Source organism: Pinus tabuliformis, chromosome 4_1 (assembly GCF_031772625.1).
Source record: "Pinus tabuliformis cultivar Carrire ecotype Pingquan chromosome 4_1, CPIR1, whole genome shotgun sequence".
Classification (NCBI taxonomy): domain Eukaryota; kingdom Viridiplantae; phylum Streptophyta; class Pinopsida; order Pinales; family Pinaceae; genus Pinus; species Pinus tabuliformis.
In genome coordinates this window covers 471,567,528-471,639,616 of record NC_142303.1, presented here as the reverse complement: position 1 = coordinate 471,639,616, position 72,089 = coordinate 471,567,528, and the positions used below count along the sequence as shown (strand labels likewise).

General features: G+C 34.1%; 1 protein-coding gene across 1 annotated transcript; it reads left to right on the top strand.

The window, feature by feature from the left end:
• The first annotated feature begins 51,727 nt into the window (after positions 1-51,727).
• LOC149176492 (ethylene-responsive transcription factor ERF017-like) lies at positions 51,728-52,472 on the top strand. Its single transcript, XM_089423129.1, has one exon. It carries the CDS (start codon positions 51,857-51,859, stop codon positions 52,427-52,429), a length of 573 nt encoding a protein of 190 aa, XP_089279255.1. The 5' UTR covers positions 51,728-51,856; the 3' UTR covers positions 52,430-52,472.
• The last annotated feature ends 19,617 nt before the right edge of the window (positions 52,473-72,089 follow it).

Here is a 72,089-nt window from a genome sequence, read left to right as displayed (position 1 = left end):
TACAATGTATTAATCAACATGGAATCGTTGGCAAGGAACAAGACAAGATTTGATTGCTTCAATAAGTCATTTGAATGCCTAAATGGCAATGGGGAAAGAAGATTTTGTAAAGAAAGAGAAAGCCCATGAAAATCTGTCAAATCACCAAACTGCAATTGAAGAGGTATTGTAGGAAGGGATGTGAGTTATTCATTTTCTATGTGACCAATAACTCTGAGTGTAGTAGCAATAGTCGGGGATAACATCCTATCTTGAAACAATTTACGGATGCGTTCCCTAAGGAAATCCTAGGAATTTTGATAAGAAGGGAAATTGACGTCTCATTTAAACTACTATTAGGCTCAATTCTAGTATCCAAAGCCCCATATTGGATAAGCACATTGACGTTGGTAGAGCTGAAATTGTAATTGAAGGAGATGTTGGATAAAGGGTACATCAAACCCAACATATAATTGTGGGTAGTGCTTGTACTATTTGTGAAGAAGAAGGATGGCACGTTGAAGTTGTGTAACATTTACATATAGCTCAATAAAGCCACAAGCAATAACATACATCCCCTACCAAGGATTGGTGATGTATTTGACCAAGTGAGAGGAGAAACGGTCTTTTCAAAGATTGATTTGAGATCTTGGTACCATTAGTTACACATCAAAGATGAAGACATTCATAAAAAAACATTTAGAACTAGATATAATAATTATGAGTTTGTGGTGGTTTCGTTTGGGATCACCAATGCCATAGCAACATACTAAGGTCATATCAGAGGGGATATTGGGGGATCAGTAAGCACAAGAGAGGGAATCTAAGAAAGGGCCCAAAAAAGATCAACCTAGTTCAAGTGTCATGAACTATTCACAGTCCCTATTAAAAATGGAAGCAAAGGTTGACATCAAGCCATATCAAGGTGACAATGACACTTTGAATTTAAATAATTGGTTGCAACAATTAAAAGTTCATTTTAGTGTTCATCATATAGGGGAAGAATAGAAAATTCAATTTTTTCGTCTAAACTAGACGATCATTCCCTGACTTGGTGGGAAAGCCACATGGAGAACCTAAGGTTCGAGGGAGATCCTCTAATGACTAAGTGGAGGGCTTTCAAAAATCCCATAAATTTGCAATTTTATCCTATCATGTATGTATAGGACTATTGGATCCAATGGCATTACTTCATGCAAAGAAAGGGGAAAAGTGTACAAGAATACACCATAGAATTTAGAAAGATGGGCATAGTGTTGTGTATCTCCCTAAAGGACCCATACATACTCCTCAAGTATTTGGGGGGCTTACATAGTCATCTACAAAATCAAGTGATGTTGTTTAAACCTAGATTTGTGGACGAGGATTTTGTATAGGCATAATATATGGAGAACATATGATAGGAGAAAAGGAAATAAAGTGGATCAAAACTGAAGGAGCACTAGGAAGCTTTCAAGCAGGGGCAGAATAAGTGGAAAGGGGAGAAAGTCAAAAGACGACAACCATAATACATGAGTGAAAAGATCCCAACACCCATTGCAACCATTGTAACATTAATGGTCATACCGAGAAGGGTTGGAACTACATCTATAGATTAATATGAAGAACCAAAAGAAACATGGTAAGAAGAAAAATATCCTAGCCACAAAGTCGAGTAATCAAGTGGAAAGTAGCTTGGGTGTGGTTGCGAAAAAATGTTTGTGAATTAGTGCAGAAGGGAATGAAACTAAGTAGCCCTTAGCAATAAGAAGAGAAGGAAATGATGATAATCTTCCATATAAAGATACAGGTCAAGAAAAAAAAATGATGCCTTATTTGACTCAAGATCACAAACAAATATCATAGTAGCAGATCTGGTCAAGAACTAGGATTGGAGATTCATGAGCATCCAAGCCCATATCATTTGTTATGGGTCAACAAGGAGTGAACCCACGGTGGTGGTTTACACTTTCTGGAAAGCATGCAAGGTGTAATTCATAGAAAATAAGATTGTTTGAGCATTTTTTAAGCGCTCGATCGAGCAATATTTTATCCCTCAATCAATCTATTTGAGGGATTAAATATTGCTCGATCAAGCTATATAAAAAACCCTCGATTGATCTCCAATGTTACACGTGGTTACTTAGGCACTCAATTAGACACGTGTTGGTTTTCATTGTATATTTGAAAACGAAGCTCATTTGAGCTTTCTTGCATGGGAATCCATGCAAAAAAAGGGCTCGATTGAGCTCTCTTTTAAATGGATGCAGATCGAGGTGGTTGTTCTTCATATGATAGGTTTTTGACATATATGCAGCTTTACGCAAGGTTCTAATACGTGACAGTAAGGTTGGCTCAAAATCATTGAAATAAGCATGATTATTTGATATCTTAGTTAATTTGATATTTGCATCTTATTTGATATCTCAGTGCTTAATATCTCTGCAATTCAATGCTTATTATCTCAATCAATTATAAACATATTATTATCTCTGCGGCTTGGTGCTTATTTGATATGTCAGTGCCATATACTATTTGTGGCTTATTTTATATCTTGGTGCTTATTAACTCTACGAATAAGTGCTTATTTGATATCTCATTGTCATACACTTTCTATGGCTTATTTGACATCTATAAAAAAATTATTACGCTGTAAGGTGTTCCTTTCTGAAGAGAACTCTCCTATCTTCTTTCGTGTCATAATCTATGCCATTTGATATTTTGTTAAACGAGTAGGTTTGGATTATCTGTTGATTTGAATTGAATTACGGTTCACCTCATTTCCCAACCGCACAAGACTGCGGCAGATGCATAGCATGGTTCGTGCGTCCTGCAACACTAGCCTTATTTCCACATACCAAGGTTGCTCAAGTACAGTACTCATTGAGTCAACAATTGATTTTGTTTTGTGAAACTTCCTAGCTTCGATCCCGTGATGTGTTGTCGTGCTACTGGTACAGTTGAATATTGAGCTTGTTATTGAATTCTCGGAGGACAATGCTGGCATTGACACAAACGAAGGTAATGTAGTCTACAACTGCAGCACTAGCGAAGGAGCTACAGGCAGAGGCATGTTGGGACCGTTTGGTTTGCTGGTTGCAGGTAGGGTGTAGAGCTCACAATGTTTTCCACATGGGTTTTGCAATTCCGCCACATGGCTTTTACAGGTTAGCATCTCTTCACTAAGAGGGAAGATTTTTGGACCATATTTCACAACTTAGTGGTGTCTCCCCTGTCAGAATTTCACTCCAAGATTGATATTGTCTATAACAATTTGAAAGAATATCTGAAAGGTGATGACGGTTTTGAGATTATATTTTCCAATGACATAGATGAAGGATCTTTCCGTTCATACTATGAATCCATGCCATGGCTTTCTATGCCTTTTGGGGATGAAAGATAAAATAGTTGTCACGCTATTTTGACATTAGGGGCATTCCATCGCTTGCCGTAGTAGGCCCTAATGGAAAAACTGTAATGAGTGAAGAAAGGAATTTAATCAAATTGCATTGGGAAAGGGCTTATCCTTTTACAATAGGTCATCTGGCTGAAATTCAGAAGGAGATAGACCAAGAAGCCAAGAGCGGACTTTGAAAGAGAAGTGCCTTCTTCTTTTGATTATCTTTTGAGTAGACAAAGGATTTTAACTTGGTGATTCTGCTACAGTTATAATACCCATCGTAGGGACAAAATTCATGGAAACCATGTTATGATGTAATTTTTTCCATTTTTGTTTTTTCTGTGGAGTGAGTTTGCATTCACAGTGTTTTTCTTGGTCATGACATTATAGAAAAATTGCCACTGGACACTAAAACTACTGACATGTATTTCATGGTGCAAGGACTTTTAGTTATAGTTTCTTCATGCTACATATACTATCTGGACAACATAAATGTATTACATGTTCTATAGCCCTACTGTAAGAAATATAGTTTGCATTTTGTCGATGTTATTGTTTCTTTTGTAAATTGAATTTATCTAGTCTTATTTTCGAATGTCGCAACTTGTGATGATTTCAAAGGTAGTTGTGTCTCGTTCTCTCGTGAAGAGAGGAAACCATTTTTTGTGGTTCTGCAAAGTACAATAGGATCACCAGGTGTTGTTATTAAGGAAAATTTATTGTTACTGGGATCGATAGGGATTTTATCATATCATCATCTCCAGATGCAACTACAGGTTCAATAGGCCAAAGGTTAAAATCAACTTACGATTCTAGATATTTCCCAGAAGGATTTTCTCCATAGTCATTTGTTGGATGAACATGCAAAGAGCATCCCAATATCACGTTGCCACTTCTTACTATCATAGACACAAGACATCCACTTAGAGACATTCTTGTGTGCCAGTGGTTCCACTTAGATCTCAATTTTTTCAATGAGAAACGTATTTTGTATTATCCTGTCATGGCATTTTTTATTGAAGGATGTAACCTCACTACTTATAACCTTTCGACTAGAGAGTACAATATATACAAGAAACTTTCCCCAACATTGTTTCTAAGTTGCAGGATCTTGGGGGAAATGAATGGTATCCAAAGTGCATGCTATACAGTGAAAAGCAACATCTTTTTATGGTTGTCTTTGAATTTCATTATGTAACGAATGAGGTTGTTATATATCGAGACCTTATCAACTTGCAAGCTGTTGGTGAAAAAGTGAACACTTTTATAGGGCAAGACGGGGCTTTCATTGGCCATACTGATAATCAATATGCAATTCTCGATGATGATAAGTTTTGGGCTTACTTTGTATTTCATGGATGTGAGTGCCAAAGATCCTACTATGGGAGGTACAGGTGAGGCCAAGAGTAATGGAGAATTAGATCGAAACTCATTTTTCGAGTCTGGTTCTGTGAATGATCAAGCTCCATTGCAGTTTATATTTGAAACTGAAGTTGACAAGAGATTTGTTCCTTATTTTACAAATCATCCAATTGTAGCAAATCTTGTTGCTTGAAGGTTAGGCATGAAGGTCTTCATAAGTGTCATTCACCACAACACGTGCAAGATGAAGTGTTCTCTTCAATGCTGCAAAAAGCCTTGTACAATATAAATTGATCTTGGGGATCATGAAAAACGTGTTTTTCATGAAAGGTATTGTCCCAAAAAATGCATCATGGAGGGGTGTCCTAGAAACTGTGGTTACAAAGATCATTTCCATGAAATGACAACTGATGAAAATCTTTGTGGTAATGAGCATGCTTGGCATAAGAAATGTGAAGTAGATGGCATTTGTGAAATATTCACTAAACTAGTGAGACAAACATGTTCATTTCAAGGTAGAAGAGGCTCATTTGACTATGAAAATGTCTTTGAACAAAATGGTTTGCAAAAGGATTATTGCATTTCCATTCCACCTTTTAAAAAATACCATGATGGTGCCCATATTCACACACTAAATCCAGATGTTGTGCATTATTGCAAGGTTAATCTAGTGTGGCAGAGATGTGTAACATGCATTGTAAAGCGCAAGGCAGAGGACACACTCATTTAATTTACTGCCCTATGCGTGAAAATTGTACAAATCGTATCTATGATGGCTCTCAGCATGAGACAAGAAAATATGGCCATGATGAGGATTTTCCTAAAGATGAACTTACCCATGAGATTTATTAGAAGTAAATGTGGTTTGAAGATCCTTGTATTGAAGAATATCATAAAGAGTTTTTTCTATGTAATCACCTTTGCAGTTCAGAAGATCATAATGAAATTGATGCTAGTTCCACAAGGTCTTACTGCGCAGAGAAATTATGGCATGCTCCAGTGAAGAAAACTACCTCAATGGCATCCTCTGTAGATCACATAACTGCAGATGGTCATGTTTTTGATTGTGATCATTCCAAGAACATACTACATCATGTGGTTTTTGTAATTGACAAGTTTGGTTCAATGTCTAGTCCTGATATAAAACCAACCATGACCAAATTTATATCTCAACACAATTGTAGGTTGGGTTGTGTGTATGAGACTATCGTTCGATTCATTACTTCTAGGCGTAGAACTAGTAGTGATGATTTTTTATCTGTGGTTCTCTTTGACAATATAACAATAGTTTCTCTAGAAATGCAAGAGATGAAGGAAGATAGAGTGGATAGTCTTATTCAATATGTCGCAGCAGGTGGAACCAATTATTCTTGTGGTCTGAAACTGGTAGAGGAGGTAATTTATCAAGGATCCAAGCATCCTAATGTGGTCAAGAAGAAGCCAACAATTATTTTTTTGAGTGATGGTGGAAACAACGATGGGAGAGATCCTCTGGAGTTTGTAAATAGATTGAATACGATAGAACCAGGGATGATATTCCATACAATCATGTTTGGAACAGATCCTACAGTCGTTATTTTGAAGAAAATGGCACGAATTGGTAATGGCTCTTTCCAACATAGTCTTGATGAAGTGCAGCTAGCACGAAGCTTTGAGAATTTAGTGACTAGTCTGAAGCCTAATGTTGCAGCTTTAATATAATGATTGTTCTTCTCAATTTTGAGGTCAATTAAACTTCAATATAATTTTTTGCCATTCTAATATCTTGTTTATTTAAGTAATCTGGAGAGGCCTTTGTGAGTTCAATTTTATCTATTGATATTGATCTGGTAAAGTAGCTAATATTTCCAGTTCCAGTTGTTATGGCCTGCACACTCTTCTTAGTGAACTGAACTCTATACTTCTCTTCGATGAAGTTGTCAGAATTTTGTTTACTATCCCAGTTGTGCAGAAGCTAGACATGATGCAATATATTTTGAATAGGTGCAGATTGTGATGTGATGCTTGTTCTCTCTCTTTTTTTTCAATGAGATATCTGTTGCTTAATTTATAATCTCAAAGAAACAGATGTCTCCATTTTACTGCACAATCTTATTTTTCTTGATTAATGTTGTTGATTCTATTGAATGTTATTGACCTTCAGACATTCAATTTTGATTTTTGACTTGTCAAACTTTATATTATCTGTTATCATGTAATGACTTGAGAGATGTACTGTGAATAAGGTATTAATAAATACCTTTCGTTCAGGAGTCATAAAAGGAATAAAACTCCATGATTTGCAATTCCTGGCAATGGAATATCCTAGTCATTTATTTAGGTAACTTGGTTATATATGTGTATGTGTTGTTTCTCACCCATTATATGTATATGAGTATTCAAAAAATATCAACTAACTTAATCACTATTGTTTTAGGGACACTTATAAGTACACACCACTACTTAAGAGTAGCAAAACCAACAACTCATTGAAGTATCTCACTCAATCATTTTTAGGGTAAATTAGCACCTTGTAAGCTTATTTTTTGCTACAATTCTTGTGCAAGAATGTTTCTCACAACGCCAATTTATTGAACAAGATTTGTGGGCAATACACTATTTAAAAAATTAAGGACATCATGCCCTTTTCTAATAAAATTAATGTTATTTAAAGTTTCAAAAAGAATGAATCATACATTGGGTTAATTGTTTGCAATGCTTGGCATAATAGGTACAATATTCAAAATGGTGCTCATGATCCATACGAATATTGTGTGGCAGCAATGCGTCTTTACAAGAAAATGTGCAATATTGACCATTCACCTAAGGAGCACCTGACTGTAGCTGAATTTCCCATTGACAATATCTTTGCAAATTGGAAACAGAAAGATTTGGAGAAAATGTCGCATGAGACTTTGCTTAAAATTTTGCAATCATGCTTCTATTGTTGGTGCTTGGATTCCAGGCCACAAACACATTAAATGTTAGCCCCTTCTATAGCCACTCTGTATTGGACACACCATGTATCTTCAAAGTCATCTAATTCATGGGAAGAAGGCAAAAGCGCCATTTATTTTCAAAGTCATCTAATTGAGGGAAAGAATGCAAAAGCAAATTAACCTGTGGATATAATAAAAATATTTTGAAATTTGGAGGCACAATTAGAATTGATGAATTTGTTTTAAAGGTAAAAAATTATACCAAATTGTTTTCTATACTTATATAAATTAAATGACCGGCCTACAGACCTAAAGAATAAAAGTGCTTGTATGAACTATTTGATAATTTGGAGTGGAAAGGAATTGAAAATCTAGATCCTTGATCAAGACATACTCTGTTTGATATTTGTTGAGACCAGGCATCTTCAATAACATTATGATCTCTTTATTCCTGTTCATCTTTCACAAAAATTTGACTTTCTTTTATTTGGATTTTCCCCACCTTGTTCGAGTTTCCAAATTCTATATTTGATACAGGAGAATCCCAAGTAGTTCTCGCTACAGATGAAGCTATTTTTGGCAGATTGTGGGAGTTTGCAAGTTACATGGAATGGGCCCTCATGAATTCCTGATCGTACTTGTGAGAAATTCTATGGTCTCTCGATAGACTTTTATGTCCTGGAGATGCCCAAGAGAAGACCCTAGTTTGGTGTTCTGGTGTGGACTTACATTTACAAGGATTAGGGTCCAAACAATCCATCTTGCTGCTCTTCAATGAAATATAGTCATGCCTTCATCTCTTGGTTGGGTTTAAGGTTGTTTATGAAAGTAAAGATTCTGTATGATTTCAATTCTTTCTTTCAAAGTAATCCTCTGTTTGTATTTATTTTTTATATTTCAATGCCATCTAGAGTTCCTTTTCGCATTTAGCCTCTTCAATGGGAGAGATTGTTTGTATTGTCTTTATGTAGTTGAGTGTATAGAATGAGGGCCTTTATCCTGCCTTGAAATCTATCTTCTGTATTGTTTGGATGGTGTGTGAGGAATAAATGCTCGGAATTTCTTAAAATATTAATGTGTAGATACACTAGCACATATTCATCTTTAACTTGGGATCTCCCATGCACTCTGAGGTATCAAATTGTTCAAGTTGCAAATCTCCATACATTCAAACTGCTTAAAGATTAATAGAAAACGTTTGCATGGTTGAGAGAAAAAATTAGTAAATTTAACGACAACAAGGAAGTTATGATATGTCCAAGCTAGAGACTGAAAAAGAAAACCTACCACACATAAAATTTGCAACTTGGCACCCTTCCTCTTCTTGTAATGCTTTTGATGACATCCCTTGTATTTCAATCTTTCCATGCTCTCCAAAAGGGTCTCAGTTTCTTCTAAACCATCTTTAAAATGTCTCTCTCTGCGATTTGGCCAGTTATTTTTGCCTGAAGTAGCATCAATGCTGCAAGGGCTGTAGGGCGCCTTTTCCTTGCTAGAGCTACTACCCTCTAGACCTAAAGAAGAAAAGTGCTTGTATGAACTCTGTTGTGGCTCTAATTGTGAAAGTTAGGGGTTCATTGCGTCTTAAAAAAACATCAACACTAAAGAACCATCACATTCAATCAAGGATCCAGACCTACATTCACCAACCATCCATTTCCAAATTACAAGGCTAACTCGTTCCTTAGAAGGGTATAAAACAAAAGTAAAGTTGCAAGTACAATGTGAAATTGCTAAGCATTTCCTCAATTGACATATTGCAACTCAAATCAATAGGATAGATAACAAGGAGTTCACTTTACTTTTAAGACCATGTTATTTCTCTCACTCAAATTGTAACATATCACGACTATCTTCATCTATGTTCTTTCTCCATATGTTATAGTCTTACAACATATCTTTGCAACATCTGGTGCAACTGCTAGTGTATAAATATTTGACATTGTAATTGTTTTAGACCATTCTTTTAAGTTTTTTTTTTTTTAATTTTTAATTTTATTATAATATAAAGTAATATTTTTAAATTTTAATAAATTTTTATTAATCATTAGAATATTAGATATTAAGCATTGTGTTTGTGATTATGATAGTTGTAAGTTTAAAAGTCAAAATAAGTCAAAATTGAAATATAAATATGAAGTATTTGAATAAAAATTGTTTATTTACACTCATTTCATTTTGTTAATGTGTAAATAGTTGATAGTTTGGTAAACTTATCCATAGATTGTGAATGTAATGGATGCTCTAGCTTTTGATCAAATTATTTGATAAATAATACATATTTGGTTCATTTTCATTCCTTTAGATTTGATTGAAGACAACGCTCCATCAAAAGAAATGAAATCTCTTAACAATCACAATGCAATTGATTCCGGATTCAGTTGTTACTTTCCATATATCGGAAAACAATCAATTTATTCCTAATCATATAGTGTTGATTTCTTCTCCACAACAACAAGCAAGTATAGCTCTCCCTTTAAAAGTGGGTAAGATTTTGGAATCTAGAAACTACAACTTTGTTGGAAACTAACTTTATGAAGTTTGTTTTTTTGTCATGGGTTGCTTGTTTTGTTCCATCAATATGCTCCCTCTATTCCATATTTATACCGCTCAAACCTGAAATTCATCAATATAGGTGGACCTATTTGAGACGGCCAATTTCCCAGGGGTCAATGGAGGGAAGAGGACACGCATAAGGGGAGGCGGGTGCTGTAGAAACGGTTAGCTCAGATGCCCTTGATTAGCATTGCATCACTGAATAAACCATCAACTTGGCATTGGTTTGACGAAGATTTCGGTGTGCTATCCCAGATTAATTGTTATAATGCTTTAATATCTTGCAGAAGAATTTGTGTTCGTCCTCTCTTATTGAAAGAGGTCGATCGAGCTCTTAAGTCCTCGTGGGTTGGTACGCGAGAAAACAATAGCTCGACTGAGCCTTTTTTAATCTTTCCAGTGTCTTGATTGAGGGTTTGTCAATTGAGCCATTTCGAATTTTACATAAAGTTATTTATTGAGCTTTTAAGTGATTGATCGAGTTATCTAGAGTCTAAAAAATAGAGTTTTAGCTCATTTTTTATTAATTTGTTTGCCACTCGTCATGTAGAATGGTGAATATAAATCTTATTAATTTGTTTGCCATTCATCTTGTAGAGTGGTGAATATAAGTCAATATTTGGTATATGAGTTTGACATTTTAGAATTCATAAGATGTTTTTCATTTAATTTTTTTTAAACTTTATGATTGAAATTTTTATAAACAGTTTCAAAGGGATTAAATGAAAAATCAATAATATAAAATATACAAAACATAAAAATTTAAAAATTGCATTATTTTCATTTATGAGTCTTATTAAAATAATGTTTTATTTATTTTTTGAATTTATTTAAATAGTAGAAAAATGTTATGCACGAACACATGGGTTTAAAATTGCAATTCAAATATTAATTTGCCAACATCCAAAAATAATAAAAAATAGAATATTGCATAAAAAAATAAAGTTTCAATATGCCTAATTTAGGGGTTCTATTCAAAAGGGTTCTCTTTATTTTCGAATTGATTTAAATAATAGAAAAAAAATCATGTAGGAACGTGTGTTTGAAAAATGTAATTCAAATATTAATCCACCAACTCCCAAAAATAATAAAAGATAGAATTTTGTTTTAAAAAATAAAGTTTCAATATGCATAATTTAGTGCTCTCTCTCTCTCTCTCTCTCTCTCTCTCTCTCTCTATATATATATATATATATATATATATATATATATGAAATTATACATTTTAGACTAAGTTATTTTGCACAAACACACACATACTTGTTAATATGTATGAAAAATTACAAGGACAAACATTTAATTTAATGGAAAATTGACATATTATATGACACTAATATTTTTTGAAAAATATATCATTATGGCAACAACCTAATTCCCCACAAATTGTCATTTTACTCCAAATGAATATTCATAAAGCTTGTATGAATTTTGAGGGTTTTGATTCAATAATAGAGTAAAATTTTGAAATTTCATCGCCACATATGGCCCAAAAGTGTAAACCATCTTCATGAATTCACCCCAAGGAGTAAAATATTAAAGTAACCAAATAGTGCAGGATCAAGTTTGTTATTAGTGCTAATGTTATTGATGAGGGAAAATTGGATGAAATTCCACTTGATGTATGTAGAGTTGTGTTTGGGATCCCTATATGTACACGTGGGATGTGATCATCATGTGAATAGCCAATCAATATACCTCATCGGGAAAAAGAAAATCTTCATAATCAATGCTCACAAGGGCAAGTCGACGAACTTTTTGGCTAGTTCCACCCAGGATAAAAATTTGATCAATTCCAGCAAGAAGTATGCTTTTCTTTTTTAAGAGAAAACCAGCCTATAGAAGAGTTCATCAGAGCTAGGTGATCTCCAAAGGTTTGTACTAAGGAACATAAATGTCAACTAGAAGAGTTTTTGTAGGAACATAAGGGTGTTTTCTAACAGCCTAAAGGGGTACCGCCCAAGAGGGAAGTGGAGCACGAGATCTAACTATTTCTAGACTCTCCATTGCAAAACATTGAGTTTTACAGGTAGTCTATTATAGAAGGAAGTGAGGTTAACAAGTAGTGGCAACAACTACTAGAATAGGGTGTCATTCGACCAAGTACCTGACCACATGGGTCACTCATTATCGTAGTGCCAAAGAAGGATGGGACTTGGCAGATGTGTAGTGATTACAATACTTTAATCAAAACTACACTCATGAATGTGTACCCTCTTCCTAAGATAAATTATATGTTGGATTAGTTGTAGCAAGCCAAATACTTCATCGAGCTAGACTTAAAGTTAGGGTATCAACACGTTCATGTCAGCGAAGAGGATACCTGGAAGATTTCCTTAAAAATTAGACAATGTTTGTATGAGTGGTTAGTTATGTTGTTTGGATTATGCAATGCACCGTCTACATTCATCAGTTTAATGAATGATATGTGGTTCCCTTTTATAGATTCATTTTTTATGTTTTATTTGAATGATATATTGGTACACATTGCTACCTCAGAGGATCACATCTCACATTTCATTCATGTGTTAGAAACATTAAAGAAGCAATAACTATTGAAAAACCTCAAGAAGTGTGAGTTTGCACAATAGTATTTAGTGTATCTAGGATGTGTGATAGGTGAGGGAGAGCTGAGGATAGATCTTGCTAAGATGGAGGCTATTATGAAGTGGTAAATTCCTACTATTTTTTTTTTTTATTTTTTTTTTTGAGTTATGTTTGGGTGGAACAATAACTAAAAAAATTCATAGCCTTGTTTTCAATAGTTGTAGCACCACTCCATGCCATAACACTGAGTGAAAAGAGTTTCTAGTGGGGGGAGGATAAAAGGAGGGAATCTAAGGAGTTAAAGAAGAAAATCAATCAAGCACTAATTTTGAAATTACTAAAATTGTAGAAACCCTTTAAATTGAAGAGAGATGTGAGTGGGGATTTTATGGGAATGGTATTGATGCAAGGAGGAAGGCATGCATGCTTCCATTCTAAAGTATTTCATGGGGTGGAACTACCCTACCTATGACAAGGAGCTCTATGCCCTAGACAAGCTATGAAGAAGTGGAAACACTATTTGATGTCCACATAGGTCACTAGCCACTACAATACCTGTATGTCTGGAGTAAGCTACAATAGACTAAGAATTATAAGATGATGGGGTTTTTACAACAACTTCATCTAGTGATAAAGTGCAAGAAGGGAAACACACACAAGTTGGATGTCATGCTTTCAAGGCCACCCACATTAAATATCACAACATTGGGAACTCTTATACACATGGGTCATTTCATGCATGATGCATAAAAAGAGACATATATATAGGATGAGGACTTCAAGAATGTGTTTCAATAGTTGCAAAGCCAGAATTGTATGCATGATGGTGACAACACAATTAACTACAATCCCTATAATGGGTTACTCTATAAGTTAAATAATTTATGTGTTTCTGACGATGAGTAAATGCATTTGATCAGAGATTCTTACATTCTCTAAGGTTGCAAGGAATTTTGGTGTAGGGAAGATATTATCCAACTTGCATAGGTATGTGTACTAGCTCATTATGTAAGAATATGTAGCTAGGTTCATAATAGGATGCATGATTTGCTATAACAACAAGCCTAGTAACAAGAAATAAGGTCTAATCATCCCTTTTTGGTACCCACTTGTCCTCGGGAAAGCATAGTTTCCATGGAATTTTTGGGATGTTTACGAACAACTAGGAATGGACATGACTATCTATTTATGATAGTTAATAGGTTTAGCAAGATGTATATTATGATTCCTTGTAAAAATACCATCGGTGGGAAAGAAGCATCGAACTTTTTATTTAGATAGGTATGGGTGCACTTTGGGATACCAAGAAGCATCATTTTAGATAGGGACATAAGATTTATGAATGCATTTTGGACTACATTGTAGGATAAGATGGACACAAAGTTGAATAGGTCTACAATATTCCATCCATAGATAAAGGGGCAAACGTAGGTAGTCAATAAGACTTTGGTGCAAATTTTGAGGGTTTTAATCATAAGCATCTTAAGACATAGGATGAAAATATAGTATATATGCAACAATCTCATAATAGAGAAACCCACACTTCTATTGGTATGTCCCCATTTAAAACTTGTTTTGGATATTTTTTCACCTTCACTTTTGGATATTGCATATGGGAAGAAAGGTGGGGAGAGGGAGGATATCATTAGGGATGCCTTAAGGGTATACAAATTTGTTTAGAAGATCAGGAAAATCCATTTGCAGGAATATGAGATGCTATAGAAGTCGTAGGAAAAATACACGGGCAAGCATGATCAACACAAAGTAGAGAAGTCATTTAAGGCAGGAGACATAGTATGGTTATAGTTGGATAAGGAGAGGCTATAAGGTCATGGTAAGAAAATCAAATATATGTGATAAGGTCCCTTTGAGATACTTGGGAAGATGGGATATTATTCATATACGCTTAGTATATCCCCATACATGCACATACTTAGTGGTGAATGCTAAAAAAATGAAAATCTATGAGCCTTCTATGTTGGGTCAAGAAAAGGAACATGTCTTACCTTCCGAATAGGAATTGGTACTAGAAGCTCAAGCAGAGTAGGAAGAGTATATATTTTTTAAAAAGAGGTATAGAACTACAAAAAAAGGGTAACATGATGATGATACCCAATATTACAACAAAAATGCTACAACTCCCAAGGCTACCAACTCAAATTATCAACCCTGGGTTTCTACAAACTTAAGAGGTGTCGACACTATATGTGCAACATGTTGTGTGTATTTATTTCATTGATCTGATGCAGTGTCGTACAAAATTAAGAGGTTGCAACACTGTATGTGTAGTAGATGGTGTACTTCTACCTAAGTTGGTGCAAGAGACTATAGTACTCTATGTTTGTAGAAAGAAAAACCACAACTAATCCTAATTGTAGAAAAGGAAACCTACTTACTTTTGCATAAAGGAAACCTAATTACTTTTGCAGAGAGGAAATCCTAATTAATTTTTGTAGAAAGGAAAGACTATTCTACTTTTCACGAACGTAAATTATAATCCTACTGGCAAAAATGTAAACATTAACCTATCTACAAAGCATAAATGGTACATCAAAAGGAAACTTAGTCTATGTAATGGATATAACAATGTTGGAAGTGGAAACCCTAGCTTAAGATGCATGAAACAAAACCTAATCATAAAATGATTCTTCAATCACTACATTCAAGGTATATTTCTTCAATACACTTCACAAGGTGCTTCATAAAGTAATCATGAAAATCATCATTATGATATTTAAGTCATGAGTCTATCCACTAATCCAAACTGCAAAGGTGAAATGTAATCGAGAAGAGGCAAAGCTTAAGAGGTCTTTGGTCTTACTCAAACACAGATTCAGAGCCTAGGCATCATGATTCAATCCTAACAGAAAAAAACCAAACCTTTGGATAAAATCTGGTCAAGTTTACATTTGCTATAAGGCTACTACAAGAATGTTATAAGAGTGCTACAGGACTGCTACAAGAGTAACAAGATTGTTACAGGACTATTACTCCTCAAGCTAACTTGTCGAATTCCCAAAGAAATCAAATGCAAATGAGATGGGATAAATTTTGTTATAAATTAGTACGTCCTAGGACCATTCCAATTGGAATCACTCAAAAATACCATTGTTAACATGTGCTAAAAAATAGTAGAAATTTACTACTCTAAAAACAGAAAATTCAAGAATTACTTAGCTAGTTAACCTATAAAATGCCTAACCTAATCAAGTGAAGATGTTATGGGGTACATTTTTTTATTAACTTGAATTTTTTTATGACACAATCCAAATGGAATCAAGTCAAGTGAAGCTCATTAACACATTCTAAAAAATTGCAGAAAATTACTACTATTTTGCTACAAGGGATTTCCAGAAATTCTAGATTTGTGAACTAGTGAACCAATCCAAGTAGATTAATGTTGACGATGAATTTTCAAAGTCGTTCTAAGGATGCATCATGCTTGTGAATTTGTAAATAACTAACAAAACAACGCACTTCAATCATTTGACCAATATAACCAACAACAAAAGAAGGATGAATAGTGAATGCAGAAATAAGAGATGCAAGTGAAAGCATTCAAAGAAGATAAATAAATTGTACAAGAGGTCTCTTAGGCTCCTAGGGTGGCCAAGCCCAAGGATACTAAGATTCCTATGAAGGAAACTAAGGTTTAGAAGCTAAAAATAGCACCAAACTTCATTATTTGAATCAATCCAAGTATATCCCTGCTAGAAATGAAAGTGGAGCTACTAAATGACAAGTTTCCTCCATAAGGAGATTAAGAAATACATGCCCCTAAAGGAAAATTTGAACTGGTACCTATACAATGTGGTGAGGAATAATTATCCTTGAAAGGAGGAAAATTTCCCCAACGAAATCCCCCAAAAAGTGGATATGGTTCCCAACACTAGGAATCTTTCTTAAATGACAAGGAACACATTCTTAGATTTTCTTAATAAGTGGAGCTCCAGAATTTGTCAATAATTTCTTGATAATTTGTTCATTTATTATCCAATCTTGGTCCATCCTATAGTAGGGAGAAAGTCCCTATATTATCTCATCTAGAATTTGCTTCATATTCTCTCAATATTCTGCAAAAATAAATAATATTATGCACATAATATGCAATTATCTCTAAACCTTTCTAAGAACATTAAATCTAAAAAAAAGTACTAAGTGTAGAAGGATATATTTAATATAGCCTTTATGTGCCTAGGAAAGATTAGACGAACCTTAGTTTGTGTCTAATTTGGAGGCCCATCACATGACCTTTGGCAGATTAGGTTGAAAGGATAGCTTCCAAGCAAGGCTAAATGGTACTCTAGGGAGAAGGAGGAGGAAAAATTTCGTCACCTCATTCAATAAAATATTTTTGGGACCTATCTAAAAATGGGAAGGTATGATCCATATTGGATTATTTATTATTGTTTCTCCATCTAGATTCTTTTAGAGTGGAAGGATTGGAGGTATTAACTCATAGGACCATTTTTACTAGTGGTCCTAGATTGTGAAATTTCAAGGGCAATTTTGAGGCCTTAAATGACCACGTTTTATGATCTTGACCTTACTATCAACCTATATTCCATAACCAACATACTAATACCTTTCCAATTGAGCAAGAATCATAGTTGGAGATCATAGGAGAAAGTTACACCATTATAAGTTAACTTATCAAAATTGACCACCATAATTTGAGAGGATGCCACGCCAAGACCCGTTACTAATGGCAAAGAGTCTAGTCATGTGGGGAGTATGAAAAATAATCTAGAATGGTTTAGTTGTAACTCATATTGAGGGTTGAATGGGTCATATTTAACCCCTAGTTGGCTATCAAGCTATGTTATAACTAGGACAATAAGAGGAAAAGGGTTTCCATTCTATTTGAGTGCATTTTTTTCCATAGATGAGTAAAATATTTGAGAGTGGAAAGAGAGGGACATAGGTATCACTTCTTTGTATTTACATCCATTTCCGTTTAAATAAAGAGAGAGAAAAGCGACCTCACTTTCCAGCTGAGTTTTCTTGCATAAGGGTTTCCTAGGTCATAACTTATGTTATTATGGTTGTGAGTGATTATATTTTTATTTTCCATATTTCACATGTTGCATGCATAAGCATAACACAATGATCAATGAATCAATTAATATAAGGAACAATTGATCCTCATAGTGTAGATTTTTTATTTTCATTATATCTTTGTAGATTTGTTTCGATGCACTATCCAGTGGAATATAAATGGAAGCTTATGGATAAATAAATCAACTTACAAAGAGAACACAATAGTTTGATGGAGAAGTGACTCTATTGCAAACACATGAACACATAAATCTCATGAAACAATTTATTTTATTCTCCTACACTAATCAATGGTTTATTGATGCTATCAATAAGATCTCATTTCTTTGGACTCTCCTGCAAGGGAGTCTAGCCTAGAGACTTGCTCTAATACAAAAATAGAAAAACACTTAAGAGCATCACAAAGGAGACAAACTCTCTTGTGGAGAGATTGATTAGATCTATTACGTCTATGAACACAATAGGGTCCCATATTTACAGAAATGGGAAAGTTTATTACAACTATTGTGATAATGACACCTACACGTTACAACTCACATTACATTGGAAAAAAACAATGACTAGAAGAATGCATTAGAATAATACATTTCTCCCATTAATTCTAACAACTATATCCATGTCTAATATGTTGACAAATATGTATGTGGAGCAAGTCAAAAAGTATACATATATTAATGAAGGGTGGCTTGTCAATCGGGTAGAAACATGCAATTAATATAGCCCGCACATAACCTTTTCAGGTATCCATATATATTTATTTTAGTATTAGAATTATTTTATTTTTTTGATGATCTACTTTCCTTAGGTGGAGTTGCAAGAAAGTTCCATTCATTTTCAAAAATCTGTCAAGGGACTCCATGTTAAGATTATTCTTGGGGAATTCCCCACAAGTTTATTCTCTATAAATTCTCCCTTATCTCTCCTCTAAGGATGGTAGTGAATCTTGACATACATTTGGAAAAAAGTGATGATGTTACATTTCTATAAGTTCATGCTCTTTTGAGTCTTGGTGTAGCTTCTTGTTTTATATGGTTGCAATCTTCATTTTATTTTTGTCATCCAATTATTATGACATATATGTTACACATTTTTCTCAATGGAATGACAATGAAGAGATCCATGGTAGATTCAATAGTTAATTCCATTTGTAATTTTTGGTACATTCTACTTGTTTTATGTTTTGGCCTTTTTCCTCAAAATTCGGTGATACAATTTTTTGTGAGATTGTAATTTTTCATTATTTTAATTGTATTTTTGAACATACAAATAGATTTAGTGCCCTAAAAATTCCTTGAGGAAGTTTCATTGTGTAAAATACACAACTTAAACTTGTAATTCCAAAAAAATACTTGTTGAAATTCGAGAAAAATTAACTTGAAAATATACCCCAAAAAAAGACCAATATGTAAAACACTTAGACTGTGTTATAATAATTAACAAATGACCAAGGAAAAGTTTAGGGGATAATATTCACAAGTGGGCTATTTTCCATGAATTTTCCCCAAAAATTATTCGCCAATTTTTATTTTTCCTAAAAATTATTTGCCCAAATTTTATAATATAAAATTATTTTTCCTCAAAGACTGCCAAAATTTTATAGAGACTATCTATAAAATCACTAGAAATTTGAAAACTTTTACAAGGATATCATCAAATATTTTACAAATTGCATATTAGGGACTAGTAAGATTCACAAAGGTTTCTATATTTTAAGAGAAATTTTTATCCTTGAAATTTTTCGTGCAAATGATTATTTTAATATATTATTTATAGACATGCCTAGTAGTTTCAAGTTATTGTTTATATCACCAATGTTATTCATTTTATTTCTCATGCTAGTGTTAATCTATTGTTGCTACTCACTGTGAAAGGTAGGAAGATAATGATAACCTTATGTGTAATGATGATGAATCCATATGGTGCTAGTAGTTTGGATCCCATGGTAAGTTTCTAGACAAAAAATTCATTTTATTTCATTACTTTTAGTTTGTTTCCTAGTTAGTTGATATTTGTTGTGACCGTGTTTTTTGGAGGACTTAAATCTACAAAATCTTGAATGTGTAAATGGAAGATCGAGGAGCACCATAAAGCCATGTCCCTCTATGATTTTTCCCTAAAGGCACAAAGGTCTATTTTGTACGAGGGGATTACAACTGCCAAATTATAGTCCCATATAGTTTTTATATGAATTGAGGATTTATTGTAAATGATTCATTGGTTTGTAGCTTATTAGCGATTCGTTGATTTTCTCTTATTAGGATCTAATATTATGTTGTTTTAATGGATCTATACTCCAATGATAAGATTGTTTCGTTGTAGTTGAATGCAAGGTGTAATGCCTAAGATAGGCACATAGTCAATTTTCATATCAATACAATGGGATTGCATGAGGTTTTTGCTCATTTGTTTTTTGTTCTCATGTATCTTCATGATGTATACATTATTTTTATATTTATGGATGAACTATTTTTTATGCTTTGATGTATGTGATTAATTGCTACACTATGGTATTTAAGCTTCCACTAGTCTTAAAAATTCTACACACTTTGTAATTGACTACAATCAACCATGCCTTGGGTGAGACCTCCTTCCTTTGGATGTTTGAATATGCTTATATACTCGATTACTTTGAGCCTTTGTTGGACACATTCTATGGACCACAATTCTCTACCAAAACCATGATTCAATTGTTGATATCATAATAAATGAAGAATCATAAAGATGTGGTGGAAGTAAACAAAGGCTAATCTTGAAGATTGGTTTTAAGCACATATTTATTTGTTTGCATGTAAAGAAAGTGCATATTTTGATGAAGAGAATGTAAGATTCAAAGGTAAGTACTTGTTTAAATGCTTACATGAGATTTTATGGAATGTATTCTAGAAGTGAATTTGTACAAATGAAAATGGTTGGAAAGGATCAAATAATGGCCTTAATGTTGGTTTCTGTTGGGCCTCAAATATGCCCATTTTTCCACCGTACAAATACCACTATTCATACCCTAAATTCCTATACGTTTACACTCATTTCATACCATAATTCCTCAACTTTCCGTTAAATCACATCTTACACCTTGTGGTTGATTATCATTAATTTTCTTACCCTTTCTATGATTAAATATGATTTTTTCATGATTTACTAATGACGATTTTTGCTAATTTCATTTTCCATAGGATTCCATTGCCGAAATTCTTCACAAGAAAATTAAACTAGTTGCTACATGTTGAGTACGGAATAAATTCCTGTAGATGAAAATATGAAATTTCTGATCAAATGGAGAAGAATCTTGAGATTTTGAAACACGAGTTTTTTTCAAAATACTCGCATTCAAGTAACTTAGAAATCATTTGGAAAGATTTGGCATTATCAGGAAGTTATGTTCAGGGGAATCTTAAGTACATAAATAGTGTCGAATTCGAGATTTGACTATTTTCAGCCATAGCCACGTGGAGAACCACGAATTGATAAGTTTATTTGTGCTTAACAGGGAAATGATTCTTCCCTCCATGCAATGATGAGGATGAAACCAACCATCATCTATTTGAATGCTCTCCAGAAGATTAAATACGACTTGCTTTAGCCTTGATATTGTATTTACTTTTTCTAGTCAATTGGTTGTGCCTTGTTTTCATCAGCTGCACTATATAAAGCCCGATGCTCTTTGCATGTATGCTAGAGTAGTAGTGGCAATAGCAAGAAATGGGGGATTTTATGTAATTTTTCTTGTAAGAAGGTTTGCACTCAAGTGACAATGGAGACTTTGATGTATCTTCCGTTGGAATTCATGTTTTTCTAAATCGTAACACAAAATTCTAATTCTGCACTCAATTTTCTGTAAGTGTTGATGTGTTTTTTATTTTTAAATAAGTATTGCATTAATTTAAACTTTCTCTGGGAGTGGAAAGGGCCCACCACCGCCTGGAAGAAAGTTTTTTAAATTTCATAGGTTATAGGCAACATGATTAATTAGGATCTAGGCGTAAAGGATTTTGTTTTGAAAGCGTTTGTTAATTAAATCTTAGAATTTCCATTCTGTACCTAAGTTGTACTATGTTTTCTTTGAAGATAAATAGATACTTCACCTCCAACTCATTGCAAGCTAAACGAATTGTCTTGATCAACAATTTTATCACATGAATAAACCTTTTGTTACAGGCTTACGATTCAGAGTTTAAACATGCTTTTCAATTGGATAAACAAAGAGATCAATAACTTTGTTTTCAAATCTAAATTAAAATTGATATATCAACAATTTTGTACCTTACTGATTTAATGCAATTTCCTGTAACATTGTGTCTTGGCAGTCAAGTATTTGAAAGCAATGCAACGAGACCATTAAATCATTGTTTGGAGTTGTAGTTTAGTTTTGAGATGCATTATAATTGTAATTAGTTAATGCATTCATGTTTGAGTATTTTCTTGAATTTGATTAAAGAAGTTTAAGGATAGGATAGTTTCTTATTTTGTAGTCCCTTAGATCTAAAGCATTCCAATTTAATCTTGACTATTTAAATTCTTATTGCAGAGTGATGTTGGGAAGATTAAAAGGTTAAAGTTTGAATGCTTATTGATTTGTGTGATTCCGAGAATTAGATCAGTTGCAATCTTGTTCGAATTATTGCTTTAGTATAACATCGTTTGAGTAAAAGTGAATTATGTTGGATTGAGATTTAGCATAAGCTTGATGTTATTTTGAGTTAGTCTCGATTGATTCAAGATTCATTATATAGATCTTATTATTTAGATTGAGAATTCCATTTAGATTAAAATCGTTTGATTCAAGATTCATTATATAGATCTTATTATTTAGATTGAGATTTCCATTTAGATTAAAATCGTTTGAATGGTAATTTGTGTCGGTTGGGTTATTATTAATATTTCTTAAATGTTGATTAAAGTTAATTTCATTTGAGCAATGATTAGAATTGCTTGAAAAGTGATTGGTATTGCTTGAACTTTTTTTTATCAATGGATTAGTTTCAAATTGGGAATAGGAATTATGTACTTAATTTAGGAATAGATTTCAGATTTCATGATGTTAGTTTGGATTAGACACTTTGATCCTGTGTTACTTACGCTTGTGCCTCGTAGCTTACGAGTCCCAGATTGATGATTTAATATTGGAATTATAACACATAAGTTCCCCAACATTTTTTGTGTTGTTGTCGGGGAGGTGTTAAAGGGATTATAGCATAGTTTCTTTCACAAGTTTTTGGTGTGATCTTAGTTACAGGGAAAATAGAGGGAGGAGATGACGGTAAGACATGAGTGAAGAGACATGCATTCGCTTTGGTTTGGGGTCGCTCTTTTCCAAGTAAGTGAGGAGTTCAAGATTGGTACGTTTTATTACAATTAGTAGTTTTAATTCATTTACTTTAAAATTTCAAGCTCTTTAAAGATAAAACATTTTTGGGGTGTTGTAAGAACCCCTTTGTACTAATCCATGTTGCGAGACAAGGATCATCAACCAGCAGGAGAAATTCAAATAACGATTGAGAGCTTGAAGAATGTCCCTCGAAATACTTTCTCAAATCCTAGCAGTAGTTGGGATATATGCCTCTCAGGAAGAGTTCATCCTGACCACATTCAAAAAATTATCTATCTCTCCACAGCCATAAAAGGATTTGGAAGTCTCCCTTGATTCCTCTTACCTATCTACCAAGGAGATCGAGAAATCATGTACAAAATATGATGGGTATCATCCAACGGACCCTGAGATTGAGGAACTTTCACCATTCCCAGTAGCAAGTCTTGTATGCATTCCAGAGACCAATTATCCAAGTTTGTTTGGCATGACCGAGGAGGACTTTCAGAGTGGTCCAAATGAAGAAATGGGACAATACCATCAGGATTACATCGAGCATTGGTTCCAGATCACAATCCAGTCAAAGTACCACTCTCATCTTCAAGTAATCTTTGTATCACATCTTTCAAAGATACTGATTTTTCATGCTCATGTATATGATAAATTTTATATGTTAAATCTAAGCATGAATATATCCTTGTACCTGATACACGCATGGCTTCATTGGAAGTTATTTTTCACTTGAAGGAGGACATATTTTCTCGAGTATAGTAGGAAAGTTAGTATTGTAAATAAATAAATGAAAACAGTAAAGAGAAAAATAAGTCCTTTTATGAAAACCAGATTGTCTGGTGCAACTAGGAAGGGAATTTGCTTGAAAACTAGGTAACTGGCAGGCAAGGTTCCCAATAAAGCTTGTAAATTTGTATGAGTTCTTCAAATCATGTATCTTTCAAGTCATTATGTTTGTACTCGAGTTGGTTGATGTGGGATCCCTTAAGGTCCACATACCAACAAGCCTTGTCCCATCGACATCAGCAAATTATCTGGGACCAAGGTTAGGGTTAGATAAGGTACCTGGGAGCCTGCATGCCTTAATGGCAGGTATCCTTGTCATCTACTAAGGAAATACATCAATGTTTCTTGGTGGATGAATTCTGCAGTCCATTCGACTTCGACAAATCCATTCATGGCTAGTAGAATGTACCTAGTGCCTTGATTCCCATTGACATCAAAGGTGGGATATCTTGCATTGGTTAACAACATCCTCAATGGTCGGTAATCCAATTATTCTTTCTTATGTTCAACATCGACACCATTTATTCACATATGCAAGATTGCACATGGGTGTGTAGCGGTTGAAGACTATATGGTTTTGTGATCTCAACACAGATTTGCAGCAGTTTGGATTTTTGTATTAGCATTTCCATTTTCATTTGCAGCAGTTTGGATTTTTGTATTAGCATTTCCATTTTCATTTGCAGCAGTATATTTATTTATAGCAGCCTGGCCATCATTTGCAGCAACAGTCACCTTTCCTCAGTTGTTTGGGGACATACAACTCCTTGGGCATGGGGGAGAAGGGGACCTTCAGTTCATCCTTCATCCCTTCATTTCAAACTTCAATCTTCTTCAACAAATCAGATTATCAGTCACATCAGCTCCATCCAGTTCATCTTGCATTTCATCTTGCAACACCGAGCACATCAACAACAAAGGTAAAACTTGAGGTAAATTTGGCTTAAGATTCTCTAATTCATTAGAAGGTTTAGGAAACTTAATGATTAACCACTTCTCATTCCATGCATTTCATCTTTCATAAATCATTATCCTTCTATTTTCCTTCCATTTGCCATTCATAATAAAAAGACTTATACTCTGATTACAAGACCATGTTAAAAGAAAATCCTTATGGTATATTAATAAAGGCACTCTCTATAGTGCCTTCTCCTCCTATGATAACAAGAATTCTATTTAGAGGATGAATTCATTGCTGCCATGAAATGATGAAAGAAACCACTTATAAGCATTGGTCTTACGATGACAAAGTATGCAAGCACCTATTCACATACCTACCATCTTCATCACCACCTCATTTCATCCATCATTTCTCCTTCATCCATCCCTTTCTTGCCCTCAATTTGTATTGCTTATTAAATTAGTGTGATATATTAAGTGTGAAGAGTGATTATCCACAAGAACCAACACTTCCAAATATGCAAGAGTGCTTCTCCATAAGAACCAGCACCTCCAAATATTCAAGCAATGTTGTCCCACAAGAACCAACATTTGCAAAGCAATGTCAAGAATTTGTCAAAGAGCAAGGGATTTGTTTGCATGAGGACATGAAAACCCACATGCATGGGGGGGATGTTGGGCCTCAAATATGCCCATTTTTCCACCGTACAAATACCACTATTCATACCCTAAATTCCTATACGTTTACACTCATGTTTCATACCATAATTCCTCAACTTGCCGCCAAATCACAGCTTACAACTTGTGGTTGATTATCATTAGTTTTCTTAGAGTTTCTATGATTAGATATTATTTTTTCATGATTTAATAATGACGATTTTTGCTAAGTTCATTTGTTGCGGGATTCCATTGCCGAAATTCTTCACAAGGTAATTAAACTAGTTGCTACAAGTTGAGTATGGAATAAATTTGTGTACGTGAAAATATGAACTTTGTGATCAAATGGGGAAGAATATTAAGATTCCGACATGCGATTTTTCATTGTAATCTCATTCAAGTAACCCAGAAATTGTTTGGAAAAAATCGGCATTATCAGGAAATTATGATCAGGGGAATCTTAAGTACAAAAACAGTGTTGAATGCGGGATTTGACTATTTTCTGCCATAGGCACGTGGAGAACCACAATTTGACAAGTTTATTTGTGCTTAACAGGGAAACGGTTCTTCCCTCCATGCAATGATGAGGATGAACCCAACCATCATCCATTTGAAGACTCTCCAGAAGATTGCATACGGCTTACTCTAGCCTTGATATTGTATTTACTTTTTCTAGTTAGTTGGTTGTGCCTTGTTTTCATCAGTTGCACTATATAAAGCCCAATGCTCTCTGCATGTACGCTAGAGTAGTAGTGGAAGTAGCAAGAAAGGGGGGATTGTTATGTAATTTCTATTGTAAGAAGATTTACACTCAAGTGACAATGGAGACTTTGATGTATCTGTCGTTGGAATTCATGTTTTGTTGAACCGTAACACTGAATTATGATTTTGCACTCAATTTTCTATAAGTGTTTATGTGTTTTTTTATTTTTAAAGAAGTATTACATTAATTTAGACTTTCTCGGGGAGTGGAAAGGGCCCATCACTGCCTAGAAGCAAGTCTTATAAATTTCATAGGTTATAGGCAGCATGATTAATTAGGATCTAGGCATAAAGGATTTTGTTTTGAAATTGTTTGTTAATTAAATCTTAGAAGTTCCATTTTGTACCTAAGTTGTACTTTGTTTTCTTTGAAGCTAAATAGATACTTCACCTCCAACTCATTGCAAGCTAAACGAATTGTCTTGATCAACAATTTTATCACATGAATAAACCTTTTGTTACAGGCTTTCGATTCGGAGTTTAAACATTCTTTTCAATTAGATAAACAAAGGGATCAATAACTTTGTTTTCAATTCTAAATTAAAATTTATATATCAACAATTATGTACCTTACTCATTTAATGCAATTTCCTATAACGTTGTGTTTGGGCAGTCAAATATTTGAAAGCAATGCAATGATACCATTAAATCATTATTTGGAGTTGTAGTTTATTTTTGAGATGCATTATAATTGTAATTAGTTATTGATAGAATTGTTGGTTAATGCATTCATGTTTCAGTATTTTCTTGAATTTGATTAAAGAAGTTTAAGGATAGGATAGTTTCTTATTTTGTAGTCTCTTAGATCTGAAGCATGTCAATTTAATCTTGATTATTTAAATTCTTATTGCTGAGTGATGTTGGGAAGATTGAAAGGTTAAAGTTTGAATGCTTATTGATTTGTGTGATCCTGGGAATTAGATCAGTTGCAATCTTGTACGAATTATTTCCTTAGTTTAACATCGTTTGAGTAAAAGTGAATTCTGTTGGATTGAGATTTAGAAAAATCTTGATGTTATTTTGAGTTAGTCTTGATTGATTCAAGATTCATTAGATAGATCTTATTATTTAGATTGAGATTTCCATTTAGATTAAAATCGTTTGAATGGTAATTTGTGTCGCTTGGGTTATGATTAATATTTCTTAAATGTTGATTAGAGTTAATTTCATTTGAACAATGGTTTGAATTGCTTGAACAATGATTGGTATTGCTTGAGCATGTTTTTATTAGTGGATTAGTTTCAAATTAGGAATAGGAATTTTGTATTTAATTTAGGAATAGATTTCAGATTTCATAATTTAGGAATTCTATATTTAATTTAGTTTCAAATTAGGAATAGGAAATATGTATTTATCCTGTGTTACACGCGCTTGTGCCTCGAAGCTTATGATTCCCGAATTGATGATTTAATGTTGGAATTATAACACATACAATTTCCCCAACAGTTTCTATGGTTAGGAATTGAGTAGGCTACTTAAAATTTGGATTTTAGGCATCTATGGTTCATTTCTTTTGAGCTTAGTCTTGGAGTATCCATAGTAGAAACCATATTTCTGTAAATGTTTCTAATCCCAACAGGGATCCATCATCAAGACCAATCTGAATGATGATAGAAGAAGAGCTTGTGAAAGGATAAATAGTTAAAGAAATATTTTTTATTGAAATTCGGCTAATAACTTTATTTTAATTTTAATATTAATTTTTATTTATCATTTTTATTATTAATAATTAATATTCTAAATAGTAAATAAAATCTATAAATAAGAATAATGTTATTATTATTATTATTATTATTTATCATTTATGATTATTATTAGTATTAGTATGATTATAAATAATTTATGATTATTATTAGTTTTATTATTTATAATAATAATAATAATCATAATTAAATTATTCTTATTTATAGATTTTATTAATTATTATTATTATTATTATTATGCTGAAAATAACACTGAGAGGGGGGGTGAATCAGTATTATTAAGTCAAATTCTTTTTCAATTTATACAAAGATTTGTATACGCTACTTCAGTGAATTAAAACAGCGTGTATACGCAACTCTGACTAATGAAACTCGCGTATAACTTCCAAACTTATAATTTAATTTATTCTTCAGATGTTGATCATTAATTTGTGTGTCAGAACCATATAACAGTAAGCAGGAACAAAAAAGTAGAGCAGACAGTCACACAAAAGAACACAAGATATAAGGTGGAAACCCAATGTGGGTGAAAACCACCTACTGCAATATGTCTCTATCTTCTTTCAATTAGAAACTTCTTTTTACAATGTTTCTGTACTGGTGTAGACTAATACCAGTACGCAGGCTTCAACCTGCAGAAGGCTACAACCTTCTCTCGTTCTCCAGCTTCTCCTGGAAGGGAGCTACAACCCCCTTAGCTCTTGTACTAGTTGAGGTACTAGTACGTAGGTGCTGACCTACAGAAGGCTTCAACCTTCTCTTTACTTTCAGGGACCACGTTTCATAAATTTTTAGAGTGGATCCATGAATATCAATCAAACATCAAGTAGATTTGCAACAACCAATCTCCTTTGTACAAATACTGAATCAACCAATAACTTCTCAGAATGTTGTAACCAGAAAACAGTACCAGTAACCAGACACCAATTCTGAACCCAGAATACTGCAGCAATAAACAGAAGCAGCTAAAACATATTTCAAGAGACGTACGCTACTTCACCAATAAAAACCTGCATACATACGCAGATATACCAAAGCCAACCAGCGTATACACAATATTCACTTGCTTAACCTGCGTGTATACGCGCCTCTGTTGTGTCGAACCTGCGTACAGATCTATAAAAGATAATTTATCCTTTTACTTAATCAGACATCAGTTATACCCAGATTTATAGATCTAATCATGCGCCAAATAAAATAGATCAAAATCACACAATGATACTACTATTCAATCCTTGAGTTTTTGACCCATCAATAAGACTTATCCATCTCCTTGCGATCATGTTCCTCCTTGATTCAAATTCAACTATGCACCATTAACCAATCACTAGTATCCAGATCTTGCTCCTCTCAAGATATTCAACACATAACTCAAATGCACTTGCCAAATGATCTCCTTCCCTTTTTATAGTCTAGGCCTTACACAAACCATGGTCCAAAACCATAGAGATCCAATACTAGGGACCCAATACCTGGGTTTAACACTTAGAATGCAATACCACGGACCAAAACCATAGGTTCAAATATGTCGGACTAAATACCATGGGCCAACCATAAGATTTCCCACATGTACGTTCTTTTCTTTGCATGAAAGTGCGTGCATCCGTATACGCACCTTCTGATCGGTACACCCACGTGTATACGCGACTTTGTTAAGATGAACCTGCGTATACCTCATTTTCTTCCATTCTGAGAGCCTGAACTGTAATCTGCCCTTTGAGTGAGTTGCCATCAAGGACAACACCTGTGCCATAATGCCAACATATTATTTATTATTTATGATTATTATTAGTATTATTATAAATAATAATAATAATAATAATAATAATAATTAAATTATTCTTATATATAGATTTTATTGACTATTTAGAATATTAATTATTAATAATAAAAATGATAAATTAAAATTAAAATAAAGTTATTAGCCGATTTTCAATAAAAATTATTTTTTTAACTATTTATCCTTTCACAAGCTCTTCTTCTATCATCATTTAGATTGGTCTTGATGATGGATCCCTGTTGGGATTTGAAACATTGACAGAAATATGGTTTCTACTGTGGATATACTTAAAATTTGTTAAAGATTAATTTAAATGACCATGACTTGATGTAAGTAGTGAATTTTTGGATGAATGACATTGTGGAAGGTTATGCCTTGGAATTTGTATTTGACTAGTATTACTTTTGACAAAATCCTTATAATTCTTTAATGAAGGTAGTCATGGGTGGTTGATTAATAAATGATGATGTGGATAAATTATATTCATGGTGGAATGGCGCATGATTTTGAGTTTTTCTATGATAGATTCAACATAAATCTTACGTGGGTGGTAGTGAGGGGTGTTGGAGTCATGGGAGGACTTGATGGTGGAGTTGAATATTCATTCCACTTAAGATTCATATTTGGTAGATGTAAAGAGCCTTGAAAGTGAACAACAAAGGCAATACCAAAATCATGTAGAAGTCAATGACATTGGGTGTTGGGAAGAGATACAAATTTTTTGCATTAGTCAATGGTCTCTTATATCAAGATAGAGTCTTGAGATACTTCTAGAGTGTACAATGATACACAATATGAAAGAGGCATAAAAAAGAGATTTTGCTGACCCTAGTCATGATGATCAAGAAAGTGTAATTATGAAAAGGATAAGAGATTTGGTGTATTTGGAGGGAAGTATAGAAGAATTGATGTGGTAGAGTAGTGATGAAGTTCGTTACATGCATGCTTGAACTATAAACATAGAGATGCTGACTAATATTGTTGAACCCCTAGTTGTTGTAGAAGTTGTAGAAGCATAGAGTCAATAATAAGATGCATTTGAGTATATGCCTTATATTAGTTCCCTAATATTGTGAATGTTTATCATTAAGAAGGAAAATAAGAATGACAATGACACCAGTCTATCCCACATCTTACCCATGCAAATATTTTTCACGATCCAAATTCCAATTATTGTGATCACGCATAGTGGGAAGTGTTTATGTCATTAGTAGTCAAAGTGATGTCCATGAATAGCTTGAGTGTGACTTCCAAAAGTATCCAAAAGATGTATAGAATGTTATCCAATTTAATGAGTGTGTTGGTAGGGACATCCTCCTTCATACAACAACCATATCCTATAGAAGTTTTTTTAATACCTAATCATGAGATAGGAATGGCGGTTCCACTAAGTAAGTCTTCCCAATGGATTCCCCTATTTCATGACCAAGGGGAACGGGATGTGATGCGACATTGCTTCCTTTATGATACAATATGGAGTGTGTAAAGAACCACCAATGCTATGTTCCTCTGTGATGCAATATGGAGTGCGTAAAGAACCACCAATGTTATCCATTTGTGAAGTTTTAGATCAATATCCATGAAAGAGCATTACAATGGTACATGAAGTGTGTGTAGAGCACTCCCACTAATATTGTCTTGATGTTTGATCAATTCTTTCATGATTTTGTGAAGAGGTTTCAAAAGGTGAAGCCTAAATAATAAAGTAGTTTGTTGAATTGAAGGAGATCAAGTAAAGGGTGGGGGAATCCATCTAGGAATACAACCATCAATTATGAGATTTGATAAGTCACTTGAGCTACCATTCATGGTGTACAACATAAATAATGGTTCACTAGTAGGCCATTTCCACACTTGCCACAACATGGTTCACCGTTTTTAATGTGACACAACTTTGGTTGGAGAAAATGGATTGTTTACTTTGTTTTTTGTAATAGCTTATTAGTAGGTCATTGTTACACTTGCCACACCATGGTTCATTATTTTTGGTGTGACACAACTATGGTTAGAGAAAGTGACTTACATACTTAGTTTTTGTAATAGTTTGTTGTCACTACATTAACCCATTTTTTTGTGAGAATTGCAATTTGCAGTTTCTAATTGAATTGGTGATGAAAAACGCTAATAATTAGTTATAGTTTATATTTCTTTATAGAAAAATTATGTATTATAGATATTGTGATAAGTTAATATTAAATAATAATTTCCAATATTTGATATAATTATCATAATACTTTAAAATTATAAATTATATCTTTAAAAAAACCAAACTTAAAAAATAAATAAATAAAATAAAATAAAATTTAATTTACATGATAACTAACATACTAAACCTATAAAAAATAATTGGTCATCATTTTCATTAATAAACATGATGGTCATTCTTCTTAATTGGTCATCATTTTCATTAATAAACATGATTTTCATTCTGCTTAATATAATTAATTGAAACAATTACAAAAAAGTATTAATTCCAAATCACCACACAGGAAAAATAAGGCATATCACCAAAAAAAAAAATACTTACAAACAAATTATTAATTCCAAATCACTAACAAAAAGGATAATGAGATATCTCAAAAAAAAAAAAAAAAAAGTGTTTAGAGAGTTTGGAAGTCAACTTTCTCTTTCATTCTTCTTTAATTTTTAGTTCAATGTAACAATAAAAATGTTGATATTTTAATTAATATCTTAATAAGGAATTAATTTGATGTATGTATTAGAAAATACAAAGTTGACACAATGGAACATATTATTAATTCAAGCCTAAGCCTACACACTAACTTCATGCACATACATCACAATGTGTCCCATTATATAACGATGGGATCACTAGACTCAATCAACATAACAACATGGAAGGTAGAGTCTATGACTCATATACAACTCACTTACACTAGAAATCAATGACTTCTAGAACATCTCGTAACTCACATACATCTAATAAGACAACTCAACAAACCTATCACATTACTAGACACTTCCATTTCTACATTATTCTAACATCCCCCCTTAATGGAGAAATGGATTTTCAACAATGCATAACAATGCTTGTTGGTCTCAGTCTCAACTAGGCTTACAAATATGACTTCATTTTAACTTTCTTTGCATCAACATATTGATGAAATTTCTTCTTGGACTTGCTGCTCCAAACTCTGACACTTTCAACCTGTTTAGTCTTCTTCTTACTCCAGATCATGAAGTATGGATATTGCTTCTTATTCCAAGTAGGATGAAACCAATCCATCTCAACTCCTTTCTCAACAAGTTCATTTTCATCATCACTAGTTTCCTGTTTACTTGGTTGTTGCCTCATCAATCCATAATAATGTTTTATTTCCTCTGGGCTCCAATATATTAAAATACCAGGAACTTCTTCAAATGTGTCCTCCACTGGTTCCATTTCCATATCATATGAATCATTCATTGATTTACCATTGTGCTCATTTTCAAGAGCCTTCACTATTCCGGCTGCTGCTTTGAGACCTGCATCAATTTGTTCAAAAGGTTTCTCAACCCATTCTTCAATAAACTTTATCTCGACATCATAATCAGTTTTGGCATCAAAATTTCTTGTCCCTTTAATTGCAGTTACAACTTCCTCTTCATATTCTTCCACTTGATTATCAACAACAAACAATAGTTTATCAATCAAATTCTTTTCAAATATAACCTGCAATTCATTTTCATAAAACAAACATCCATCATCAAATTTTGCAAATTCCTCTTTAACATTAGTAACCATAGTTGTTGAATTCACCACCTCTACTTCAAAGAGGCTATTCACTTTCTTCAACTCATCTGCTGCTGCTAAGTCCTCCAAAACTTTTCTCTCAGCAATCTCAGATTTTTTTGTAGATCTGCTACTAAAGCTCTGTCTTCATCTTTGTAAGCTTTCTCACCCCATTGCATATTGTACTTCATTTCAAGAATATCCCAAAATATTTTTGCATTATGTATTTCACCATATTCATGCAAAATACTAGACAAGATATTATCGTCTAGTGCTGATATAATAAGAAACAATGCTACTGCACCTCTACTCTTATCTTGAGAATTTATAGAAGTTTCTTGAACAAATTCCCATAAATCTACTGAACCAAGCAGACCCTCCATTTTAATTGCCCAGAGTTCAAAATTTTTACCTGAGAAAGATGGCAAAACTGGCATTAATCGTTTCAATATTGCATCAGTTTCTTCAAATTCTTCATTGATTTGGCCCAATTCTGTATTTTGATCCTCATGTATAGGTTCTTCTATTGGAAACATTCCAAATTTTTTTGCAACTTCTTCCCTTTGATTACTTCGTCTCAATCACTTCAGTTCTCTTTGGAACACTTTTACATTTTCTTTGCCCACAATCAGCTGCAAATTTATGGGAAACTCACCAATCAATTATTTCCTCAACATAACAAGCTCCTACAAATTTACACTTTTTCACCACACTTCCACAACTCTGATTTACACGATATTGCGAGATCATACACATAAATTTTACCACATCTACAATACCCAAATAATTTTGCTCCACCAAGCTTCACCTTTTTGTATTGTAATTTACCTCATTCTTCCTGTCTGCATCACAGATTTCATGGAAAATGGACACGAGTCCACTCCCATCACAATGCCTATAATGGTTGACAACAGGCTTCCAACAATACTCCCTTTGCCCATACCTCTTCTCAGAGCACAATCCTTGTTACAACGTTGTTGCTGCTCAACGTTTTGAGTCCCACATCCCAACGTTTACTCAATACACACGCTAACTCCTCTCTGTAATGATTTCAACAGTGCCCACTACTCCCTTTGTTGCGTATGAGTAAACCAACTTTCCAAATGAAACTTTTAAGCCAAAAACAGTAATAAATTGGGCACTACGGTTTGGTCTGCCAACAAAGCGTGGCACTCCTCCTTTCGGTTTACAGCGTATCTCAATGAATCATTGGCTTTTCTCTTCCCTTAGCAGATTTGTTCACATCTCCACACTTTAACTATGACCCTACAACAAATCTCCTAACAAAGATCACAGATCTCCTTCGCTGCTTCTCAGCGCAAACTTCCACGGTAGGCACCTTACCAATTTAGAACACTGTTCACTTGTAGCAGCAGTCTTCATACACACTGAGTCCTGGGCTCCTCTGACTGTAGATCCACTGAGCCACCAGTTGCGAGAATTCACGCCTCCTTGACTAGGCTCCCAACAGTGAAATAGAAATCACAAATGAACAGCTTCTGAAAATCTATGCTTACAGATCCACGCTTTTGCTGCATAGATCCACGCTTACACTCCATAGCCACGACCTCCTTCTCACCACCGGCCAGGACCTCTTCTTACCAGCACCACCAGTCAGGACCTGTGCACAGCCTCTACGACCGTTTCTCCTCGGCTATATGCAGACACCTTCGATCCACGCAGGCCGCCAATTCCGTTGCTTGGCACACCTACTTGGCACCTTCTGAAAATAAATAAATAAATCCTCCTTGGCAAATTATGCAATCCGGTGGTACTCTCATTAAACTAGGCTCATGCGCAAACACTCACAACATCCACACCTTCGGCCACCAATAGCAAGCACGCAGATCCACTCATAAATTTCAGCTAGTAAAACACTGCATCAAGATGAAAACAATCCAGATCGCACTTTCTGTAATAACATTGATCTCTCCTCCACAGATTCTGGGCATATGAAAACAACAAATTTCTTTTTACCAACACCAAACACCAAACAACTTCAAATTTACCAAACAACCTTACAACAGTCACAGATCTTGGCCTCCTGGCTCTTAGATCTGAATCTCTCTAGATCTCCCCCTTTGGCTCTGATACCAAATTAGAAAACATAAATTTGACAAAACGGAACATATTATTAATTCAGGTCTAAGCCTGCACACTGACTTCATGCACATACATCACAATGTGTCCCATTATATAACGATGGGATCACTAGACTCAATCAACATAACAACTCTAAGGATAGAGTCTATGACTTAGATACAACTCACTTACACTAGAAATCAATGACTTTTAGAACATCTCGTAACTCACATACATCTAATAACACAACTCAACAAACTTATCACATTACTAAACACTTCCATTTCTACATTATTCTAAGAGTCTACATATTTTTGCCTATCATGTTATGTATACAATAAGTCGTCTATCATGTTATGTATATAATAAGTCGTGGATAAATACAAATACATGATACTGTAAATAATGAATGAGAATCACAAAATGTGTGGATAAAAGGCAATCTGGTTGGGGTAAGCAGGGTGGAGATAGAAGTATAAGCATGGTGGAGATAGACGTAGTAGTTTCCTAAGCCTTGAATGTAAGGGTAATGTATATACCTACAACTTCCTACTGCCTAAAGACGTGTTTACATAGTAAATTAGTAGCTAACTTTATGTTGTGTTCACATTATAAATCAGTATTTGACTTTAACTTTTATGGGCTTTCCTTTTTAGAGGACAATGGGATATTTTCAATATGTTTTTAATTAGTTAAATTATTTAAATAATAATAAATTTTGAAAAACCTTCATGTTCGATGTTAAAAAGGAGCTTCAACCATAAACCTGAAAAAAAAAATACCCTCAGTAATAAAATTTGAAGTTTTGGTTAGTTTTAATATTATCAAAATAATCAACTTTCAGAAAAATGGTTTAAATACAGCGTACTGAAAATAGAGCGATATGAGATGCATGAATAACAAACCCTATGTGAACAACCGTGTGATAAAAAAATTTGGGCTTGCCGTGGATTGTGAAGATACTGTAAAAGGTGATTTTGTTGGAAGCACCATTCTCATGTGGCCAAAATAGTTAATGGCCAGATCATTCGAAAAGCATACAACCTAGAGATTCTTTCATCTACCAGCTGTAAGATAAAGAGTATGTACCAACAACAGTTCAGTATGACCTGGTATCCTTGGAATCTTTTTTTAGGGTTTTTCTATTTTATTTTAATTTTTAAAAGTACATGTTAACTATTTTATGTTTATAAATGCCGTGATATAAATTCTGTGATATAAGTTTTAATAGGATTATTGTTTTTGTAATGGTTTAAAATGTGTTTTTACTAATATTTATATTATTAATAGTTTAAGTGATTTAAAATTGATGAGAAAAAATAATTTGAAATGTATAAGATTTAAATTACATTTTTTAGCAGAGAAGTTTATTTTATAATTCAGAAGGAGAATGAGGGATGTGTATTTTTATTTGTGTTCAATTTGGAGTTAGATACCTATATCTTAAAAAATTATTTTGAAGTATGAGAAAACATTATCACATATAATAAAAACATAAATGATTGTACATATTTGGTGAGTTTTAATTAAAAACATTATAAAACATTAATAATTATATTCACTAATAATTGTATTCTCTTAATTTATCGATATTTCATTTTTAATATCAAATTATTAACATAAATATAAATCTATTTTTCTTATAAATATTTCAATATAAATATTCAAATTTATTTATTTCTATAAATATTTCAATATAAATCTTAAAATAAATTGTTTGAATATGTGTGTTAATGTTTATTTTAATAATTATTTAAATGTTCAAAAGGAAAAAGTAAGTAAATCTTAGTAAGAGGAAAATGTGTAATTCATTCAATTTTTAATATAAAATAATAATAATAATAATAAATTATTCAAAAAAACAATTTAAACAATGAAAAATTATACATGGTCTATAGAGAAAAACAGAAAACCATTATAGGTGTATCTTAATCACATATTTATCAAGCCCTAAAAATGATTAAATCTCTTGGCGTGTAAATCTTTTTCCTTGTTTTTCACTCTGAAAAGAGGTTTGCATATAATAAGATTTGATCCCTATAGGATCTTGGTAGATGACTTGGTTAAGATGGATCTATATTGGTTTTTTAAATGGTGGGAAAACCCATCATAATTGATCCCACTAGGATCTTGGTAGATGGTGTGGTTAAGATGAATCCATATTTGTTTTTCAAATGGTGTGGTTAAGATGGATCTATATTGGTTTTTTAAATGGTAGGAAAACCCATCATAATTGATCCCTGTAGGATCTTGGTAGATGGTTTGGTTAAGATGGATCTATAATGGTTTTTTAAATGGTGGGAAAACCCATCATAATTGATCCCTGTAGGATCTTGGTAGATGGCCCGGTTAAGATGGATCTATATTGGTTTTTTAAATGGTGGGAAAACCCATCCTAATTCAGTTGTCAAACTGGGAGTGGGGATAACTATCAATGGTTGTTATAGAAATGTAAGTTAACTCATCACTATTATTCAAAAAAAACCACACCTTGTAGAATTACTTATTGATAGTCCATAAAGAGAAAGACAATAAAAAATAACTTTAAATCTTACTCCATGACCATTTAACCTATAACTATTGTTATTCTCCTTATAATTTAAACCATCATAGCCATATAATCTAAATCGCTCTTAAAAGCCAATAGGTATCAATACATAATAAGCATCAAAAGCACTAACTTCATGATAATAAGTATAAAAAAACTTCCTTCAAGTTGATACACATAATTTTTTATAAAAACTAACTAAAAACTAACTCTATTTTAAATATTAATATTATTAATTATAAACAAAAAATAATATATAAATTAAACATATACACATTTAAAAAAGACATGTTACAAGATTCTTAATACTATGGACCAATAATTAGATTTATTAACTAAAAATTTAAAAACTAATTTTTTCATTATTTAGTATAATGAAGTGTCTTAATATGTCAAGAAGCTTTGTTACACCAACATAGGTTATCAATACTACATGGCCAAAAAATCATAATTCACTCCATATGACACTTATTCATATGCCATTTTTTTAATTAACCAATTTAAGTAAAAAGATCAAAAGACCATAACTACTTTGAAGATAAATTTTAACCATTGATTTGTCATATTACTATGAAAATTTTAGAATATTTTATGAAAATTAAATCCTTGCCATCTATATAATAATTGTTGATAGTTAATTAAAATTCTAAAAGAAGTATTCCAAAATAAACACACTTATCAATATAAAAAAAAAAAAAAAAAAAAAAAATTTGTCAAAAACCTTTGTTATGACACTTATTCATATGGCATTTTTTTAATTAACCAATTTAATTAAAAAGATAAAAAGACCATAACTACTTTGAAGATAAGTTTTAACCATTGATTTGTTTATACTACTATGAAAATTCTAGAATATTTTATGAAAATTAAATCCCTACCATCTCCCTAATAATTGTTGATAGTTAATTAAAATTCTAAAAGCAGTGTTCCGAAATAAACACATCTATCAATATAATAAAAATATTTTAAAATTTGTCAAAAAGCTTTGTTACAACAATGTGGGTTATCAATACTACATAGCCAAAAAAATCATAATTCACTCCATATGACACTTATTCATATGACATTTTTTTAATTAGCCAATTTAATTAAAAAGGTAAAAAGACCATAACTACTTTGAAGATACATTTTAACCATTGATTTGTGTATACTACTATGGAAATTCTAGCATATTTTATGAAAATTAAATGCCTACCATCTATCTAATAATTGTTGATAGTTAATTAAAATTCTAAAGTAGTGTTCCAAAATAAACACATCTATCAATATAATAAAAATATTTTAAAATCTGTCAAGAAGCATTGTTACAACAACATAGGTTATCGATACTACATAGCCAAAAAATCATAATTCACTCCATATGACACTTATTCATATAACATTTCTTTAATTAACCAATTTAATTAAAAAGTTAAAAAGACCATAACTACTTTGAAGATAAATTTTAACCATTGATTTGTGTATACTACTATGAAAATTCTATGATATCTTATAAAAATTAAATCCCTGCCATCTACCTAACAATTGTTGATAGTTATTAAAATTCTAAAAGCCGTGTTCCAAAATAAACACATCTATCAATATAATAAAAATATTTTAAAATATGTTAAGAAGCTTTGTTACAACAACATAGGTTATCAATACTGCATAGCCAAAAAATCATAATTCACTCCATATGACACTTATTCATATGACATTTTTTTAATTAACCAATTTAATTAAAAAAGTAAAAAGACCATAACTACTTTGAAGATAAATTTTAACCATTGATTTGTGTATACTACTATGAAAATTCTAGAATATTTTATGAAAATTAAATCCCTACCATCTACCTAATAATTGTTGATAGTTAATTAAAATTCTAAAAGCATTTCGAAAATAAACACATCTATCAATATAATAAAAATATTTTAAATTTTGTCAAGAAGCTTTGTTACAACAACATAGGTTATCAATACTAAATAGCCAAAAAATCATAATTCACTCCATTTGACATTTATTCATATGACATTTTTTTAATTAACCAATTTAATTAAAAAGGTAAAAGTACCATAACTACTTTGAAGATAAATTTTAACTATTGATTCGTGTATACTACTATGAAAATTCTAGAATATTTTATAAAAATTAAATTCCTACCATCTACCTAATAATTCTTGATAGTTCATTAAAATTCTAAATTCAGTGTTCCAAAATAAACATATCTATCAATATAATAAAAATATTTTAAAATCTATCAAGAAGCTTTGTTACAACAACAGAGGTTATCAATACTACAAACCCAAAAATCATAATTCACTCCATATGACACTTATTCATGTGACATTTTTTTAATTAACCAATTTAACTAAACAGGGAAAAAGGCCATAACTACTTTGAAGATCAATTTTAACCATTGATTTGTGTATACTACTATGAAAATTCTAGAATATTTTATGAAAATTAAATCCCTACCATCTACCTAATAATTGTTGATAGTTAATTAAAATTCTAAAAGCAGTGTTCCAAAATAAACACATCTACCAATATAATAAAAATATTTTAAAATCTCTCAAGAAGTTTTGTTACAACAAAATAGGTTATCAATACTACATAGCCAAAAAATCATAATTCGCTCCATATGACATTTATTCATATGGCATTTTTTAATTAACCAATTTAATTAAAAAGGTAAAAAAACCATAACTACTTTGAAGATAAATTTTAACCATTGATTTGTGTATACTACTACGAAAATTCTAGAATATTTTATGAAAATTCTAAAAACAGTGTTCCAAAATAAACACATCTATCAATATAATAAACATATTTTAAAATTTGTCAAGAAGCTTTGTTACAACGACATAGTTATCAAATACTACGTAGCCAAAAAAATCATAAGTCACTCCATATAACACTTATTCATATGACATTTTTTTAATTAAAAAATTTAATTAAAAAGGTAAAAAGACCATAACTGCTTTGAAGATAAATTTTAACCATTGATTTGTGTATACTAATATGAAAATTCTAGAATATTTTATCAAAAATAAATCCCTACTATCTACCTAATAATTGTTGATAATTACTTAAAATTCTAAAAGCACTGTTCCAAAATAAGCACATCTATCAATATAATAAAAATATTTTATTTTTATTTTTATTTTCTTGAAATTTTCATACAATTTTATTTACTAACATTGATTACATATAATAAAGGGCAATACAAGTAAATGATTCTCTTTTTTATAGTTGATGACTTAAAAAGAACAATCTAATTAATAGACGAAACAATTTTTTGGGGAGAATTTGGGAATATAATTTCCTGCAAGGTTGTGATTTCCTGTTATTTAAAATGCACTATTGAATGCATAAATTAATTCAACATCGTAAAAATCCTAGAGTGACTTGAACTTTGCACATTAAATGACTTAAACTTATTATTCTTAAAAATATCTACACTACACTACACAAATTAAATTTTATTTTATTTTATATAAAAAGGTTTATTTTATATAAAAAGGTTAAAAAAAAAACAATTTCATTTACACACAGAAAATTTAAATTATTTTTATTGTTTTGAAATTTCACATAATTTTATTTATTGACATTGATTGATTAAATCTAATAAACTGTAAACAAAAAACTAATTAGCATAGATTCATCTTAACACTGGATCTATTAATGGATAGGAGGGATCAAATCTCCTAAAGTGAAATTTATATTGGTTATATATATATATATATATATAGTCATGAATCCATGTAAAAAAAGATTTAACATAGCAGATCATTATAAAATTCATAATTAATAAATTATTTGAATATAGTTGTAACTCACAAAAACTTTCATGCAAAATTTTATAACAAGTCAATCATTGTACATACAACCGTGGTCATCGTACAAGGGAATTTATAAAAGTTTTGTGTTGATTATAAGTCTGACGGAGATATTTGCTCTTCACCCTATACCCTTTATAAGGTTTCCTAAGTTTACTATCAATTGCATTTATATTCCATCTAACTAAGTTAAGGTCTGCTATGAGCTGGTACCATCCATTTATGGTGGACTTAAATGGGGGATGGTTGAATGCCTAGGGATAGAAGTTGCTCCCTCTGAAGTCCTCTTTGCAATGGACAACTGGATCCTTGCTGCATGGTTAAATGTGCCAAATCAATGGCTCTCCTCAATTCTACTCATCGGACGATGGTGGTTGCTGTCCGTAACTCTATGCACTAGCTGGATGCGTAATTGGTTTTACCTGTTGCATTTTCTGTTTGCTGGTTCGGCTCGAGCCCTATGTTGGGGGTTTCGCCTATGAGTAAACGCTTGCCCTTGTCTATTGTTTATTTGTATGTGGAAAGGTTCTGGTGTGGCTTCTCCATTAACTGAGTGTCTTTGCTTGCCCTACAGCTCTCTGCTATCGATATGCATGTTGCAGAATGGATTCCTGAGGAGCTCTTTGCCAGTCCAGGGAGATTCTCTTTGTAGTAATGATTTTATTTCTTTTGTAGATTTTCTTCTCCTTTTTGGTGATAGCTTTTCTAATTGAATGCGTTGACAAGAATTGCAGGTTCAACACTCGGTGGCTTGGCTCCGACTGTCAACTTTCCAAATCCTTCTTACATATTTCATCGGGTATGCAAACAGGATTCTTAACCTGAAAGAGATGAATGCGTTTCTGCCAATCTTTTGGTCCTATATATTTTTTTAGTTTCAACCCAAGGGTCTCTGGTGTCTCTGAGTACTATATTACTCGTTTAGGTTTGACCTAAGGGTCTTTAGCTTCTCGGAATATTGTGTATTTTGTTTAAGAAGACCTCAGGGTCTCTAACTTCTCTGAGACTATATTTCTTGTTAAAATTTGACCTATGGGTCTCTGTTTCTCTAAATATTGTAAATTTTGTTTAAAAGACCTAAGGGTCTCTGGCTTCTCTGAATTTTACTATATAAAATGTTTAACTTCATCCCTTTCTTGGGAAAAGACTACCAACTTTTTGTTACTGTATCTACTGGGTTTTTGATAGAACCTCACGGTGGTTCCACAGAGTTTTCTCAGGTATTTTAAGCTGTAAATATATACATTTCCTTACTGTGTTGGTGGTATTTGGTCTTTGTCTTTTTACTTGTTCTCTTGATATGATAGACTAAGATTTAAGTTTTTTCGTAGCCATAGCTGTGTAGTCGCATAGTTGTGGGTTCTGGCTATTACCATGTACTTTTCCTACAACAATGATAAAATTCATGAACCGGTTATCGATTTCCCAAATTGGGCTTTTCTTGATCTAATTATGGGCTGAGTTTTTTCTCCAAATTTCATTATTGGGTTTTTTGGAATCGGATAGGCCGAGACCATAATTACCTACTTCTTATGTGGATAATGTAAAAAAAGTTATACTACTTGAGTTTATGCACAGAACCTATTTTATAAGTTTTCTTATTGCTCGAATCGTTGTTGAGGTTTGTGATGTTACTAGCTGTAACTTGCTCTTTTACTTGTTTAATAGTCGTGGATTATTTACTTAGTTCTGAGCTTTATTCTATTTATAATAGAATTACTCTTTACTATTTATTATCAGTTGAAGTCTTCACCTATTTCTAACTAAAGTAATCATGCACATAATTATTGAAAATCTGTAGATAATAACATTTACTTTCTAGATTAAAAGAAAAACATGCCCAGTCTAACATTAATAACAGAATACTCTGCTAACAGTTAATTCAGGGTTTCCAGATTGTACTTATCTGGCTAGTTGAACTGAATATAACCTTTTAATCTTATCTTGCCTCCCAACCATGAGACTCGCGCTACAACGCCCTTAGTCTCCCCCCGAGATACCCTTTCCTGTGTTTCTCATCAAGAACTTCAGTCTTGAACAACAGTAGATATCTGGTCATGACCAGAATTAACTACCTCATCCTTGTTTGTCCTTCCAGCACAATTAATTCTTTCTTTTGTAAGTGTTCCTCAGCTCACTCCTTCTTCTCCCCAGATCACAGATGCCCTCATCCTCTTGATCTTCTAGGATAAATCTTCCATAGGAGTAGTTAGGGTTGGATAACCGCCCAACCTAACTGTTTCTTAAGAAATACAACTGTCACACTTTTGAAAAATACATTCTCATTTAATTAAATCAAATCATTACTTGCTAAAGTTCTGGCATTCCACTTTCTTTTAACAATTAAAACAAAATTTATATTTATATAAACTTAAATTAGTTTTAGTTTGTTTAAAATGCAGTAAATAAATATTCACATCTATGGGGGACATCACATCTCCCCCCCCCAAGATTGAACATCGTCCCGATGTTCCTCTATGGGAAATAATTATGGATAAACCTCCCTCATGGTCCTTTCATCTTCCCAGGTGGCCTCTTCAGGCCCAAAGTGCTACCACTAAATTTTAACTTGGGTGATAACTCGTCTCTGTAGCATTACTTCTCTTCGATCGTGTATACCCATTGGTTTTACCAAGAACTCTCCTTCCGGATTGACCTGAATGTCAATTGTAAAAATAAACTTCAATCACAGAATGAAATAAAAACACATTCGGTTGTAAAAGCATATATATATATATATATATATATATATATAAGGTTAATTTGAAAGTTTCAACCTTTCTAACTCACCTGAATGTCCTAACATTTTATTATGTGATTAGCATCATAAATGTATTTCTTAAGTGAAGAAACGTGAAATTCATTGTGCACACAAATATGGCTGGGTAAAGCAAGATGGTACGCCACTGATCTTATTCGAGCTAAAATCTGGAAAGGCTCGCAGAATCAGGATGCTAGTTTATCACATCTGGTCCACTACAAGGTGCTTTTCTTGACTCGTACTCGAATGTAAACATGTTCTCCCACTTGAAATTCTCGAAGGCTCCCTTTCCAATCAGAAAAGTTCTTTTGTCGGTCCTGAGCAGCTTTTAGATTTCTTCGTACACATTTTACCATCTTCTCCATCTCCTCCAGCATATCTGGTCCCAGCATTAGTTTTTCTTATGGACCACTCCAACTCAAAGGTGTCCAGCACTTACGTCAGTATAACACTTCAAAATGACTCATCTGTAAGGATGTATGGTACCCATTGTTGTAGGTAAATTCTACTAAGTGCAAGTAATCCTCCCACTTAGATGGTTGTTGCATTACATAAGTTCACAACATGTCTTCGACTACTTGATTTACTCTTTTTGTTTGTCCATTTGTTTGAGGATGATATGCAGTACCGAAGTGTAGTTGTGTGCCCAATCCATCAAAAAGGGCCTTCCAAAAGGCTAACGTAAGTTTCACATCCCGGTCAGAGATGATCATTTTGGGTAGACCATGTAATTTAAAAATGTTTTGCATAAAAATGTTAGCAATTTGTACTGCTTTATAAGTTGATTGAACTAGTATGAAATGAGCAAATTTGCTCAATTTATCTACTACCACCATGATAGAGTCATTTAACTTTTTTGATTTAGGCAGTCCGGTAATGAAATCAATAGATATGGTCTCCCACTTCCATTCAGGGATAGGCAGTGGGTGGAGCAACCATGTTGGGTGCTGGTGCTCCACCTTTACCTGCTGGCATTCCAGACAATGTCCTAAATATTCTGCTACTTCTTTCTTCATACCAGGCCAGAAAAATTCTTTTCTAAGGGCAGAAATCATTTTCTGGTATCCTGGGTGCCCTGCATAAGGAATTTTATGATATTCATCTAAGATTAAATTTTTAAGCAGTTTTTGGTTAGGCACATATAGCCTTTTTCTATAAATCAGTAATTCATTAGGATTAACCTCATATCCCAATTGTTTTTCATGGTTGTTTACAATTTTTGCTTGTTGCCATAAATGTTTATATACTAGATCTTGCATGGTTGTTTCACGAATCTTCTCATAGAAGGTTGTGCGTGATTCACTAAAAGAAATTTCATATAAGCAATTTACCTTCCGACTTAGAGCATCCACAACCCATTTTTCCTTTCCCTTCAAGTGTTTAATCTCAAAATCAAATTCACTTAGGAAGTCAGCCCAACGGGCTTGCCTAGCATTTAAAGTGGGTTGTTTGAAATAGCTTGTCAGACTATGATGATCTGTCAATAACAAAAATTTCTTGCCCAATAAATAGTGTCACCACATCTTCAAGGCGTGAATTACTACTATTAATTCTAAGTCATATGAAGAATATTTTTGCTCGTATTCCTTAAGCTTTCTTGACTCATAGGTTATGACCCTACCTTCTTGCATTAATACGCCACCTACACCTTCCTTGCTAGCATCTGCACAAACTACATATTCTTTGTTAGGATCAACAATACTCAAGATAGGGGCAGTGGTGAGTAGATGTTTAAGCTAGTCAAAGCTCTTTTGACAGTTAGGGGTCCATCTAAAGGCTTTTCCTTTCTTTTGTAGAGAGGTAATAGGGTATGCCACCCTAGAAAAACCTTCCACAAATCGCCTATAATATCCATCTAGGCCCATGAATGATCTTATGTCGCTACATATTTTGGTACCGACCACTCCATGATAGTTTTTATTTTCTCTGGATCTACTACGATTCCATCCTTGGTGATAATATGTCCCAAGTACTGGATTTGTTCCTTAAAGAAATCACATTTGTTGTATTTGGCATACAACTGGTGTTCTCTTAGGACTTGAAGAACAATACAGAGATGCTCCTTATGTTCTTCCATGCTCCGTGAGTAGATCAGTATGTCATCAATGAATATTAGCACAAATTTGTCTAAGTATTGATGAAATATGTTGTTCATGAGACACATGAAGGTCGCTGGGGCATTAGTTAGCCCAAAGGGCAGCACTACGAACTCATAATGTCCATATCAAGTTCTGAATGTTGTTTTCGCTATATCCTCCTCCTTTATCTAGATCTGATGATAGCTTGATCGGAGGTCAATCTTGGAGAAAACGGTTGCCCCCTTTACCTGATCAAATAACTCATCTATACGGGGTAAGGGGTATTTATTCTTAATATTCAGTTTGTTTAATTGACGGTAATCCATGCACATTCACAATGTTCCATATTTTTTCTTAACGAATAATACTGGAGCTCCCCAAGGGGATACATTGGGTCATATATAATTCTTATCTAGAAGCTCTGTAGTTGCATTTTCAATTCCGATAGTTCAGGTATACTCATACGATAAAGGGGCTCGGGAGATTGGAGCAGCTCCCAGAATTAGCTCAATGGTAAAATCTATGTCTCTTTTTGGGGGTAGACCTGGAATTTCTTTAGGGAAAACATCTGGAAAACTTTGTATCACTGGTATATTTTCTAAAGCAGTAGATTTCTCCTTAGATTCAGCATAACCTACTTGTATGGCATAAATCTAGTAGCCTTTTCTAATGCATTTTGCTAATTGGGAAGTTGTTATAGGTCTTATTTGCAGAGGCTTCTGAATACCTTGCATTTCTTGTCTTTCTCCCTTCTCATCCCGAAAATTAATGGTTTTGGTCTTGCAGTTAATAAGGGACCAATGTTTTTCTAGCCAGTCCATGCCTATAAGGATGTCATATGATCCTAAGGGTAACACATTCAAATCTGCCATGATGGAATGGTTAGCTAGTTCTAGAGGGAAATTATTGACTTTGGCCAAAACTCTCCTTTTGGCTCCTGTGGCTAGTTGCACTAACCATGGATTTTTAAACTTTACTGCTTGCAGTTTACATTGTTCCACAATCTTGGGGCTAATATAACTCAAAGTAGCCTCAGGATCAATCAAAATAGATACAGTTTGGTCAAAAATTTTACCTTCAAATTCAACCATCATTGGCTGAAATTCCGCCTGATGATCTTCCAGAGCGACATTAATTTTAGGGAAGCTCCTATTATTTCTGCTATTGTAGAAGCTTCTTGTATTTGTGAAATCTGGTCAGCTCCCTTATGGTGTGGGCAGTTTTTGACATAATATGGGCCTCCATATCCCCAACACTGTATAGGGGGCCTTGTAGTTAACTCTACTTCAATTCTACCAGTTTTCTCATTAGTTCTAGCTTCACCTGGTACTTTAAATCTGGGCTGATTTTTATTAAAATTCTAGTTAGTTTGTCCCTTGTATAATACTTATTGCCTGGGCCCTTATTCCCTTTATGACTGGGGACAAATTTACTTCCCTTTTTATCAATCCATTTCTTTCTCATGTCTCCTTTTGGTTTGTTTTACTGATAGCAGATCCGTGCCTTACGAATAACTTCGTCCATGGTTTTTGGGTTGTCAAATTCCAATCGTTCTTTCATGAACAGGGGTAGGTTGTTGATGAATCATTTCACCTTTTATTTTTCTTTGCATATGTAAGGAACATACTGAAGTAACAATGTGAACTTTGTTATGAATTCATCCATAGACATTTGGCCTAGCTCGAGATCATGAAATTCTTTTGATTTTTCATCATAAAATCTCTTTGTTAGATATTTTTCTTTAAAATATCTCTAGAATTTTTCCCAGGTTATACTTTGTTCATTCACTCCTCAAACTGTCTTTACTTCCTCCCACCATAGTGTGGCCTTTCCTTGTAGCTGGAAAATAGCCAAGCGAGCCTTCAGATTATGGTCATATTCGTACAGCTGGAAATATTTATTCATATTTATGAGCCATGCTTCTACCGCTTCTTCCTGCTCGCCATCAAAGAGAGGAGGCTTTATTTTTCGAAACTCCCCCTGAAGTTCCACTTTTTGCCTCTTCTGTGTCCTATGATTGGACACATTATCTAATTCTTCTTCACGATTTTCCTCACCACCCTCAGTTTCCACATCTTCTATCCGGAACTCTTGTTCCCCTGTTATATTTCTGTGTTCAGGGCTAGGGACTAGTGGCCGATTATTCTATCTATCGGATAGAATCTTCATAATTTTTTCTTGTTCCTGCATTAGTCTTTCGTTATCTGCCTGTAATTGGGCCATTTCATCCTTTAATTCTTGTACTGTCACCATGATATCTATGTCGGTATTCCGCGGCTCATCGCCCAACTGTACCCACACTTCAGGATTGCCTTCCTGAAATGATGTGGGTCCTGTCCCCATTACGGATCTTGGTGGTAGATTCCCTGTTCTCCTCATACTGACTACTCCCTGCTTCCTACGTGCATATTACAAAATTTGTTATTTCTTTGTTCCAGAGGTCTCAGCTTGGCAACTTGAGCGCTTTGATACCATATGTGATGAACCCATGTAAAAAAAGATTTAACATACAATATAATTAGCAGATCATGATAAAAATTCATAATTAATAAATTATTTGAATATAGTTCTAACTCAGAAAAACTTTACGCATTTGGAATTTTATAACGAGTCAATCATTGTACATACAACCATGGTCAAGGTACAAGGAAATTTATAAAAGCTCTGTGTTGAGTATAAGTCTGACGAAGATGTTTTCTCTTCACCCTATACCCTTTATAAGGTTTCCTGAGTTTAATGTCAACTGCATCTATATTCCATCTGACTGAGTTAAGGTCGGCTACGAGCTGGTACCATCCATTTATGGTGGACTTAAATGGGGGATGGCCGCCTACCTAGGGATACGAAGTTGCTCCCTCTGGAGTCTTCTCTGCGGTGGATCGTTGGCTCCTTACTGCATGGTTGAATGTGCCACATCAATGGATCTCCTCGATTCTACTCATCGGACAGTGGTGGTTGTTGTCCGTGACTCTATGCACTAGTTAGATGCGTAATTGGTTTTACCTGTTGCATTTTTCAGTTGCTGGTTCGGCTCCAGCCATCGGTTGGGGGTTTCACCTATGAGTAAACTCTTACCCTTGTCTACTGTGAATTTGTATGCAGAAAGGTTTTGGTGTGGCTTCTCCATTAACTGAGTGTCTTCGCTTGCCCTACAGCTCTCTACTATGGATATGTGCGCTACCGAAGGGATTTTTGAGGAGCTCTTCACTAGTCCGGGTAGATTCTCTTCATAATAATGATTTTATTTCCTTTGTAGATTTTCTTCTCCTTTTTGGTGATATCTTTTCTAATCAAATGCGTTGACGGGAATTGCAGGTTCAAAAGTCAGTGCCTTGGCTCTGGTTGTCAGCTTTCGAAATTCTTCTTACATATTTCAGAAAAATGGCTTAAATACACCGTACCGAAAATAGAGCGATATGAGATGCATGAATAACAAACCCTATGTGAACAACCGTGTGATAAAAAAATTTGGGCTTGCCGTGGATTGTGAAGATACTGTAAAAGGTGATTTTGTTGGAAGCACCATTCTCATGTGGCCAAAATAGTTAATGGCCAGATCATTCGAATTAGCACAGGCTAATTAATAGATTTTTTTAGATTACTTTTTTTCCAGAGAAAAAACACACCATTTTATATTAAAAAAGGCGGAGGAGGGTTACATAGCGTTAAGGATTAATTATATACTTCTGAGTTAGAATTATCTTTTTATTATTAAGGATTACTTATATAATTTTGAGTCGGAATTATCTTTTGTTATTTAAAATATTTTTAATTAGTAAAGAAATTTGATGTTTAAAAAAAACTGTAAAATATTTAAAATTCGCAAATTACAATATTTAAATTTACTTTTATTAATTGTTTTTTAAATATTAAAATTTCTCAAATCTGGATTTGTTGTGCACAGAATAGCAACAAAATGCTAACTAATATTTATAGAGTTATTGATTCATTAATGTACAAGGACAGTGTATGTTACTTATAGGATTTTGTATTGAAAGTGTCTATTGATGCAAAGGAATTGTTTTACATGTTTAAATTATGTTTTTATGGTGGAAATAGATTCAACACCATCAAAAATCTAAAGAATATCCAAAACCTTGAAATTTGACAACTATACCTTGAATTTACAAAAATTTCTACTAGATTTTAAATCTTACCCACCTTAACATGATTTCGAGAGAAAAGACAATATGGTTAAACTACGGCTTTTGGATTTGCTTAAATTAAATTTAACGAGTATATAGTGACCCCGTTGATTAATATATAAATAACTCTAAAAATATTGATAAGCCACTACTCCGTCACTGGGGCATGGTGCGGGACAGCATAGATATGATCAGCCACGCGAGTCGGACGGGTACATGTCCGTAAAATGACGTCATATCCTGTTGTGCTAGTGGTGATTTGACAGATACGGTAAAGTGTTTTTTCTGTTGGTGACTATTTGATGAATGATAATATGGGTGGATCTTATTTCCACCTCTATTACATATTTAATGCGTCTTGACATGTGGGGGTGATAGTAATATATAACACGCACTGTCGTAATTGGAAAAAAAAAAACAACCCGCATTATATTTCGCTATCCACCCCACATATCAAAGCCCATTAAATATGTAATAAAGGTGGAATTAAGATCCGCGGGACAATATGATGGAGGACAATCATCATTACCTTTATCGAGTTGCAGTCGCGTGTGGAAAGTCAGGCGCAACGAAACATACAAATTTGAACGCCAACTAAGTTCCCGTTGGAAAGTCCGATGAACGGAAGTAACCAATGGATTTCTGGAATATTCCAGATTAGCCTAGTCCAACTGTTCTAGTTCTGACTCGTCCAAGACACATTCACACCGACGAAAATCTGTTCCATCTTTTTAATTCTAAATCCCCTGCGCGGAAATTTCTTAGACCACACCACAAAGGATTCCATGCACTCCACACGTTTTTCCGGCTCTATAAATCTGCTGGCAGTTACAGCAAACAATCTCGTGCCGCAGACATTCACTTGCTCAAGAGCAGTAGCTACCACCATCTCTGTGATTCCTGACTTCAAATCCCCTCACTACTTCCTCCCTTGACAGACTTCAAACTTTACCGGCACGTCCTCAGTGCGACTCCCTGCAAAATCTTGCAATGACTAAACCCTCGCAAAACCAGAGCTGCCGCAGCAATCCTAAAAGCTGCTCACTGAAGTCGCCGCACTTCAGGGGAATCCGGATGAGAAAATGGGGGAAATGGGTGTCGGAAATTCGAATTCCCAATTCCAGTGGCAGAATTTGGTTGGGCTCCTACGACTCCCCGGAAAAAGCTGCCCGTGCATATGACTTTGCCGTCTACTGCATCAGAGGATCCACAGCCAAGCTCAATTTTCCCCACTCACCGCCCAAAATTTCCTGCGCTTCGTTTCAATCACCGCCGCAAATTCAAGCCGCGGCGGCCAAGTTCGCTGCGGAAGAATTTCAGCTTCCTTCGGAAAACGGCGCGGCATCATCGTCGCGCAGTTTGGAAGCCGGATGTGACATTGACGGCCAACCGTTTATTTCGGAACGGACTACGATATTTGGGGATTCCGTTCCACTTGAGGGTACAAACAGTGACGGGTTGCTAAACGTAGAGGATATTCCTCCGGTGGATGTGTTAATGGAGGAGTTTGGGATTCTCCTCCAGCAGTCGGAAGACTGGGACTTGGGATTTTCTAATCTTTGACTGGGACTGGGGGATTTTCAAATCTTTCTTCCCTGCTGCTGAAATTCTACCATGTGAATTCAATTAAATTATATTATTAGTTGATATGTTTATGTGATTGACGAGATTATAACCCCTTTCGGAAATTAGTGAGATTTTTTTGTGAGTTTTCCGGATATTTTTGGCCAAAATAAATTTGTCTGGGAATTTTGATGTGTGGTATTGTATATTTGGATTTAACATTTTGAAATGACGACCACCCTTAGATTTTATATAATTAAATCTAAAATGACGACCACCCTTAGATTTTGATTTATATAAAATTAATTGACATATATTTTTAACCAATTGTAATTCAAAAATGGTCGCCCGCTTCACAAGCGAAGTCGAAGGAAATATTCACATATATACACGGCAAACGTTTAAGCAAGATGATCAGCTTGGAATTTGTCTTCCATTTATCAGTTAAACGTTTGTTTTTTTCTTAAATTTGAAATTTACACGGGGAAAATGTTTGTTTTTTTCTTAAATTTGAAATTTACACGGGGAAAATTATTACCGTGAGAGATTTCCGGAAGTACGGTATCCATGAGGTGAGGTGCGGTATTTATTTTTAATTTTGCTATTTCATTGTGAAATTTCTAAAAGGAAATTTAATAATGAAGTTTAGATTTAAATCTAGAAAATATATATATATATATGAAATGGTAAACAAATGTATACTTATATTTATAATAATAAAAAAAATTGAAACACAACAAAAAAAAATTATATATTTAAAAATATTAATATTTGTATTATAAATTAAAAAAATTAAATATATATTAAAAGAAATATTTTATCATAATTAAATTTAAATCATAATTTTATATACATCTTTATATTAAAAATTTACAATACAATATAAAAACATTATACATAAATTATATCTTAAATCTAAGAAAAAATCTTATAACGGGGAGCGAAAACATAACCAGAGTGAATATGACTTATTGTTGACTTAGAGGGCAAAGCATGATCTGAAATTGCGTTCATTTACCAACTCAATGTTGCCTTCAAGTGCAAATCATGATCTAAAATTGCTTTCTTTTGCCTTCTATTTACTATATACCTTACTAGCCTTTATATATTATAAGCCCCATTCTACCTCTGCTTTCCTTAATTCTAAACCACATCAGTATCAAGTGCACTATATTATTTTTCCTTTAATTTTGGCCATTTTTCCTGGAGTGGAAGTGTGGTTTAGCTGTAAACTCTTAACGAGTTGTTTAAGATTCTTTGAAGGACATGTAACAAGACATTTTATATCACAAATGAGGTTGGTTTGAGACCATGTTGTTCTTTAACTTTTAAAAATTATTATAAATTTTGTTTGCATTCTTGATAGGATTTATTTGAAAGTCTTTAATGAATATGCTTAATAATTTTATTAATTTTTTAAGAAAAACATTAACCATTTTTATCTTTTAACTTTCTAACTTATTCACCCTCATGATTTAAATTTTAAACATAACCATTACAAAATTAAAAAGCAACATTTTCTTTTTATAGCCGTGTTTGCTTTGTCTATGATTTTTTATTACCTTATATTGATTGAAAATTTCCCATCCTTATTTCATGGCCAAACATTGAGGGAAGATACTCCTAGGAGGTAGGGGCAAGTTATAGTACTATAAGAAAAGGGAAACAGTATTCCCTAGAGTCATACGCAATTATGTGGACAATCAGCGCTTTTTAAAAAGTCTATCCGTAGACAAGAATGATAATAAGTATTCGAGATATAAGGGACGAGAGTTGGGGGAAACAGTATTCCCTAGTTCTTATAACGAGATCATTACTATTCAAAATGAAGGTGCATCATCCCTGCGATCACTTTCGCTGTTATAATATTCGATACGCTAATGATTAAGGGGAATGGGGAAGGTCCAACTGCTTGGATTGATATAAACGGGAATGCAACTAATATCAATCAATTTCCCTACATTTCTATTTTTCCAATTATTTTAAATTTTTACTTATTCTTTTGCCTTCCCAATTATTGTGAATTTTTACTATTTTAATTATATAAATATATTTAGCATTTTTTATTTACCAAGTTATTTGAGTTTTTGGATAATTACAAGTTTAATAATATATTTGTTATTTTAATTATATAAATATATTCAGCGATTTTTTTATTTATTAAATTGTTTGAGCCTTGAAATGATGGCAGTTTTAACAATGCACCTCAGGATTATCTATTATACATCTTATATGCAATTTTATCTAATTTTTAAATATTTAAATTATATAAATTACACAAATAAATTTATAATTATATTTATTTTTTACCTTTTTAATAAATTAAAAATATATATATACTCAACAAAATCAAAACAACTAAAATATAAAAATGTTAAATTATAACCTTTAATAAATCAAATTACATCTTTCTTATACAGATTCCACAAATTAAATTTATAATTTTACCTAATTTCTAATAATAATATGAAAAATAAAGTTAAAATATAACATTCGATAGATAAGATATGGCTTCCTTACGGCATAATCAAACCCAACCATCCTTTGACAGATTAGAGTCTTCTCATAAACATTTCTACCCCATTACACTAATTTTCCCACCCCCACATGGTATTTCAAAGGGCTTCGAGCCTTATATATCCCTGAGCTACGGCGTCCCAACAAGGATTCTATTAAAAGCGCAGGCCTCACTCATAAATCAAATACTACCGATTCGTCAGGGACACCTCACTTGCATTCATTAAGATGGATAATTATTTTAAAATGCTGCCTTTCAACCACAAAGAATGTTGTATGAGTTGATTTTAGGGAAAAAAAAAAATTCCGGAATGGATATAGAAATCAGCTCAAAATGCTAGGTGAATATTCTCAATAATTTTTAAACCGTTCAAAATTTGCAAATTACAAAATTTAAATTTATAATTTTAAAAAATTCAACCAAATTTTAATAAAATCAATTAAAAAAGAAAAGTGTAAAATTATATTTATGTGTTTTTTTTCAAGAAAAAAAATACAATCTTATTTTCATTAGAAAATAAGAAAAAATTTCATCCTAAAGAAATGTCTAAACTTTGAGTATCCTAGACATGACAAACATCAAGGAAAATGTGTCATAATTTTGAAGACTATACATCCAATTTTGATATACCCCTCCCTCTCGAACTCACTATTTTGAAAAACAAAGTAGCAGATCATGCCCGACATCACATTGCATCCATCTCTTGACAAGTGATCGGCCAAATGATTTTGTTCCTTGAAAATATGTGAAACAAATAATCTATTAAAATATTTGATCAATGACCTCGCCATGTCCATCTAGTTTGCTAGTCTTGGAATCTCTAAATCATATCTATGGTTTGTCCATTCAACGATCACTTTGGAGTCACCATAGACAACAATCTTTGACATGTCCAGCCAATGGGCACAGAATAGGATACCCCACAGAGCAAGGAGCTCCGCTCTCATGTTGGATCCTTTGTCATTAAGCCAACCGAAGGAATAGTAATCTCTAGGCCACTGAACCAACCAAAGGAATAGTGATCTCCAAGCCTCGTAATTATTACCATCCCGCTTCCACATAGCTCGAAAGATGAGGCCCCATCGAAGAAACCAATAGGAGAATTAGCCCAAATATCCTTTTGACATAATCTTCTCTTTGATATTTTATCCTTAATATGGCCTCTCTCCTTAAAGAAAGGCATAGCCTTAATACAAGTGCCCCTCACATATCGCACAAAATTATCAAAGATCACCACATGTGTCGCTCTCCAAATACCCCGAATAACATAGAATGTCAGGGCTTTGAATGTTGTATACTCTTGAAACCTTATGTAAGGAAGACCTCAATAGAGGAATTGTCCCATGATGTGCTAAGATTAAGCATGTGGAAAACCCCCATCCATACCACATCCGTAAATGGGTATCTGAGAAAAAGATGAGTCAAATCTTTGAGTCCTTTCGACACAACTTGCATTTGCCAAGTCCCTGAAAGCCTCTTTTGAGGAGGTTTTTCCATGTAAGAATCTTGTTGTGGACCACCAACCATAAAAAACACTTTAGCTTCTCTGGAATGTCTGAAATCCACGTCTTTTGGAAGGTCCAATTGGTTCTTGGATCAAGCAATTGACCCTATGTGATGTATGAGTACACAACACTAACCGACACCTGGAATTTAACCATGTTACTGATCCAAGATAGTTGGTTCTCCTTCAAAAGTAAATTAATCTCTACTAGACTCAATTAGTCAATTAGAGCAAGGCATATATATGAAGCTTTAAAATCATATCTATTCCTTTCTCTAATTGACTAAGCTATCCAAACCCAAATTCATATTCATATTACACTTCTGAACTTAAAAATTGTTGATAATTCGCACAATCTTATCTAATTATTGGTTGCACATGCATGCAACGTTCTTAACGACATCATGAGTAACAACCCCGACCTCCCTCTACTCAAATCTCTAACACAACTCATCATGCGAGCAAAAGCTATCCATCGAGTGTAACTTGTATATTGTAGGGGAAGGAAGGCTCATCCCCTGTCATGTGCTCCCTAGATAATTGAGTCCAAATTTTGTGGTAAATCCAAAACCAAATTGAAACTTACATGTTATCAGTCCTAGCTTCAAATTTCAGAATTTTATAATGGATACATCATAATATGTACACAGACTCCACAATTACAAAGTCCATTATCTTGGTCATTGGTAGCTTTGTGAAACTCCTTAACCATGTCCCGCTTCACACATCAAGTGAATTACCTTCAACACAACCAAACTGCAAGGTTATTAATGATGTTTTATAACCGTGTTTTTTTTGTGAAGTTAAAATTTGTATTGTCTCCTAATGAATGGTTATAATTTAGTATTTATATGATTCACCATTGGAAAATCCCCATCAAATACATAAATTCAAACATTTTCAAAAGAGTTTTAGTCCAAAATCTAACCATGTCAATTATATCTAGAAGTCTAAAAATAGTCACTGGCTTACAGGACCTATAATAAATTGATACATACAAAAATGATGCATAAGGACTAACAAACTAACACAAAAAATCATCAGTAGAAGTGATTGAGTCAGTAGGTTCTACTTGGATGGGTTCTTTATTGTTGCTAGAAGAACAACCTAGTTCTGGAGGGAGGCCTGTGTGTCTTTAAGTGTGTCCAATCCTTTGGTAAATGCTTGTTAGTTTCCTTTGCATGTGATCCAAGATAGTTGCATGTTTTTTGCAGTTGCATTTCTTTCAAGGGGACCCTCCCAAGGAGGAATTCAAGGTGCTACTATGATAGCAATGGATAGGAAAAAAACCTGTAGGTGCTATGAAATGATTTTGTAGCGCTAAAAAAGAATTGTTTTCAAATTTTAGGGAAGGTGAAGCGACCCACCCTCTGCAAACTTGATTCTTTGCGGTCTAACTCGTCTCCGAACTCAAAAAATGTTCTCCTTCGACCTCTCCTCGTCAAGGATTCTCCCTCACTCAACTTAATGACCCGAGTTCCAATCCAAGGAATGAGTCATTGCCTCCAAAAACAGAGGCGTTGCAAAATAATTTGAAGGTTACAATAAATGGAACACACACAGATAACCACAGCTCAAAGTCAAATTTTGATAGGCATATAACAATTCCGAAATGGTCACAATAAATTTTGAAACTTAATTAAATGCACACACAGTTCTATTAGAAACTAGAGAAGATAAAAACACACATTTATGAATATGCACAGATGCAAAACTTTCTTATCATTTACTTCAATCATACATACTCGAAGGCAGGAGAAGAGTTGCGCCTCCTCTCATTCGATGTCCCTTTTATTCACAACTTCAACAAATGGTCTGCTTCATCTTCTCTCCTAAATGAGGGAAGTAAAAAATACAACCATGTGAGTTAATTATTACAATGAGAAATAACTCCCAAATTTCTAGACTCTTCGACTTATGCAAGAATACTCCAATCTTACACCTATATTAAATATTCAGAACTCTAACAAAAACAACAAAATTATTTGCTAGCATAAACATGTGGCTAGTCCACCACATTGTTAAGCTCTTCTCCATTTCTTCATCTTGAGCTCAATCTAATGCACTTGCATCAGACTCCCCAAGTAGAAAAATTCATGACCTCTTGCTCACATTAGAGAAATTTTGATGTCTAAAATGGGCCTCAAAACAAAAATGTATAACCAAAACAAACTTTATAAGAAACAATAGGATTCAAGAAGATGATGTCAACCATGGGGGGATGATTCACCATTTTTGTACTTAAAAAAAAAAAAAAAACAAAACAAAACAAAATTTTCAACTCGTATTTTCAACTTATCTCCCTACGGTTTACTCAAATTTCGAGTGGGAGCACTCATTCGATGCATAATTTAATTCGTCATTGAAGGAGTATCCATGTTGCATACTTTCGATGGACCTTGCTACACGAAAAATGATAAATACATGAAAAAGTGTGATTACAATCACATTTTTTCATGTATATCTCATTTTTCGTGTAGCAGGGTCTATCAAAAATATACAGCATGGATACTCCTTGGATGAGGAATCAAATTCCACATCCAAGAAGTGCTCCCACTCAAAATTTGAGTAAAACTGTAGGGATATAAGTTGAAAATACGAGTTGAAAAAAATAGTTTTTTCTTTTTTCCCTTTAAAATTCGATGATGTAATCTAATCTTATTTTATTATTTCCACTATTATTTTATAATATTCCTTAGAAGGCCCATTTTAGACCTCAAAATTTCTCTAATGTAAGGTCCTCTATAGAGTAACCTACCTTTTGTAGAGCTGCAACACTCATCCATGTAGAATCCTCCATTAGACGATCCTTGCACTTCACCAAAAAATCCAGATACTCTTTTCCCATGGGGTTCTTTGCAACGCTGGTGTCTATAATTCTTTCAGCCTTCGGACCCTCGACTATCATAGGCATCTTCTTCACCCAACTTTGTTCACTGACTTCTCCACCGATCTCATTTGTTGTAGATGCACCTTCATCACCAACTTGATAGGGATACAAATCAGCCACATTGAACATGGGCGAGATACCTATGCCCATAGGTAACTCCAATTCATAAGAATTTGCGGAAAACTTCTTGAGTATCCTACAAAGTCCTATTTTCTTCATCTTGAGTTTTATTATTCCCTTTTTGGGAATCTCTCCTTTCTCAGGTGGGCTAAGACCATGTCCCCTACCTTAAAGTTTACCTCTCTTCTTCTTAAATCTTCTCTTTGTTTGTACTTGTAGTTGTTGTCCTGTAGATTTTGTTTTATCTCCTCATGTAAGTCACTCATTGTTGCTGCAAAATCCTCCCCATCAACACTTCTCTGCTCAAGGTTGCTCAAATCTCTTAGTTCACAAAATCCTCTAGGATGCATTCCATACAAAATCTGAAACAAACTCTTCCCCGTGCTCCTATTTGGTGAATCATTATATGCAAAATCAACTTGTGCTAACACATGATCCCACTGCTTGGGGTGTTCACACACAAGGCTTCACATTATGTTTCCAATACTCCTATTCACAACTTTAGTTTTCCCATTAGATTGTGGATGATAGGTTGAGTTGAAGTTCAATTTTGTTCTAAGCTTCTTCCACAAGGTCCTCCAAAAATTCCATGTGAACTTGGTGTCCATGTTAGAGATTATACTCTTTGGCAAGCCATGTAATCGGACAATATCATTGAAAAACAAATGATCCAAATATATAGCATCATTAGTCTTGTAACACGGGATAAAAGGAACGATCTTTGTAAATATGTCCACAACTACAAGTATGGAGTCCTTAATTCATTGCGTCCTTGGTAAACCCAAAACAAAGTCCATACTCACCCATTCCCATGGTCTGTTGGGAATGAGAAAAGGAGTATATAATCCAACATTCTGACTCTTCCCTTTTACATGACAAGACACTCTGCATTTGCTCACATATTTCTTCACATCTACCCTCATCTTTGGACAAAAATAAAAATGTTCTAGTTTACCAAGTGTCTTTTCCCAACCAAAATGCCCAATCAATCCTCCATTGTGTTTTTCTTGCATCATATTCTCTCTCATTGAGCGACGAGGAATACATAATTGGTTTTTATTGAATAACAAACCATCCTGCAACATAAACTCACTCCATGGGATGTTATCTCTGCTCACAAGGTTCTTGCATGCTTCAAAGGCCTCTCAAAAATCAACATCATCCTCATACAAGTCCTTCAAATAATCAAAGCCCAAAATATGTACATGGCACTCCTGCATGATCAAACTCCTCCTGGTCAAAGCCTCAACTACCCTGTTTTCTTGTCCACTCATATGTTTCAGAAAAAAAAAGGTGAAAATTTGTAGGATTTCCACCCACTTGGCATGCTTATGGTTAAACTTATGTTGTTCCATTATATACTGTAATGTAGAATTGTCAGATAACAGAACAAGCTCCTTAGGCATCAAATAGTGTCTCCAATGCTTCAAAGCTTGAACCAACACATAAAAGTCCTCTTCATAAGAGGAGTATTTTTGTTTTGAATCATTCAACTTCTTGCTGAAATATGCAATTGGTTTACCTTCTTGACTCAATATTGCTCCAATGGTTGTTCCGCTGGCATCACATCTGATTTGGAAAAGCTTATTGAAATCAGGAATTGTCAACACTAGTTTCTTGGTGATCTTGTTCTTCAATAGTTGGAAACTTTTCTCTGCTACTATTATCCAACAAAATGGATGTTTATCTTTCTTGATCGTTTCAACGATGGGTGCACAAATACCACTGAAGTTCTTGATGATCTTCCGATAGAAGCTAGCTAAGCCATGAAAGCTCCTAAATTCGAAAATGTTCTTGAGTGAAGGCCAACTTACAATTGTCTCTATTTTCTCCAGATCCATTTTTAGTCCATCCTTTGAAATGATAAAGCCTAAATATACCAGCTCAGACCTCGTGAAAGCACATTTCTTTAGCTTAATCAACAGTTTCTCTTACAACAACCTTTCTAGAACATATCTTACATACCCAAGGCATTCTTCTTTTATTTGGTTGCAAATCAAAATATCATTCAAACAAATAATTACAAACTTACTGACAAACTCCTTCAAGACCTCATTCATCAACCACATGAAAGTACTTGTTGCATTTGTCAGTCCAAATGGCATGATCGAATGTCCATATAGCCCGCTATTGGTCTTGAAAGTTGTCTTCCACTTGTTCCCTTCTTCGATCTAGATATGATGGTAACCACTCTTTAAATCAAGATTTCAAAAGTAGGTTTCCCCACTCAAACATTCCATTATGTCATCCATCTGTGGCAATGGGAATCTGTATCTAATTTTGATTTTGTTGATTGCTCTTGAATCTATGCACATTCTCCATTCTCCATCCTTCTTTGGACTAAGTACCGCAGGGACAACACATGGAATCAAGCTCTCCCTTATCAATCCCTTATCCAATAGTCCTTGAACGTGTTTCCTTATTCTCCTTGGGTCTCATTCGGTAAGCAACTTTATTCAGAAGGCTTTCTCTTGGTATAAAGTCTATGTGATGGATGATACTTCTCTTAGGTGGAAATTAACTTAGAAAACCATCTACCACAATATCACTAAATTCATGCAACATAATTTGAACCTCAATAGGTAAATCTTCAATTTTAGTGTGTAGATGTATTACCTTTGGTTTGAAAACCAATGAATAGCTAACCTCTTCTTTCTCCATTTCTTGCAGAAATTATTTTCTTCCTAACAACAGTGCTTTTGAGCTACTTGCCCAGGTTGTACTCTCCTCCTTTAATGGTACAAGAGTATGCTTGATACCATCCTTTTCAAACTTGTAAGTGTTGTTCTCTCTATCATGCATCACTTTCCTATCAAATTTCCAAGTTCGACCCAAAATGATGTGGTAGACATCCATTGGCATGATGTCACAAACTATCTTATCCTTATGTATGCCTATCCGGAACTCCACTTCGCTCTGCTCACTCACCAACAATTGGTGACCTTTCTGCAACCATGACACTTTATATGGTGTTGGGTGCTTCAACCTTTTCAATCCAATTTTTTCCAACATTTCTATGGAAACTAGATTGTCAGTGCTTCCATTGTCAATCACTACTTTTCAACACTTTCCTCTGGCCTTGCAAATAGTCCTAAACAAGGCTCTTCTTTCCGAGGGTTCAACAATCTACTTGGATGGTTTTAACAAGAATTTTTTCATCATTAAATATTCTCCCCATCTCTGGTGCATTTTTTTTCCATAGGTGCCTATGGTTCTACTACTTCTAGTTGAGCTACATATGCATATCTTTGTCCTAATTTCTTATTCTCAGGACACTCAAAAGATCTGTGAGCCAACTTCCCACATTTTTAATACTATTAGATAGTCTCTTTTCCTCTTCCTCTATCTCTACCTCTTCGGTAAGGTCTTCCTCCTCTGGATTCACCTTCTTTCTCTTGTTGTCCTTATTGTCCTGGGTTACTTGCATCTTTATTTTGAGTTGAAGCTTCCCCCCTTCCAGTTGTCTGTCCTCTTCCTCTAGCTAAATCACAACCTCTTCCTGAATTCTTCTTCCTTGTTATGTTCTCTTCTGCCTTCAAGGAAAACTGATATGCTTCTTCCATCATCCTGGGAGAAAGCATGTTGATTTCATCTTGAATCTCCATCTTTAAACCATGGATGTACCTTGTTGTTTTCTCTGGAGTGTCTTCTACATAACCTACCCTCAAATTCACTTTGTAAAACCCCTCAGTATACCCTCTTACTATCAATAGCCTTTGCTTGAGGTTATGCACCTGCATATAGAGGGATAGATGATAGTCTTTTGACAAAAAAATTCCCTTCATATTCACTACCATCTTATCCCAAATCTTTATCAATGGTTTCCCCTGTTTTTTCCTTTCTGCCTCCACATTGTCCCACCATAATGAAATGTGACCTTTCAACTTGGTTACAACAAATTTTACTCTCTTGTCTTCTTCAATCTCCTCATGCTCAAAATACTTATTTGATTCACTGATCCAATCCATCAAATTCTCGATTATCGGGCTGCTATCAATGGTAGGCAATTTAGGTTTTGGTCTTGAACTTGAGCTTAACACCGACCTCAATAATTTATCTTTCGGAGCTTCATGCACATGTGCTGCTATTTATGCTCCAGCTTCGTCCTCTGATCTACTGCCATCTTCAGCCTCAAGGTCTTGCTGCCTACTTGCCTCCATGACCTATAAATTAGCTTGCAACCTCTGTGTCTCTTCCCACAGTTCTGCATTAGCTACAGGTCTCCCTCCTCAACCTTGTTCTCTTCTTGCTCACATAGCCATCTCCCTATGTTGTATACAACAACCCAATGTCATACGTGGCTTTGATATGACAAATTGATAAGAATGGAAAGGACAAAAAGGAGCCTTAGACGCAAAAATGCACCCCATAAATTCATTTTGTGGAGTGCTCAATAGAAAACATGTAGGCACTATGAAATGATTTTGTAGCGTTCTTTTAAAAACATGTAGGCACTACGAAATGATTTCTTAGCACTAAAAAAAGTCTCTGTTTTCAAAATTTAGGGAAGGTGAAGTGACTCATCCTCTACAAACTTGATTATCCATGATCTAACTTGTCTCCCAGCTCAAGGAATGTTCTCCTCCAACCTCTCCCCGTCAAGGATTCTCCCTCACTCAAGTTAATGGCTTGACTTCCATTCGAAAGAATGCGTCACTGCCTGCAAAAAATAGAGGCGCTGCAAAATAATTTGAAAGTTACGGTAAATGGAATACGCATAGATAAACACATCTCAAAGTCAAATTTTGATAAGCATATAACAATTCCTAAATGGTCACAACAAATTCTAAAACTTAATTAAATGCACAAACAGTTCAATTAGAAACCAGAGAAGAGAAAAGCACAGATTTATGAATATAAACAGATGCAAAAATTTCTTATCGTTCACTTGAAGCATACATACTCAGAGGTAGAAGAAGAGTTGTGCCTCCTCTCATTCGATGTCCCTTTTATTCACAACTTCAATAAATGGTTTTTTTCCTCTTCTCTCTCAAATGAGGGAAGTCGAAAATACAACCATGTGAGTTAATTATTACAATGAGAAATAACTCCCAAATTCTAGACTCTTCGACTTATGCAAGAATACTCCAATATTACACCTACATTAAATATTCAGAACTCTAAAAAAAACAACAAAATTATTTGCTAGCATTAACATGTGTCCAGTCCACCACATTGTTAAGCTATGCTCCATTTCTTCATCTCAATCTTGACCTAATGCACCTGCATCACAGTAGATCTCCACAATGTACATATGTACATATATTGGTTGTATCCTCCATTGGTGTGACTAGCATCAGGTAAGATTTCCGCAACCTCAACTATAACTTCAGATTCAATGAGGGTGTGCCACTCATCTACCAATTCTCATTCCACCTAAGTCAGATCATCTTGAAAGGGCTACAGGGATAGTTCCTGAAACCTAATTTTCAAACTTTCTACTCTCATTTGGGCCCTAGTTCGTCCACACTTCTAGTAATAAGCCACACAGCGACAATCTCATGCATGTTGATGCAACATATCTTGTGAATCAAACTGAGAATGAGAGGCCATAGAAAAAATGAAAGCAATTGGCACAGTGTCAAACCTCCTAAAGAAAATTGAGGGAGGGAGAAAAAGGTTTTATGGCTTGGACAAGGGGCTAAGGCTCCTACCCTTGAAAGCATTATCATATAATGACAAGGAATTGTCTGACCCACACCCAAGGGAAAGCCCCGCTATAGAAAAATACAAACCACACTAAAAAAATCCATAGTGAAAGTTAAACGAAAATGCCCATAAGAGTAGACAATAAACCTATTAATAGTAGCTCGAATGTGTTCCAAAATTGGCACAATGAGTGGAGTGAGAGAGGGATGAGCCTTCAGGCTCTATTATTTCTTTCTTTGACTTGGTTGCGAAGAAGGAGGTGTCGTTAACAAACAAGGAAGTCACTAGGAAACTATAAAGGTTGGCTAGTAATGCCAACCTATATGTCAAATACCACTACCATAGATTACATAATCCCATAATGGCCATAAGACATAGAGTCATAACACCATAATCCTAAAATATTTCAACCTAGTAAATTGAAAAAATAATAGAGGAGGAATGTTTCCTTAATATTCATCTTGAGAGATGAGAATTTTCTAGATATTATCCACTAAAAAAGGCATAATAAAGACCTACAACAAAGTTCTGAAGTTGTAACAGCACTAGGTTAAAAATCCATGTAATAAAGTAAAAATAAGACCAAGGTTATGGGACACTTATTCCAAGCTGAATGTTTGGAAAAACATCCTAGTGGGTGTTCATTTTTATTATGGCTAAGGAAATTGGAAAAGGCAATGATAAAGGTTTTGGAAAGGAAACTGACATTTGACATTTTATTTATGAAAATAATGGAAATTAGGAAAAAATGAAGGTGAAAGGTCACAGGTTTCATGTGATGAGGAAAATGAAAGAAAAATAATGGAAATTGAAGAAAATAGAGGCTTCATTAATAAAAAGGCTTTTGAGGATCAATTCACAACCTTTTGTCAGTGCAATTTTGGAGCTCTCTCCCTATTCTCTCTATTCTCTCATACTCTCACACACACAGAGTATTCTTGGAGCACTCTAACATTGGAGGAAGGAAGGCAAAGGAAGGACAAGAAATCAAAGGGGAAGTAAAAATCAAGCAAGGAAGAGTTGGATCAATTAGCTACAATGAGATTACTTGCAAGTATTGAGTTGCATGTATGATTTCCTTTCTAGTTTTGGCATGCATGGTACATGAATGTGTGTATTTGGTTCTCTTGTTGTCATTGGCATGGATTTTTCCAGGTGTGACAATAGTTTTCAACCTTGCCTTTCCATTTCTAGATAACCATGGTGTGATGGCTTTTCTTTTACTTGGTTGAGATGGATTGTTGGATGGTTTCGAAATTGAGTGGAGTGGTCTCAGGAAAAATAGCAAGGCCTAGGATTCCCTTGACCGATAATGGCAGGATACACGGTAAAGCTTGGTTGTGTGTTAGGTCCCTATACTACTAGTGTAACCCCTTATTGTTATTAGTGAAACCCCCTTATTATATTGTTGTGCCCATGTAGTCCCCAGATTTTTATTAGTGTTCCCCATAGAAGCCCACTATTGTTATTGGTGTGCCCTTACATTATTATTGTTATGTCGGCTTTGATTATATTATGACCCCTTAGACTCCTATATATAGAAAGGAGGTCTTGTCATTTGTATCTTCCAAGAATTGCTCATTTTTGTAATGAAAAAGAGGTTACCCCCTCAAAGAGGCTTATTTCTAAGTCGTTGATCTATCTTTTCTATATTTTTGTGAGCTAGTTTCATAACATTTGGTATCAGGGCTTTGGATTTTAGGGTTTCGTTGCTCCAAACAGGTCATCATGGAATTTTCGCTATAACCTTTTTTATGCAACGTTTAAGAAGCTAAAAAAAAACCCATTGGAATCGAGATCTGGCTAAACCTCGGGTCCAAATTTCAGATCTTATATCGCTATATTTTCGGAGATATGATCTGAGGAAGTTATGGTTTTTGCAAGCTCCAGAATTCCATCTCAAACAGGTCATCGTGACCTTTTCGCTATAATTTTTTTTCTACGAAGTTTTAGATTCTGAAATTAAAACCCATTTGCGCCGAAATCTTGGTGAAGCTTAGGCCCGAATTTCAGATTTGTCTTCGCTATATTTTCGGAGATACGGTCCATGAAATTTAGGGTTTCTACAGGCTCTAGAATTACATCCCAAACAGGTGACTTTGGGAAAATCATCATAACTTTCTCTCTGAGCATCAAATTGAAATTTCATAAGAAGTTACAAAAAGAAGAAAGATGGTACTTTTCTGTGTATCGGTTTCAGGTCCTAAGGTATAAATAGTGACATGTGGCACTTTGTACAAGTTCGCTCTATTGAACTAGTCTATAATCAGGACATCGTGGGAGATTTGACATAACTCTTCCTTGGAGAATCTAATCTTGATCAGACTTACGAGGTTAGAAAGAGGACTCTGAGGGCTACCACAGGACACAATTTCAAAACTTGGAGATCTGAAATTACAGAGCTATCGCAGATTCAAGATCAAGCTCCCAAAATCAAGAAAAAGCTATATGAGGAAGTTTGATGGCAAGGATACGGTAAATTGGATACTACATATGGAGCAATATTTTGATCTACATGGTGTACAACTGTTACAAAAGGTACGTATTGCATCTTTATATTTAGAACGAATCAATTTTTATGGTATAAAGGGCTTTGTTCTCGTAAACCATTTGTCACTTGGTCAATTTTCATGGAAGAAATGATAACACATTATGAGGATACAAAGAGTAACACCTTTTTTAGCCAAATGATAAATCTCAAACAAAAGGGTTCAATGGTAGAGCACATTGAGGACTTCCAAAAAATGAATATAAGGGTAAATGATATTCCAGAGAAGCAAAGGATTGATGTCTTCATAGGGACTTTAAAGGATAACATTCAACATGAGGTTCATCTTTGGGAACCTAATTCATTGGAGAAGGCATTCAGGTTGGCAAGAAAAATTGAAAGCAGAATTATGGAAATAAGGAATCCTACCACGCAGAACTATAAATATGGAAGTGTTTTTGCTCCTAGCCTTCCACAACCTACAAGTTTTACACCACAACAATTGGAAAAAAAAAAGAGCGAAAAAGGGCTTTGTTACATTTGTGATAGCAAGTACACTAAAGGTCATAAGTGTGCTGAGAAGAAATTATTTTACATAGATTGTGAAGAGGATGAATAAAAGGATGAATAAAAGTCAAAAGAAGAGGATATACACCAAGAACCAACCCCAAAGAAAGAAGAAATGAATCCAATAATATCTTGTAAAGCATTGACAAGAATTACCACTCCTCAAACTCTCAAGATAGAAGGAAATATCAAGAAGAAAAAGGTAATAGTTTTGATTGATTCGGGCAGTACCCATAATTTTATTCATTGTAAGATAGCCAAGGAATTGAATTGCTTCCTATACCTAGCACCAAAGTGTCAAGTGATGGTTGCAAGTGGAGGAACCATAAATTTCTCTGGAAAGTGCCATAATATCAAGCTATCCATGGGAGAATATGTATTGAATAGCCCAATGCTTTCCATTCCAATGGGTGGTGCTGATGTTGTACTAGGAGTCCAATGGCTACAATCCTTGGGTACAATAGCTTTTAATTTTCAAGAACTTTTCATGAAATTTTATTTGGAAGGAAAGGAATTTGAATTAAGGGGTATCACAGGGAAATCGAGAAAGATAATCAGCTCTAACGGAATGACAAAGCTTCTAAAGAAAGAAAAATGAGGTGTAATTGCACAATTATGTTTGCCAGAGGTTCCCACATCGAAATCATATATTTCTCTAGATCTCCAAAAAGTACTGGAAAATCATTCCAAGGTATTTGATACTCCCAAAGGCCTCCCAGGTATTCATGATCATGATAATTCTATTCATTTAATTCCAGGAAGTATTCCTCCAAACATTAGGCCTTATAGATATCCCTATGCCGAAAAGAGTGAAATTGAACGTATGGTTGCAGAAATCCTAGAGGCTGGTATAATTCAACCTAGTCAAAGTTCTTTCTCTGCTTCATTAGTATTGATGCACAAGAAGGATGGGCCATGGCGCATGTGTCTGCATTATAGAGAGCTCGAAAAACTCACTATTAAAGATAAATTTCCCATTCATGTCATTGATGAATTATTGGATGAATTGCATGGATTAATTTACTTCACCAGGTTGGGTCTTCGTTCATGATATCATCAAATAAGAATGTAGACTGAAGACATTTTGAAAACAATATTATTGAAGAAAGATGCATTTTCATGGACTCCAAAAGCAACGAAGGCCTTTAAACATCTTAAAGAGGCAATGTGCCAAGCACCGATCTTAGCTACGCCAGACTTCACAAAAACCTTTATTGTGGAATATGATGCATCGGGAAATGGAATTGGTGATATTTTAATGCAAGAAGAAAGACCCATTGCTTTCGAAAGTCATCCAAACAAAGGAAAGTGTTTCACAAAGCCATTTATGAGAAGTAAATGTTGGCAAGACTACATGCACATGAGAAATGGCGAGCTTACTAATGATAAGATCCCAGTTCAAACAATATTGGCAGAACTTGGCGAGGAAGTAAAAATCATATTGGAACCTGGAGCAGTCATAGAAACAAGAACCCGAAAGCTACGAAATCAATCAATTTCAGAGTATCTCATCAAGTGGAAGAACCTACCCGCTGAAGATTCCATATGGGAGGACAAGAATTTTATACAAAAGCATCCATAACTACTCAAGCGTTGAGGACAACACTTTTTGAAGGAGAGGGGCATGTTAGGTCCCTATACTACTAGTGTAACCCCTTATTGTTATTAGTGCAACCCCCTTATTATATTGTTGTGCCCATGTAGTCCCCATATTTTTATTATTGTGCCCCATAGAATCCCACTATTGTTATTATTGTGCCCTTGAATTATTATTGTTATGTCAGCCCTGATTATATTATGACCCCTTAGACTCCTATATACAGAAAGGGGGTCTTGTCATTTGTATCATCTAAGAATTGTTCATTTGTGTAATGTAAAGGAGGTTGCCACCTCGAAGAGGCTTATTTCTAAGGCATTGATATATATTTTCTATCTTTTTGTGAACTGGTTTCATAACATTGTGATACCCTTGTTGGACCTAGGAATCCCTTGACTAGTAATGGTGGGATGCATGGTAAAGCCTAGAGGGTGGAGATGGAAAAATTCCTCGTTGGGCCTAGGAATCCCGTGATCTGTAATGGAGGGATACACGATAAAGCCTACAGGGTGGAGACAGACAAATTCCTATTGGTTTAGGTGGATATATCCAGAGGAATCCATGCTTGTTTAGGGCCTAGTGATCCCTTGACCAGTATATGGCGGGATTGTGGTAAAGCATGTAGTGTATGTTTATTGTTTGGGCCTAGGAATCCCTTGGTGGGATACACGGTAAAGCTTGAGGAAGCCTTGATTGGTTTTGTTGTGAGTCCCATATTCATGCTTGGAATATGGCATGCAGGTGATTGGCTGAAAGAAAGATTTGGTTCAACCCAATCTATGGTGGGGTGGTACGTGGAAGTCCTTGACTTGGTTGGATTTTGCATATGTTAAAAAGAGCTCTTCCCTCTTGTGTTTTATGTGTAAATATACTTGTTAGTATGTGGTTTTAATGGTTGTTCTATCATTTTTATTCTGTTGGTTAAATGTTAGTTATAAGCATGGTTTATGTTAGACTTGAGTTATGGCTCTCATCTTGTTTTGTTTCATAAATGAAATGTTAATGAATGTATGACCTAATAGATGATATTGCAGCTATTATGAGAAGGCACTAGACCTTCTTGGTAATTTTGAGATAAATATCACACCCTTATGTTCATATATGCATTTATAGCTTGTAGATTACATGTTCATGACGTGTTTGACGGAATTCATGTCATGTCTGTTAAGGGTTAGGTCAAGTCCTTATTCAAGTGGTTGCATTTGTAGCCTTATTTCATTGATATTTTTCATATCTGAAAGTTTCATGAAGTTATGCGCATAGGCCTAAGTCCTATCCCTAAAAAAGTGGATCAGAATTCGGGGTCGCTAGCACAAAACTGCCTGAAAAAGGTTACAGTCGCATGGATGCCTTACTATGGGAGCGACTAGAGGGTCTCAGTTGCATGGAAGGCCTTTCATAGGATTTATTTGAGAGTTTTCAATAAACATGCCTAATAATTTTATGTCAAATTATATTTTATTTTAAAAATAAGAAAAACATCGACAACTTTTTCCTTTTAACTTATTCACTCTCATTTAGTGATTTAAACATAACCATTTACAAAGTAAAAAAACCAACATTTTCATTTTATAGCCATGTTTGTTTTATCTATAATTTGCTATTACCTTATATTGATTGAAAATTGCCCATCCTTATTTCATGGCCAAACAGTGAGAGAAGATACTCCTTGGAGGTAGAGGCAAGATACCGTACTAAAAGAAAAGTAAAACAATGGTCCCTTGTTATGAAACCAACTCACAAAAAGATAGAAAAGATAGATCAACGCCTTAGAAATAAGCCTCTTCAAGGGGGCAACCTCCTTCACATTACACAAATGAAAAATTCTTGGATGTACAAATTACAAGACCTCCTTTCTATATATAGAAGTCTAACGGGTCATAATATAATCAGAGCCAACATAACAATAATAATGTAAGGCACAATAATAACAATAGTGGGCTTCTATGGGGCACAATAATAACAATATTGGGAATACATGGGCACAACAATATAATAAGGTGGTTGTACTAATAAAAATAAGGGGTTACACTAGTAGTATAGGGACCTAATATGCCCCTCTCCTTCAAAAAGTGTTGTCCTCAATGCTTGAGTAGTTCCTGATGCTTTTGTATAAAATTATTGTCTTCCCATGTGGAATCTTCAATGGGTAAGTTCTTCCACTTGATGAGATACTCTAAAATTGATCCATTTCGTAGATGTCGGGTTCTTGTTTTTGTGACTGCTCCAGGTTCCAATATGATTTTTCCTTCCTCGTCAAGTTCTGGAAATATTGTTTGAACTGGGATCTTCTACAACTTTTGAATGAGTGGCCACACTTCTTCGTC

Excerpts from the sequence above, each read along its gene's own strand:
- LOC149176492 (XM_089423129.1), top strand. The coding sequence starts at position 51,857 with ATGACTAAACCCTCGCAAAACCAGAGCTGCCGCAGCAATCCTAAAAGC.